This window comes from Nycticebus coucang, chromosome 17 (genome assembly GCF_027406575.1).
Source record: "Nycticebus coucang isolate mNycCou1 chromosome 17, mNycCou1.pri, whole genome shotgun sequence".
In the NCBI taxonomy this organism is placed as follows: domain Eukaryota; kingdom Metazoa; phylum Chordata; class Mammalia; order Primates; family Lorisidae; genus Nycticebus; species Nycticebus coucang.
The window spans coordinates 14,854,666-14,926,754 of NC_069796.1; the positions used below are offsets into that span (position 1 = coordinate 14,854,666).

The 72,089-nt window shown below is 41.7% G+C and overlaps 1 protein-coding gene, 1 long non-coding RNA gene and 1 other non-coding gene across 3 annotated transcripts in view; all 3 read right to left on the minus strand.

Annotated features, from left to right (window-relative positions):
- Positions 1-13,939: 13,939 nt before the first annotated feature.
- On the minus strand, positions 13,940-43,004 carry LOC128569194 (uncharacterized). The gene is made up of 6 exons (XR_008375282.1): positions 42,923-43,004; positions 40,421-40,525; positions 23,940-24,027; positions 19,619-19,666; positions 18,409-18,500; positions 13,940-14,684 (listed from the first exon to the last, which is right to left on the minus strand). It is a non-coding gene; the product is annotated as an uncharacterized LOC128569194 (long non-coding RNA).
- LOC128569472 (U6 spliceosomal RNA) lies at positions 25,484-25,590 on the minus strand. The gene has a single exon (XR_008375407.1). It is a non-coding gene; the product is annotated as a U6 spliceosomal RNA (small nuclear RNA).
- A 19,019-nt stretch (positions 43,005-62,023) lies between the features above and the next one.
- CDO1 (cysteine dioxygenase type 1) overlaps positions 62,024-72,089 on the minus strand; it is a 20,331-nt gene continuing 10,265 nt past the window's right edge. The window contains exons 4-5 of the mRNA XM_053566112.1: positions 63,677-63,846; positions 62,024-62,720 (exon numbers count right to left, since the gene is read on the minus strand). Coding sequence (XP_053422087.1) covers positions 62,691-62,720; positions 63,677-63,846 — 200 coding nt within the window. The 3' untranslated portion in view covers positions 62,024-62,690. The remainder of the gene's footprint in view (positions 62,721-63,676; positions 63,847-72,089) is intronic.

Sequence of the window (72,089 nt, forward strand, 5' to 3'; positions counted from 1 at the left end):
ATGCACAGAAGTGATTGACCCAATCCTGACACACTTTCAGCCGAACTTCATTGTTGGAAAATCAAATGGAAACACAGAGAAAAGATACTGAGCTTTGATCCACCATGTATGAAGCTCTTCACCTGCCTGACGTCAAGTTCTTTCTTAATGTGTATGCATTGCTGAAGGTCTTGTGTATTCTTCATGTGATGAAGGTTGAGAATGGGCGTCATGAAAATGGATGAAAACATCTCAAAGCATACTTGAGGAACAGTAGACAGACCAAAGGTCAAGTAACTTGGCTTTGCTTAACAAATTTTGATATTAAACACGATCTGGATTTAATGGTGGACACATATATCAAACTCTACACAACTAAGTCAGAGCGTCCTACAGATAATTCAGAAACCATAGAAAATATCTAAGAGACTTTATGTTTAAAAGCTTTCTCTTGTATTTGATATTTGAAGGAAGAGCTATAGGTGGATGTAGGCCACTTAATCACTGAATATTGTTGCCCATAGGCCTCCATTGAATACTTTAGCCCTGGATAATCTACTTAGTTGAATGCCCCTGGTGAACGCTCATGCTTTGAAGACCTATCTGTTCTTCCAGAAGATAGCATTAAAAGTGCCAAATTTTACTTTTTTGTGATCTCTGCACTGTTAAATTGTTTAGTTAAGTCATTTTAGACATAACATTTCTATCATGGTAGACCCACGTCAGGTATTGAGTTGTCAATTCTTTGAAGAAATAAATTTTGAAGAGGTATGAAGGAAGGAATACATTTTATAAAATGTTACAATAAAGCCAATGATTGACCTTTGGAGCTAGTAGAAGTTTCAAATATGTTGCTAAAAATCTGTGGACAGGGCTCAGTGCCTATAGCACAGTGGTTATGGTGCAAGCCGCATGCACTGAGGTTGGGGGGTTCAAACCAAGCCCAGGCCAGCTAAACAACAATGACAACTGCAACAACAACAATAAAAAATACCCAGCCATTGTGGCAGGGGCCTGTAGTCCCAGCTACTTGGGAGGCTGAGGCAAGAGAATCACTTAAGCCCAAGAGTTTGAGATTGCTGTGAGCAGTGATGCCACGGCACTCTACCAAGGGTGACATACTGAGACTCCGTCTCAAAAAAAAAAAAAAAAAATCTGGGGACAGTTAAAAGAAGTTACCAGAGAGGGCTCGGTGCCCATAGCACAGTGGTTATGGTGCCAGCCACATACACCAAAGCTGGCAGGTTTGAACCCAGCCCGGGCCAGCCAAAACAATGACAGCTGCAACAAAAATAGCCAGGTGTTATAGCAGGTGCCTGTAGTCCCAGCTACTTGGGAGGCTGAGACAGGAGAATCACTTGAGCCCAAGAGTTAGAGGTTGCTGTGAGCTGTGATGCCACAGCACTCTACCGAAGGTGATGACATAGTGAGACTCTGTCTCAGAAAAAAGAAAGAAAGAAATTACCAGAGAGAAGCTTGTGAAGTCACCAAAGGAGGATTTCAGTGTAGATCGTGTCTTTATCGACTGAACTTAAAGGAACAAGTGACAGTTAAAGTTTGAATGGCAGAGCCTGCCATTGTTACTCCACATCTTTTCGGCAGTCTGTGTTGAACATTTCTCTTTCATGTTTGACAGGATCAGAGGCCGTGGATACTGACAACGGACTGACCTGTTTTCTTCTGTCTTTTTCCATGACTTTAGGTACTGCCTCGTCTTGATTCATAAACAAAACCTAGAAAAGTTACAAAAAAAAGTGTTTTGTGGTTTATCTAGAAATAATATGGAAAATATTGCTGTTCTTTTTGGAGAAGAAAATCAATTTTGTATAATTTATTTCAATCTAAATAAAATGGGAATTTTGGTTATAAAAAAAGAAAAGTGGGGCCAGTTATTCTTCCTTTTTGCATAAAGCAACAATGACGGTAGTGATTCTTATAGTGCTTAAGATAATGTTTACAATCAGGAGGGTATATATTTTCATTTCAACTTTATTAAAAGATAAAAGACAACATCTAGGATTTTTCTTGAAGAGATACTTAAGGTCTGACAGAGCTCACTTATCCACTCATGTGAGCCCAAAGTATCATCTTAGTTTTTTCTGCTGGGCCAGGAGTAAGGCCGGGATAGCTTCACTTGACTATGATGAATCCAGGGCTTGACTCCCATGAGCTCAACATGGGAGCAAGACTTCACAGGGCCCTGTCCACTGGGGCCTCGGCTGGTCACCAGGATGTTGATTTCTCTAGGTCTTCAGTGGTACCCAGTCTCCAGGCCAGCTGTGGAGTAATGGAACACCCACCAGGAACCACAGTTTGTTAGAAGCAAACTCATGAAAGGCAGTTAGAGTCAGACTTATGGATTCTATAGCATATCTAATCATATATGATTAATTGACAAGTTAGCTGCTAGGATTACATAGCTTATAGCCTAGAGCTAGAGCAAATGCAGTGTCTCTCATATAGAATTTCAAAAAGGTTCAACCTGAGTCGACTACTAGGGGTTGTGCTTACCTTGAGTAGGGCAGAAGGCAGTGTCTTATTGCAGGCCAGATTAGCATTCTGACAAATCTTAGATAGGGTCTCCTTCATAGGATGACTCATCTCTTCAGTTTTTCCAGCGGGCTCAAGGCTGTCTGCAGATTCCAAGTTAAACCAAACGCTTGGGGAGCATCGTACATGATCTGAGCCGTGAAGGCAGCACCATTGTAACCCTGAGTAGAAACTGGCACTCCAAACTATTAGGGCTTTAATGACTTCAGAAGCCTTTTCTGTCTGATAAGAAAATGCCTCAACCCAGCTTGAGAAAGTATCTACAAAAATGGGTAGATATTTGAAATTTCCAGCTACACTTAGCATCATGATAAAATCCATTTTCCAGTCCTCTGCTGGTCCATCATCCCTGGTCTGAACTCTTTGTGGCCAGGGGAGAGGGCTAGCAGGCTTGTTCTGAGCATTGAGGAGATATTTTTTATGGTTTTCTCTCTGCTCCTCTTCAGATATAGACCAAACGGTAGATGTTTGCATCCACTGTAGGGTGGCATCCCTGCGACCATGGGTGGAGCCATACATACACCTGACAACATCATTCATAAGATAGTTGGGTGCCAGAACTCTTCCTGTCTCATTGTACACTCAGGACTGAGTCCTGGCCAATAGAGCACTCTTACCACGTGCTCTCCTGAATATATGGGAGGTTCAGGGCCAAAATCTACTTCAGCCAATAAGGGTATTAGTAAAGTCACTGCATCTTCTTTCCCTGCTGTATCCTTCACAGCCTGACCTGCCTGGTGATCACCTCTTGCCAACAGAGGACCTGGCTGCTGATGTCCAGGGCAACACATTATAGCTACTTCGTTAGGAGCTAAAGTGGCATCTAGCAAAGCTATATTTCTTTAGCATGTTTATTTCTTTGTTACTGGAGGTTAGAAGTCCCCTTACTTCCATATGGCCCGTTGAGTCTGAACAATAGAAAAAGAGTCCCTGGAGTCTGTGTAAATGGTCACTTGTGCTCCTGTACCTGGCTGGAGCGCCCTGGTAAGGGTTACATGGACTGCCTTCTGTGCTTAAATTTCCAGGGAGGAGAGCTTCGGCCTCTAATGTCTGTTATAGGTTACTAGCGTGTACCCAGCTCTCCCTTATCTCCAAGTCATAAAACGCCTTCCATGGGTAAACATCTCTAGGTCTGGGCTTTCTAGAGCAGTGTCCATAGATCCAGCTGGCTGGAATAAACTTGTTCAATTATTTGCAATCAGGTACAGGTTCAGATGACACTTGAGGAAGTAAGTGGCAGGATTTAATGCAGGCACCATCCTCAATTATATTTGAATTGTATAAAAGGATGGCCTGGTGTCTGCCAAGCCTCCCAGAGTTCAGCCAAGACCCTTCTTTCTCTTCCAGAAAAAGGAACATATGGGGTGAGTGGTGTGTACCTGTGGTGAGTTGGCCTTAGGTAAACTTGTCTGCTTCTTGAAATAGGTAATAAGTGCCAACAGCAGCCCAAAGGCAAGAAGCCATCCCTTTGTAATCACATCTAGTTGTTCTAAAAACCAAGCAATGGGGCTCTTAGTATTTCTAAGAGGTCCTGAGTTAACATTTCTAGGTCCTGAGTTAACATTCCCAAACGTATTCCTTGCCTCTTGTGCATGAAAAGATCAAAGAGTTTTCTTATATTTGGGAATCCGAATGTTGGGGTAGTCAATCGCTTTTTCTTGATATTAAAAAAGGCCCAGTCCACTCTAAGGGCTCATTATCTCCTTCACTTAATGCATCAGATAAGGTGATAAGTCCAAAGTTGGCAATCCATATACAGCACAGCACAGCTATGCCTAATAAGCCCTGCAGTAGTTGCTATGGGGCAGGTCTGGCTACACTGGCCAGGGCCTCCTTCCAATCAGGAAGCAGGTGTCACTGATCGGAAAGTCCAAACCCGGGACATTTCACTGAAGGCTATGAAAGCTGAGCCCTTTTCCTGGATGTCTTTTCTCCCTGCTGAGCCAGAAAATGTAGCATTACTATAGTGCTCTGATCAGATACCTCCCTTGTGGCGCTGGCAACTAATATGTCATTGGCATATTGCAGGGAAGTCCCATCCTTTAATTGGAGGTCTCAGAGCTCTTTAGCAAGAACCTCCCTAAAGACAGCAGGAGAGGTTTTCAAACCCTTGGGAAGAACTGTCCAGCATTGATTTGTTTTCATAATTGGGTCTTCCCAAACAGTTCTTGTGATTCTGCGCTTAGAAGAACGCAGGAAAAAGGCATCTTTCAAATCTAGGACCATGAATCAGCAAAGCCCATCTGTCAGGGCTGTGAGTAGTGTATAAGGATCGGGGGGAGGACAACCAGGGGAATGTCTTTTACAGTTTGATTATGGGCTCTTAGGTACTGAACAAATCAATATTCCTTAGTCCTGGGCTTCTGGACCAGCAGAATGGGTGTGTTATACAGGGACTGGCAAGGAACAGTATCCAAGCTGAAGGAAAGTGGACAACAGAGGCCACATTCTCTGTCATGCTTGTTCCCTTCATGGGTGTCATGTGAAATGAGGTGGTGCCATTTCTGCCCACCTGGACTTGCACTGGGACAAGTCCAGTGCAAGTTCAGTCCTTGTCTCCCACCCACCCACACCTCCAGACATGCCTCTCAAAGTACTTTTTCAGGAATAGGAGCAGGGTCAGAGGCTTCTGGTTGTGGCAGAGCAGCCCCCAAGGAACAGGCCTGTTCTGGAGGGACCCTGATAGTCAGCTGTCTCGGAAGGAAGGTAACTTTGGTGGAAAGATTGCCTCCCAGCAACTCAGGCTTATGTTTCAAAGTGGGTTTGGCCTAATTAGCACTCCAAGGGTTGGATTTCTCCTGAGACCCAAGTCACTTTTTTGGTTTTTGAAGACAGTTTAGATAGCTGGGTATTTATTACTAAGTAAGTGCCACCAGAATCGATCAGAAAGTCCAGAAGTTGATTTTCCACTGTCATCATGACCTGAGCTCCATGTGGGAAATGTGGAGATGTTGCTTGGGTCAGGAGGAGACTCTGAGCCCCATCATTCCTAGTTCCCGTCCAAAACATCTTTAGCTTCAAGCCTCCCAGCTAGGTTAGGGGGTCCTTCCCAGCTTTAGCCTTTGAAAGTGTGGGCAATCTCTCTTCCTACGTCTTTCCTGTTTTCAACAGGGACATTGATTGGACCCACAGTAAGACGTCAGTTTTAGTTCCGTGTCTGGAGCCCAGGGGTCCGACTTTGTATGGAGCACCTGAGGGAGGTCCCGCTGCAGTCCTGGAATCCCTTGAGTCACAGCAGCAAGCAGAAGGCTGACCCGTTGTTCCATCTTCCATCGTTGTCTCCTTCTGTCGCCCCATCTCCTCCAGCGAAACAATCTCCTCTGATTGAGATAGGCATACCCAGAGCTCCATCCATTTGTTATACATTTTTCCAAATGTCAAGAGTGCTTTGGCTGATGAAAGTCACATTTGCCATTTTAGCATTTTCAGCAGTTTCCAGGTCAATGTCTGTGCACTGTCAGCATTTCTCTTTCTAAACAATCACAAGACCAATTTGCTTTTGCCTGGCTACGCCGCCAGTCGACGTTTCAAGTGTCAGGATATCTTCACAGTCCTGCAGTGAGTCATGGACTTGCTCTCATTCCCTTCTTTTTTTTATGGAAAGGAGCTGAAACTAGAGACTTCCCCATTGAACAACAGTGCCAGCACTATATAATGCTTCACAGCAGATGAGACTATTAACAAAGACCCTTCCTGTCACTCTGAGACTGGGTTTACCAATCCAGGGATGAATAGAAGGATTGTTTAAATGAACTACCTCTGCTGTAGCCCAAACACTGACCTTGAATAAATGGCATGATTGTTTGCAAAAATGAAGCGTTCTAGCAACAAGTCCCTTAAGTCCAGAATTACATGCTGTTTTGGGCCCTGTTACACATAGGTTACCAAAGGACATCCCTGTACCCTCTCCTACTCCAGTTCCTGATACAGTAAGAGAAGGGGTGTTACTCATTCCAGAGATGCTTGGTATACAGATGGCTCCAGCAGGGGAAACCCCTGTTCTTGGAGTGCCGTTGCTATACAACCACAAACTGATGCAAGCTGGTTTGATATGGGAACCCCTCAGAGTAGCCAGTGGGCTGAGTTGTGAGCATCTTGGTTAGTCATCACTCATGAGCCCTGGCCCCTGGTTCTTTGCACTGATGGGGCTGGGCTGTATTTAAAGGCTTAAATATGGGCAGATGCAGCAGCTCACACCTATAATCCCAGAATTTTGGGAGGTCAAGGTGGGAGTATTGCTTGAAGACAAGAATTTAAGATCAGCCTGGGAAACATAGTGAGACCTCATCTCTACAAGAAAAATAAAAAATAGCAGGCGATGGTGGTATATGTAGTCCCAGCAGCTTGGGCAGCTGAGGCAGAAGGATCACTTGAGCCCAGTCCAGGAGTTGGAGGCTGCAGTGAGCTATGACCATGCCATGGCTCTCTAGCCTGGGCAACAGAGTGAGATCCTGTCCAGAAAGAAAGAGCAGGGGAGAGAGAGAGAGAAAGGAAGGGAGAGAGAGAGAGAAAGAAGAAACAGAGAGAGAGAGGGAAGAAGGAAGTGAGGGAGAGAGAAATAAAGAGAGAGAAAAAGAAAAAAGATAAAAGGAAAGAAGGAGAAAAAGAAAGAACACGAGAGAGAGAGAGAGAGAGAGAGAGAGAGAGAGAGAGAGAGGAAGAAGGGAGGGAGAAAAGGAGGAAGGAAGGGAGGGAGGGAGAGGGAGGGAGGGAGAGGCCTATTATGTATCTTGCCCAGTGGGAACAAGAAAGCAAAGACTCTGCACAAACCCATATGGGACACGAACAAGTGGCGGGACCCATGGGAGAGGCTGTAAGCAGGAACCTGCAAGCTGACTCAACAGCATTGTATGTGGCCATAGACAAAAAGACTCAATCGCAGGAAATACAGAAGCGGACATCCTAACAAAAATGTAAAGTATTATGCCAGCCCAGGCCACTGAACTGGTGATCTAGGTATGTAACAAAGATGATCACAGAATGGTAAGAGCAGTCTGGGAGATAGCCAAGGAGGCAGGATTGCCCTTAAAATATAGTGACATCCTAACAGAAAAAAGAATCGTTCTAACATTCTAAACACAACTGGCCAAATAGCACAAGGAAAATGGGATGGCGACCAAGAGACCAATGCTTACTTACTGTAATATTGCAAAGCACTGATTTGCAGGCAACAGAATGGGCAGTGCATCCAGGAATCTATTGGTTTGCCCCAAATGGGACTTCCTGATATGTGGTACCAACTTAGAACCTTAGTCACCCCTAGATGGGTTAGAAGATGTTCTTCAGGTTATCTGTGGGCACAAGGCCAGATGCTTCACATCCTTAGAAAGCCTATAAATCCTCAACAGGTGTATATGGCCGACACCCTAGTTGCTAAGCTACAGGCACCAAGCAAAAGGGGTAAAAATCTTAAACTGGTAAAATCTTGATACCAATAGCTGTGGTAATTTATGTAGATGTAATCTAATAACTATACAACCAGTTTTAAAAATCTATATAGAGACATACATTCAAAAATGCCAGGTTAAAAAAAAATGGAATTCTAAAAGATGTTTATATAACCTACAAGAAGGCAAGAAATGAAAGACACGGGAAAAAAACAATACACAAAAGCCAAAATGGAAGACTTCGGCCCTGACATGGGGATAATTTTTTTAATGACACAGATGGGCTTGGTGCTGTCCTACAGCTTCAGAAGCTTATTATTTTGTGCTCTAAAACTATATTTCTTAAAATGAAGGCTTGCCTTCCTAGATACACCCAGAAAGGTTAAAGTCACATTCTCTACCACATGATTTTCCATTCCTTTGACTCATTACACACTTGAAAATGTTTTTCAGGCTCGGCACCTGTAGCTCAGTGGCCAGGGCGCCAGCCACATACACTGGAGCTGGTGGGTTTGAATCCAGCCTGGGCCTGACAAACAACAAGGACAACTACAACCAAAAAACAGCCGGGCGTTGTGGTGGGCACCTGTGGTCCCAGCCTCTTGGGAGGCTGAAGCAAGATAATCACTTAAACCCAAGAGTTGGAGGTTGCTGTGAGCAGCAACATAGTGAAACTCTGTCTTAAAAAAAAGAAAGAAAAGAAAATGTTTTTCAAAGCCATAGACCTCAGAAACTCAAGCAGTAATTAGTTGAACAGCCTTCCTTTACAACGCATGAAAGCTATGACATGCTATTCAGCACTGCCTCCAAACCAAGGCTTTCCAAATATTTCAGACCTAAAATTCAGTCCTTTTTTTTTCCACCCTACCTCTGCCTCTTAGCATGAGGACAGTGTTAAAATGTTCCCAGCAAGAAGTTCTCTGGATGACTGGATATTACTAACAACATTGTGGCTAGAAATGGAATAGGACAACCTGGCGTAAATCCATCTGTGGTATAAAACTACCTCCCTTTTCTCTTTCTGTCTACCCTGAGGCTAGTGAGCTAATTCTTGGACACTTGACTTCCTCCAACAAAAAAATGAATTATACCTATTTTGAGTATTAAATAAATTTGATAAATGTGAATGTGTCTAGCACGGGTCAAGGTAAATCATAGGCACTTAATATTAAGTTTCCTTCTACTAGTTTTCTGCTAGGTAGGCAAATCTAAAAACCTTCAGGATGGAGCTTTGCTGTATATTTTCATCTTGTCCTTTAAAGTTTTTGTGACCTTAAGTATAATCCTGATAGTAGATCACGTGCAGAAGAAAGTACTACAGTTTTTAATCATCCTGATGTTATCATTCACCTACAGGGTAACCATTTAATCTATTATTCAGTATGGAACACTTGGAAATGAGAATGAAAGAGGAGATTATGACTATATTACCCAGGACATCAGAATATCACAGAAAAATCAGGATACATTGTACAGATCAGAGAGTTAGCTATGACCCAAGAAACAAGTCACACACACACATCAGAGAAGCTAAAGTAAAAATCCCCAAATTTGGCGTGGTGCCTGTGGCTTAGTGGGTAGGGTGCCAGCCCCATATAGCAAGGGTGGAGGGTTCAAACCCACCCTGGCCAGCTAAAACAGCAATGACAACTGCAACAAAAGAGAGCTGGGCGCCTGTGGTCCCAGCTACTCTGGAGGCTGAGGCAAGAGAATCACTTAAGCCCAAGAGTTAGAGGTTGCTATGAGCTGTGATGCCACAGCACTCCACTGAGGGCAACAGAGTAAGACTCTGTCTCAAAAAAAAAAAAAAAAAATTGGGCAGCGCCTGTGGCTCAAAGGGGTAGAGCGCCGGCCCCATATGCTGGAGGTGGCGGGTTTAAACACAGCCTCGGCCAAAAACTGCAAAAAATAAAAAAAATTTTTAAAACATCCCCCAATTCACTTGAGGTCACATTTTGCATTAATAGGAAAACTTTAATAACTTTCAGCAAAGCCCATGTACTCTCATTTATACCAAGTTTATTGAGATTTCTTTTCTAGTCTTTTTTTTTTTTTTTTTGTAGAGACAGAGTGTCACTGTACCACCCTCGGCGTCACACGGCTCACAGCAACCTCCAACTCTTGGGCTTATGTGATTCTCCTGCCTCAGCCTCCCGAGCAGCTGGGACTACAGGCGCCTGCCACAACGCCCGGCTATTTTTTGGTTGCAGTTTGGCCGGGGCTGGGTTTGTACCCGCCACCCTCGGCATATGGGGCCAGTGCCCTACTCACTGAGCCACAGGCGCCGCCCTCTTTCTAGTTTCTAATTCACAAAGACATTGACTACAACAAGAACTCTAAGAATGGATAGAAGACAGAGTGTTTCCAAAAGCATAATAGTTAGGAGTGGGAGCCAACAGCTTCAGAGCTCTGTATCTACTGGAGATAGCTGTATTACAGAGCAGTGCCCGCAATGGTGTTCACAATGTTGACTCTGAGTTATTACGGAAAGTTTTACACATGTGCAGATTATATCATTTAAAACATTAATGAAGAGTGAACTCCATTTCTATCCAAACTGTTTTTAAAAAAAGTGTTCTGTTTTTCAAAGAATACATGTTTAACTCTTTGAAATTCAGCCAATCAGATAATGCAATGAGATCCTTAGCGTAAAAATCAAGCTGGGCTGGCCTGGGACTGAGGCCCATGTGATCACAAGAAGGCCCACCAGGCTCCTTGAGAAGGAACCATCTAAGAAAAAGGAGGCATTTATAAGAGAAGGGAACAGGAGAGCAGCACCCGGATGATAGGAGGGCATTTCTGAGACATTCGTATCACTCCCCGGCCCATCTCCCCCTCTCCTAGACTTTTGCACATTTGCTGATCTGTGCAAGAGGCTTGCAGAGTGGAGTTCTATCATGCGTTACGCTAGGTGGTAGCTGAAAGCACTGTGTGTGAGCAGCACATAAGACACTCCAGAAACTTGGAAAAGTCTAGAAACCAGACAATACAGGAGAGAGACCACAGCTGGTGTATCACCTTCATGTGGCCCCAGATGGACAGGGCCTGACACATATGATCTCAGACTTATTTGAGATCAAGATAGCAAACACTTTTTCTTTTCTTTTTTTTTTTTTTTGTAGAGACAGAGTCTCACTTTATGGCCCTCGGTAGAGTGCCATGGCCTCACACAGCTCACAGCAACCTCCAACTCCCAGGCTTAAGCAATTCTCTTGCCTCAGCCTCCCGAGTAGCTGGGACTACAGGTGCCCGCCACAACACCCGGCTATTTTTCGGTTGCAGTTTGGCCGGGGCTGGGTTTGAACCCGCCACCCTCGGTATATGGGGCCGGCGCCCTACCGACTGAGCCACAGGTGCCGCCCAGCAAACACTTTTTCTTTGTACCATTGAACGGATCCTACTTCCCCCATGTTACTATCTTCCACATGGACAGCACTTGAAGATTTTAGACATATATTTTTTTCTGATCATAGGAAAAAACTGATCCTTTTTCCCTCATATCTATAAAGTAAAATCAAAGTATAATAGAACCTCCGAAGTTGGCTTCATTTTCATAGACCAGGCATGCACCACACATACTTCATGGAAGTTCCTTAGGTTGACCACCTCCATATGTTGATCATTACAGTCCCTTGGATGGTCAACTTACAGAGGTTCTAATGTGTTAATTGTGAAGAGAAGAGAAAGGTAAAAATATTAATATGTTATATATAAATACATAAATATAATAACTATAGATCTACACCTATATGTACATATACATACCTATATATTTATAGCTATACATATATATGTGTATATAAACACATACTCACTTCTGGGATATGAGGGAATTTAGGAGGATACAGATAGAATAGACAGCTGAAAGAAACTAAATTTATAGATATAACGGGGGTCTAAAAAACACTCATTAGTATTTTGAACGTGTTACTGTGAATTTTTTTATACATGCACTTGTATGACTATAAGTATATACACAAGTTTTTCATCCCACTATAGGGAAAGTTACGGAGTGAGTGATGTCTTTGGAGACTGAGATTCGAATAGAAATATTATAATTTAGATGAATTTAGCTTAAAGTCCTATCCTGGGGACCTTACACAAGGTTTCCCCCCACCAAAAGCTGTTATCTTTCCTGAATTATTAAAATATTTTCCTCAGTAGATGAGTTCTTATTCAAATATTGAAATCATAGGAGTACAGGTATCTCTGTGTGTGTGCATGTATACACATTGGTTTCGGGACTGATTTTAGGCGCCTGAAATCAATTTGGAATGTGATTGATTTTAAATAAGAGATGATTTTAAAGGAAACCATTTTACCATCAAAAGTAGTAATTCACAATGTTGGGATTGAAGAAAGCTCAAACAAATAAGAGATTCAAATATTGGAGAAGGGCACTTTTATTTGTAGATGAGCAAGTTTCCTGATACTGACCCAGAACTAGACAGAGCCCTCTCCCAACAGTGCTGGGCCATCTTTTCCACATGGAGCGGGAAGGCACGCATTCCTTTCTGGGTAGCTCGCTCTCAGAAGGAAGGGAAAAGGAAGAGTTCATGCTACGTGTGCTTATTGTGTGCTTATTTTCTCCTTCCAAGTTCAAAAGGGGGCAGTGGAAAATATCTTTGACCCGGAAGAAAATGTCAGGAGTGTTTCCTACACATATCCTCTAGTTGTGCGTTCTATTAACCATGACCCCTGGGTGCTGCCACCTCCTTGGGGGAACTATCAGCAGTGTTGCAGCCTAGTTACATATTTTTGCCTCACGGTGCTTCTTCAACACCTACATCTCCTCTTTTGAATCTTGTCCTGTAACTGCTGTTGGGCAGCTTTGATCCACAGATGGCTGTGCAGGACAGTACCGTAGGTAAATTCTAAGGCTACTTTCTATTCGCTTCTCATTGCAAATTCTGAGCAGTTTCACTGGCCAACGTAGTCTTGTAGAGGTTCATGATGATGACAACATTAAGATAATCCAACAGAAAGTGGGCAAAATCAAAATATGCATATAAACCCTATTCTATTAAGAATTCACAAAGATACTGAGGTCCATAAAATAAGCCCTGCTTAAGGTGACACTAAAAACATTATTGTCCAAAGGAATTAAAGGTCCAGAATCATTTTCCTTTCCCCTTTGGTGTTAAAGTTCAAAGACATTACAGGTTCAACATTTAACCTTCCCAATCTTTTATCTTTCTCAAGTTCAATAAAGAGATTCTCTGTCTCGGATAATGCGGTAATTCTTCCAGTAGCTATAGCTTAGCTATCCTTTGCCAGAAAGAGTGTAGTTCTTAAGAAGTGGCAGTACTTAATGCTAAATCTTTTATGAACCACCTTTAAAAAAGTCCAAGGAGTTAATCAGTAGGCCATATAAGAGTATCATAACACTGGCCCCACATCTACCAAATATAGAAAATCACTTCATTCTCAGTCCTTAGGAAAGTTATTAAGAACAAAATTATATTCCTAGAACCCAGTACTTAGTCTAAGCCACAAAGAGTTTGTAAAGATCACAGCAGAGATTCAGCAACATTGGGAGAAGAATATCTTCTTGGCTTGAGCTGCACCAGTGTGCCAGAGTTTATGCCACTGGTCCAGAGGCCGTGGCCTATGGGTTTAGTATTAGTTGGGAAATATCTCTTGGGAAGAGTTTATTTTTAAAACCATGAATTTTTCCATTTAGGAGAGAAAGTTGCCTATGCATACTTACTTCTCTCAGAGAAGGGCATTTAAAATATTAGTGCATAGAGCAAAGTCTAGGGCAGTGATTCTCTGCCGTGGCACACTGGTGTGCTAGGAAAGGATCTTAGCTATACCATGAAAACTTTTAAAGATCATTAATTAAATTATTTTTGAAAGATGTTTAAAGCACAGTAAGTATATTCCTCTTTTTTCTGAATCAACATAATTTAAGTATGCCATGGAAGTTTAACTATAGGTTCAAGTGTGCCATGAGATAAAAAAGGTTGTAAAACACCACTCTAGAGGGTTGACCTGGGGGCATCACTATTCTTATTTGACGTGACTTTCTTTCCTATCCAGTATTCAAAACTTTCTAAATTTTTACTTACTCTTGGAATCTTATGTTTGTGGTATTAAGAGATATTTTCTTTCTTTTTTTTTTTTTCCTGGTTTTGTTTTTGGCCGTGGCTGGGTTTGAACCTGCCACCTCTGGCATATGGGGCCAGCGCCCCACTCCTTTGAGTCATAGGTGCTGCCCAAAAGATATTTTCAAAAGAAGCAAAATCATGACTTTCATGATTCGCTCTGTTTATCTCTAAATATAGAATAGACATGTGTTAAAGATTTTATTTAACTCATTAACTAAGCGGAGAAACCAAGCAATTGGTTCAAAGGAGAAGTCAAAGCAGCACAAACTTTCATAGAGTAAAAAACATTGAAATGAATGTGGACATGGCCGCAAACTGCTTCTGCCTGGGGGAGGAGGTGGGAGGAGGAGCCAGTGAGTGTCGTCCCTCTACCAGAAAAAATTCATTTCTATGTCTATAGACAAGAAGTTTTGACTCAGTGCTTATAGCACAGTGGTTACAGCACCAGCCACATAAACAGAGGGTGGCGGGTTTGAACCCAGCCCAGGCCAGCTAAAACAATGATGACAACAGCAACAACAAAATAGCCAGGCATTGCGGAGGGCATCTGTAGTCCCAACTACTTGGGAGGCTGAGGCGAGAGAATCACTTGAGCCCAAGAGTTTAAGATTGCTGTGAGCTGTGATGCTATGTCTACCAAGGGCGACATAGTGAGACTCTGTATCAAAAAAAAAAAAAAATTATTATTGTTGTTATTATTATTGTTATTGAGACAAGAGTCTCACTCTGTTGCCCTGAGTAGAGTGTCATGGCATCATAGCTCACAACAACCTCAATCTCCTGGGGTCAAGACGATCCTCTTGCCTCAGCCTCCTGAGCATCTGGGACCACAGGTGCCCACCACAACACCCAGCTAGTTTTTCTGTTTTTAGTAAAGATGGGGTCTTCCTCTTGCTCAAGTTGGTCCTGAGCTTAAGCAATCTATCCATCTTGGCTTCCCAGAGTGCTAGGATTATAGAAGTAAGCCGCCCCACTCAGCTACACAAGAATTATTTGGATTGCTATCAGTTATTTTCAAGTTAACAGAGTTGTAAAATAAGCTCCCACAGATTCAGAATCAGATGAACATGAGAGGCTGTGTGTGCTAGGGTAAATGTGACATAGTTACATAGTTTTCCATTGGAGCACACATCTTCCTCACTAGCACCCCAATGTATAACAGAATGTGGCACCAGTCAGCTACACAGAACTCATAAGACCCTATGAAGCTGTTTCTACAAGCTCTTGTTGCCAGGTGACTAGTTTTAAATTCTCTGCATTCTAATCTGAGCCATATCGAGATCCCACAGAGGAGAGTGATTCTAGAATCTATTTACAACCTCTGTGTTTACAATGTTAGCGCCTTATTCCTTGGTCCTAGATGCAGAATGAAATTGGGGCAGCTCATCCGGTGCTCCCTACCAAGATCTGGCACTCCTAGCTGAAACCCTCTGCAGCATGTACACACACACACACACACACACACACACACCCTTTAGCTGCATTGCACTGTAAAAGCAGTTAAAATGTACTGCTTTAAAAGTATGTCCAAAGACTTTTTTTCTCCTACAGTTGTATTACTACCTTAGCTCTTTTAGCCATTAAGCTCTCTGAGGTCCACTGGTATCTGCTGAGAAGCCCAGGAGGCCAGAGCAGGTATCCCTGTGTCATCCAAGGACAGCTGGCAGTCTACCCAGTAAACACACCATTGGGGGACAGTACCTTTGATGATGACAGCAAGGCCAGTGTCTGCTTCTCTGCCAGCACCCTCGTGCCTATCTTCTAAAGGCAACTGTGGACTCTACGCATTTGCAGAGTCGGCCTCCATAAAGATAATCACTGGCTGGTAGATAAACACCCGTGACCAGCAAGTTCAAAATCCCACATGGCCCAAGGAGTAGAGCCTCTAGCCTAGGCAGCAACAGGGAAAGCTAACTGCATGGCTGTTTAGACCAACTGCCTCAAACTGCCACCGTCAAAAACCTGCATGGCTTGATCCCACCTAAAGATCCCATCAGAGGTGGCCGTTTGCTACTCAAGTTAATTCTATTCTTCACCTATTTCTGCAGGTTTGCTGCAAATGCTCCAAAGCCCACCAGTCCCCTAGATTTAATCCACTACAGTATGCACCACTCCCTACAGGGCAGGGCCTAGTGTGAGTGGGGTTTCCTGTAGCAGCTTGTCTCTTGGAGAGCAAAGGAAGGGTGAAAACAGGCCAGAAGCATTAGGGCTAAATACCATTCTGTCACATAAAAGGAAATACGAGAGTGGGGAGTATCTACTCTCCCCATACAAAATAATACCATTGCCTTAAGATATATCTCTGTTTCACGTATCATCGAGATAGAAAAAAGGGCTATCCTTTAGGCCATGCCACACAATTCATTGTAAGATCCATTCCACTAGACAGCAATTATAAATGAGAGAGAGAAAGAGAAGTGAGTCTTAGAATCAATGAAGTACAGTAGTCATAGCAATAGCTGAAATTTGGGTGTAGTTACGTCGTGCCAGGCACTGTTTAAGCCCTTACATGTATTGCCTCATTTAATCTTCACAAAAGCCTTATGAAGGTACTATAAATATTATCCTCATTCTGTAGAAGGAAACCACAGTAGAGTGAGATTAGTAATTTGCTCAAGGCCACATAGGAATTAGATAGTGTATCCAGGTAGTCTGAACCGAATACCTATACTTACGTCATTGTAGTTCATTTGGAAAGTACAGAAATATTCAGAGAAGCAGGAAGAAAAATCATTTTTTATCCTATCACTGAAAGACAACATCAAAAATCTGACACTGTTCCTTCCGGTCACAAAAATAATAATACATTTTTTATGAGACTTTTAATGATCAGTATTTTTTTTTATTAAATCATAGCTGTGTACATTAATGTGATCATGGGGCACCATACATGATCAGTATTTTTGAGGCAATAGTTTTTATAGGAACCAAATAGAACTATTCATAATTTACCCTAAAATTTCTGTCCAACAGTCTAGAACAGTCCTACTACGGGTCCTTTGATCGCCGAGGTTTGCTGGGAATCCCAGACAATTCTCTCCTTGCTTTGCCCCCTAATGAGTTAATCCAAGCCTTCCCATGGTTTGCACCATTTCCATATGGTGCTTAAGAAAGTTATCCATGGGCTTGGCGTCCATAGCACAGTGGTTACGGCGCCGGCCACACGCATGGAGGGTGGTGGGTCGGAACCCAACCCGGGCCTAATAAACAACAGTGACAACTGCAACAATAACAACAAAAATAGCTGGGCATTGTGGCGGGTGCTTGTAGTCCCAGCTACTTGGGAGGCAGAGGCAGGAGAATCACTTAAGCCCAAGAGTTTGAGGTTGCTGTGTCACACTCTACTGAGGATGACATTGTAAGACTCTGTCTCAAAAAAAAAAAAAGAAAAAAAGAAAGAAAGAAAGTTTTCCAGTAGCAGTGGGTTTCCTGTGTGCCTCACTTAGCTAGACTCCGGGCTCTGTAACGTGATCCTATGGAATTCTTAGAGAAAATGATCCCAGAACTGTTGAGACACCATATGGCAAACAACCAAATAACACAAAAGTATGCCTTGAATTTCTGGGCAGCCGTCACCCTCAGAGGAATAAGCTCTTCCAAGACGTTGGAACTCTAGCAGCTGCCAGTAACTGGATGAAACGGGTGTCCCCAGTTGGGAGAATGGCCATCAGCCCACCCCAGAGTTCGACACAGAGTATTTGACACTGGAGAATCAAGTAGGGCTTAAAGCGTGGAGAAAACAAAGTTGAAGACCTGTTTGTGCTTATGACATCAGCCATTCACACACAGCAACCCAGACAAACAGAATGCAGATTAACTATTTTACATAAGAAAATGGAAAGCATTATGCTGTGGGGTTTTTTTTTCCCTCTTTAAATCCACACAGAAAGAAATGGGTGTGGTGCCTTACACACTATCAGGGCCTCCAGCGCCACACCTGCGGTTGGGAATGGTTTTGTACAGAAAGAAATTTTTGGCTGGTATAGGTTTCCTCCAACCGGGTGGAGCAGGCTGCATTCTCAGGGGCCTGGGGAGTGTTGTGTAGAATTTTAACTGTTGAGTTTCATTTTAAACAGAGTAGAAAGGCGGGGTGCAGTGGCTCACATCTGTAAACCCAGCTCTCTGGGAGTCCAAGGCACGCTGATTGCTTGAGCTCAGGAGTTGGAGACCAGTTCTGAGCAACAGCAAGACCCTGTCTCTACTAAAAAATAAATAAACTAGCTGGGCTAGTAGTCCCAGCTACTGAGGAGGCTGAGGCAAGAGGACTGCTTGAGCCCAGGAAATTGAGGTTGCTGTGAGCTATGATGCCACGGGCTCTACCCAGGGCAACAGAGAGACTGTCTCCAAAAAAAAAAAAAAGGATAGTATAAAAATCATCTTACCTGTTATCAAAAGATTATTTGCAGTGATAATTCACATTTGAAAAACTGCTTGTAGAGTAAGACTTCTGTTTTATACAGCAGCATTTCCCCTACTGAAGTAAGCAGACATAGTTTTGAGACTTCCAGGAAAATATTTTCCTTTAAAAGATCGACATAGTTCTCAAATTTGAGAAGCATTGGTCTGGTATGCTTTAAAAAGTGAAAATTGTAATGGACGTACATGTAAGTATCATTGGGGATTAGTCTCTCCCCCCACCCTCCAAAAATACAATGTGAAGTCAGGATGAGACAGATATGCTATAGGCCTTTGAGTAGAAAGGCACCTAAAGGCGGGCGTGGTTTTTAGTGTAAATATGCTTCACTACTTCAGTACTACTTCAGTGGGAGCGTGCACTACTGTGGTAAGAAAAAAACTGTTCTTACCCAGCAACCTGTGAGACAAAGAAACACCGGCTCTGAGCTCGCTGTGGGCTCCTCCGCGTGTGCGGAATCCCCTGATCAGGGCAGCCTGGGGCTTCAGTTTTGACCAAATGAGCAAAGTAAAGCTCTACGGAGAGGATGGCTGAAGGAAGGAGCGGGTGAAAGTACTTAGCACAGTGCTTGGCACTAGACAGGTGGTCCTACGTGTTTGTTCATTCTGAATCTTTAATTCAAATTCTGGAGTTTTACACAGAACAATTTAGTTTGACAGGAGTGTTTATTTTCACTTTTACTCCAGATAAGCTTTTGTGTGACACTGACACTCACCCAGATATAAGCTAAATGAGCAGACTCACAGGCCTGTGGTGCGTGTCTACCACACGCTGGGCACCCCTGCCAGGTGATACTACAGTGTAGCCCCAGTGCTTTCAACCCGAAATGTTCTGGGGCAACCTGTCTATTAACACCCAAGTAAATAATTACAGCCTCATCTTGTATGATTCTGGAAGTCCAAAGCCCCACGTTTCTGGGAGGAAACTTTCATTCTTCAAGTGGTTTTTGGTCCAGTTCACTTCATGTCATGAGGTTGACACAGCGCTTTCTCCACCGCTTCCTAAAGCACACTCAATAGGGCTGTCCTTCACTTTCCTAAAGTGAATTCTACTGTTTTTCTAGAAAAGTTCGAGCCTACTGCTACTGCCTTTGCGTCAGGATTTTTATCCCAAACTCCCAGTGTCTTTTCCACCCCCTGCTCTCCCTTTAATTCCTGACCCCAGAGAGCTCACCCTACCTAGAAGGAGAGAAGTCATCTCAGGCCACGGTACTGTTGACTCTGGATCTAGATGCAAAATGCCAGATACACAGCTTTATCCTAACATCTATAAATGCCTTATTAGAAGTTAAGGATTGTCAGAAAGATTGTCTGACATTCCAGATTTTTCTGAGTCTTTCTATGTTAAGGACCTATCTCAGTCATTTCATTTTGTAAATCAAAGTGCTATTTAGGCAAGCACTCTATCAATACTAACTTGGGCTGCTTACAGAGGTCACCTGATGGACCCAGTGGAAACAAAGGGAAAATAGATTCATTATTCCGGGGTACATGACCACACAACTTGATTACACATTCTTGTACACAAGCCTTTTCAAAATTACTTTTAGAATCAATACAGTAAGCAGTTACTTTTTGGGGATCAGGGGAATACACACCTACAGAAAGGGTGAAAAATACGTGTCTGCTGCTACGTGGGTGTGTACTGGTAGCTCGCTTTAGGATTCTGCTCAGTTGCATGTCATAGAAGCTTGACTATACTGGCTTAATCCAAGAAGATTGAGTTATTCTCATCAAACAAGAAGTCTGGATAGAAACAGTCCAAGTCTAGGATGGTGGTACCACAATCTCATCAGGGACACACGGTCTTTTTTACTTTCCCTTCCACCATCCTCACTGTGTGGTTTTAATCCTTGTGATCACAGGACGACAGTTCTACCTTCCAGCTTCATGTCAGCACTCTAGGCCGAAATAAAGGAAGGATGAGGATAAAAAGGCAAAAGTCAAAAAGGTACGTGCAAGCTGACTACACATTTTGTGAAGAATTTTCCTTGGAGCTCCACCCAGCAACTACTGCTTGCTTCCCATTGGTCAGAAGTTAAACTGTGTTTTGTGTCAATCACAGCTGCAAAGGAGTCTGGGAAGCTGAGTATTTCTAACTGGGCTCAAACAAAATCAGATCTCTATAGTGAAGATGGGCATTAATGACTTGTGGGAGATCAATGTGTAGCATCTGCCGCAAGTTCAAAGCATGCTATATTGTAAGCAGCTTATACGAAATTGAAGAATGTTATTCTGGAAAACAGTTGATGTTAGTGATTATTACAAGTCACTTACACAGACCACTTCATCTCCGACTTTAACATGCATACCAAACCACCTGGAGGTCTTGATAAAATGTATATTTTGATTTGCTAGATCTGGAGTAAAGCTTCAGATTCTGCATTATTTTGGTTTTTTTTTTTTTTTTGGAGACAGAGTCTCAAGCTGTCCCCCTCAGTAGAGTGCTGTGGCCTCACAGCTCACAGCAACCTCAAACTCTTGGGCTTAAGCGATTCTCTTGCCTCAGCCTCCCAAGTAGCTGGGACTACAGGTACCCGCCATAACGCGTGGCTATTTTTTGGTTGTAGTTGTCTTAAGTTTGGCGGGCCCCCGCTGGATTCAAACCCACCAGCTCAGGTGTATGTGGCTGGCACCCTAGCCGCTTGAGCTACAGGTGCCGAGCCCAGATTCTGCATTTTTAACAAGCTCACAGGAGATGCCAGTGGTATGGATCCATAGGTAAGTATAGCACAGATATAAAAGATGTTTATAGAAAGCATGAATAAAATGGTTTGTTGATGTTAGAGTGGGAAAAATATTTTTAAACTAGTGCATTATTTGTATAACATGTAATCTTAAATATGGCAAATTTTAAAAGTATGATAAAATTATATAACTGACATTTAAAGATTTCATCTACTTCAGCAAACAATAATACTCTCATGATTGTTCTTTTAAACCTTTTAATAATTAATCTAAAGGTAAAATAGGAGAACAATCTTTTATTTTGAGTTGTGTCCTATCTGAGCATACCGAGTAATTTTAGAAGCTTATGTTATATCCTATGACTTGAAAGCTCTCCTGGATTTGATACCTCCCTCCAAGGACCACAGTTTGGGTCACACCCAAAAAAAGACAAACTATATATATATATTTTTTTGTAGAGACTGAGTCTCACTGTACCGCCCTCGGTAGAGTGCCGTGGCGTCACACGGTTCACAGCAACCTCTAACTCTTGGGCTTACGCGATTCTCTTGCCTCAGCCTCCCGAGCAGCTGGGACTACAGGCGCCCGCCACAACGCCCGGCTATTTTTTGGTTGCAGTTTGGCCGGGGCTGGGTTTGAACCCGCCACCCTCAGCATATGGGGCCGGCGCCCTACTCACTGAGCCACAGGCGCCGCCCCAAGACAAACTATATTTTACAGGTAGTGAGAATAAAAAGATTAAGATATGTGGTTCTTACATCAGACAAATCTGAGTTTTAATCCTAATTGTAATTACTTATTCCCACAAAACAAATTACCCAAAACTTAATAGCTTAACAACCATAAACATTTATGATCTGTCATAATTTCTGTGGGTTGAGAACTTAGATGAGAGCTGGCTGAGCAGTTTGGCTTAAGGTCTGTCATGAAGTTGTGGTCACATGTTGGCTGAGGCTAACTCATCTAAATGGTTGACTGGGCTGAAGAATCTACTTTCAAAGTGGCTCACTCACCTGGCGCCAGCTCTTCATGAGAGGTTTCAGATCCTCTCCACATAGACCTCTCTCCAAAGCCGCTTGAGTGTCTTCACACCATGGTGGCTGGCTTCACCCAGAGGGAGCGGTTCGAAAGATCAAGGTTGAAAAAAAAAAAAAAAAAAGAAAGATCAAGGTTGAAGTAGCGATATGGTGTGTGATCTAGCCTCTGGAGTCATACCATCACTTCCACTATATTTTATAGGACATGCAGACCAGCTCCATGATTTCATTATGGGAGTAGACCACACGTGGGTGGGAGGTAAAGAGCACATGATGGCTTTTTAAGAGAATAGCCATCACATCCTATAACCTCTCTAACCATAACCTCTCTAAATGCCTTCATCTTTAAAACAGGAATTAGTAATATTCTCTACCCCAGGAGACTGTTTGAAGATGAGATAATACATGTTAAGTATTCTACACTCAGTAAGAACTCCGTGTACATTAACCATGAGCACAGTCATTGCATCGCCATCATCAATAGATGATGACTAATAGGCTCCCACACTAACAGGCATCTGTCAGACCAGCTCACAGAGAAGTCCACACTGCTTAGGTGGTAGAGTGGAAGAGTGCACGCAGCTGGAAGGATTTACGCCCCTTTCTCCCCAGATTCCTAGACCCGTCCTCCCGACCTGCTGATCACGTTTCAACTCTGCATTGAACACCTTGCAGTGGCACCTTAGTCCTCATTTTATCTCTTTGTCCTTGCACTTCCTTAGACTTACGAAGCTCTTTCCAGCTCTCCCATACTTCACCTCACTTCATCTAATCCTTCATTACTCGATAGAGATACTGCTTTGTTTTCCCATGCATTTTCTTTCTCCTTTCTTTGTCTTTTTTTCTTCTCCCATAAATGTATTTATCCCTCCTTTTTTTTCTTTCATCCACCCAATAAATTGCTACAGAATGTCAATCATGTGCCAGGAAAAAAACTGGTTAACAAGGCTAAGTCCCTTTCCCGCTGGAATGTGTAGTCTCAAAATAGATACATAAATACATACTACATCATGTGGTGACAGGTGTGAATGAAGAAATATCAAGCTGCAGAAAGGGAGCAAAAGATGTGAAAATAGAGAGCTATTTTAGCCAAAGTAACTTAAAGAGATTTTATTTTATTTTTTTTTTAAATCATAGCTGTGTACATTAATGCAATCATGGGGTACAATGTGGTGGTTTTATATACAATTTGAAATATTTTCATCAAACTGGTTAACATAGCCTTTATGGCATTTTCTTAGCTTAAAGAGATTTTAAATAGATTTTTTGCTCCAAAGACTGTGAATACCTCAAACATCAGATCTTTTTTTTTTTTTTTTTGTGGTTTTTGGCCGTGGCTGGGTTTGAACCCACTACCTCCGGCATATGGGACCAGCACCCTACTTCTTGAGCCACAGGCGCCACCCCAAACAGCAGATCTTTTACTCCTATATCTCCATGCTCAACAAGGTATTTGGAGGTAAGAGATTTAATAAATAGTTGTTGAATAAAGAAAGAATAAATGTGTGTGAAAGAAAAAAGACACCTGAGCACCAGGAATGCTTGCTCCAAGGACATGCTGTCTGCGCTGTGTCTTATTATGGTGCCTAAATCATCTTTAACACATGGGAATACCCTATCTGTTCCTCTGTCAGTGTTGTTTACACTTGGCTACTTGAATGGAATTCTAAGAGCTTGTTTTTCTACTTTTTTACTTAGTCTCCATGGAAAACATCACTGCTTACTCTTGAATAGACACAGGGCTTCCCCTAAATCCCAACAGCATATTAGCTCACCTGGTCAACCAGTTGTTCAGTCATAAATCACAAGGATTCAGAACATACAGGTGATTGATTGGAGACCCGAGAGTGATGCCACGGTACTCTTCCAAGGGCAACAAAATGAGACTCTGTCACTAAAAAAAAAAAGAAAAACATTTATGTTAAATAATGTTAAACATTATTTATGTTAAATAATGTTTAACATAAATATTTATGAAAAACATTTATGTTAAATAATGTTAAACATTATTTAACACCTCAAAGAGGTTTTGTTTAGATCTCTTCCTATTCACTGCAATAGAAATTAAAACCACACAATTTTTAAAATATCTACTTATTAATTTATTTTAAAATAATAATAGATCCATTGCATGTTAAATTTTTTTTTTTTTTTTGAGACAGTCTCTAGTTGTCGCCCTGGGGTCATAGCTTACAACAACCTCTAACTCTTGGGCTTAAGCAATTCTCTTGCCTCAGCCTCCCAAGTAGCTGGGACTACAGGCGCCTGCCACAATGCCTGGCTAGTTTTTGTTATAGTTGTCATTGTTGTTTGGCAGGCCTGGGCTGGATTCGAACCCACCAGCTCCAGCGTATGCACTGGCGCCCTAGCTGCTGAGCTACAGGCAATGAGCTGTATGTTAAATCTTTTTTTTTTTTTTTTGAGACAGAGTATCACTTATTAACCCTCGGTAGAGTGCCATGGCGTCACAGCTCACAACCTCCAAATCCTTGGGCTTAGGTGATTCTCTTGTCTCAGTCTCCCGGGTAGCTGGGACTACAGGCGTCGGTCACAACGCCCAGCTATTTTTTTGTTGCAGTTTGGCTGGGGCTGGGTTTGAACCCACCACCCTCAGTATATGGGGCTGGCACCTTACCCACTGAGCCACAGGCACCGCCCCATATGTTAAATCTTTTAATGAAAAATAACTATTTTCTAAACAACGACAAAAAGTAATGAGAAGAGTAACGTTGTTTTACATTTTGGAGAACGTCTTTGATGTTTTGCTTACTAGCAGAAAGCTGGATCCTTCCATCTGCTTCTGCATTTGGTTAGGCTATCACTCTTCAGTCTACGGCCATATCACCCTGAATGCGCTCCATCTCGTCTGATCTCAGAAGCTAAGCAGGCTCAGGCCTGGTTAGTACTTGGATGGGAGGATATCAATCATCAGTTAGCCTGTGGAAAATTCCACTGCACATTCATGAGAGAATGAATATAAAAGTTAGTAATTTCTTAGTATTATCACAAAAGCAGTTTTGAACTTGTAGACTTCATGAAAAGGACTTGGGGAAGGGTTTCCTTGTCCATGCTTGGAGAACTGCTTATTTTAAGCATCATAAATTTATATTGAAAAAGAAAATAAAATTAAACTTTTCTTTTGGATTTTTCTTCTAAAACCATGTATGTTTTCATATACGTAGCTATGGTTCTCAACTTACAGTACATGGTATACTTTTTTAAAATAATGATTTGGCTTCTATCTCCAAAGCTGCTGATTTACTAAATTTGGGCTAGGGACTACGGATATGCACTTTTTATTTTTTTTTATTTTTTTTTTTAAAATATGGAACGCTTCACGAATTTGCGTGTCATCCTTGCGCAGGGGCCATGCTAATCTTCTCTGTATCGTTCCAATTTTAGTATATGTGCTGCCGAAGCGAGCACATGCACTTTTTAACTATCTCCATTGTAAGGCCTTCACCCCAAGGTAATCATAATCCATGGTGGATTGTTTGAGAAACATTGTTTCAGAGTGAAAAAGCAGCTTGGGTGTTTTGTAAACTAAAACATTTCAGTAAGATGAAAGGTTAAAGTCTGATATGAAAGTATCTAACTTAAAACAGGAGAAACTAAGAAAAGGAAGCCCCATTTCTTGCAATACGCGCAGGCTCATTTTATGGTTATTGTACCAAGAATGTGTCTTATTGGTACTATGTGGAATTTTCCTGTCCTCTAGATTTCACTATAGGTAACGACCCGTAAGTCATTTGACACAGTTCTTCAACCTGCTGATAAGATATTGACTTTATGTCATGAAAGTAAAAACTAATTTTTGTTAGAAGATGCTAAAGATATCATTAAACCTTACAAAAGAAAAACCCATTATGGTCTCTGTCTAAACAGACTGACGGCATTATAATTGTATTCATTCATTCATCAATTAGTCATAAGGTTCGTACGCTGGGTCCCAGAAACTCAACATATTTACACCATCGGACTCGCTACGATCATCTTATGCCCAGACTCCTGTGGTTGTTCCTAACTGCCCTAACTGTTCACTCATTCAGGAATTCATTCCTTCACTTAATAAACACCTGCCACGTAACAGGCACTTTTCAAACTCTAAGGATACAGAAGGGAAACAAAACAGATGAAATCCCTGCCTTTATGGAACTTTCATTTTAGTGGAGGGGAAGAAGACAAAAAGCAAATTATACAAATAAACGAGGATATGTCAAATAGATACCTGGGTGTATGAGTCAGGGACGTTAATTTCGATCTTCTGGAAATTTCAGGAACATGTCACCCACTCATTTCCCCCAGGGCCTTTATATGTATTATTCCTTCCGCAGGGGCCCCTCTTCTTACATTCTTCCTTTTTTTTTTTTTAAACTTTTTTCCTTATATTCCTTAAAGTTGGTACCTTCTCACATCTTAGCCAATGTCACCCCCCTAGAGATGCCATCCCTGACCACCCAATCAAAATTAGGTCTTTCTATAATTTCCTCTCAATAAAACCTTTTTATTTTTCTTAGCCTGTATCACAAAACCCTCTTTGTTTTGTTTACCATTGAATATTTAGTGGCCATTATATAGTGGACACGTGCAATAGTTAGGGTTTTACCAGAAAACAGAACAAAACCAGGAGGAGATACAGAGAGAGATTTATGACAAAGGAGTGGCTTATGCAATTCAGCCAAGTTTGAAATCCATAGGATATGTCAGCAGACTGGAAACTCTCAGACAAGAGTCACAAGCAGAATTTCTTCTTCCTCAACTAAATCTCAGTTTTGCTCCTAAGACCTTTCAACTGATTAGATGAGGCTCACCCCTATTACTGGTAATAATCCCCTTGATAAGGTCAACCAATTACAGATGTTAATCACATCTACAAAATACCTGCACAGCATCAAGCAGATTAGTTTTAGATTAAATAACTATGTGTCATAGTCTCACCAAGTTAACACATGACATTAATTAACCATCACAACATGCGATAAATGTATGTTGAATGAATGAATGGATAAATTAATGAGTAAAGGAGCCCTGCTTTCAGGGAGAAAATAGCTTAGCAGAGGCAACGAACATGTAAATAGATTATCAAAAACCAGCAAAGCAACTCCATCAAGGGATGCACTGAGGGCTCATTCCTATTTCATTCTTATTTAATTAGCTATGAGATTAGTAAAGGTTCCTTGAATCATAGGAAGCTGGAATTCATTTATGGAATTCATTCTGGAATCAGCTAGAGACTTTCAACTTGCTCTGACAGCATTTTTTCAGGATAACTTCAGTTTATGGCACTTTCTGGTTTTATTCACACTATTGACTAGCAAAAGAGTTCCAAGACTGGAAGCCACCTCTTCCTCAGCCTACAGTGCTAAACGTTAAGACCAAAGCCAACGAAAAGACAAATCTCTGGACAGGTATGCGTGTTTATAGAAAGTCATAGAACCTTTCCTGAAGGCAATCGTTAATGACAGTCAACTATGTTGTTGAGTTGTTCTCTGTCACTGCCTATTAAAAGGAAGGGCAAAAAGTCAATGTCCCTTCCTAGAGACCTATGAGGACTTATGTGAAAGCTATGAAAGAAATAAAATCGCAGGATCAATCATACAGCTTAATGTAGTATAACGAACTGTGCATATGTTCTTCTTAAACACAAGATTAACACACAGCTTTACATTGTAAAAATACATAATTAGGAAAAATAAAACATAAAACTAGACTTTCTCTTTCAGCCCTACATTCCCACTTTCTTCCCTAGAGCTATGTATCTTCCCAGTTTATTTTTATGCATTTTAAAACAAATGTTTGCATATGTATAAATATAGTGTGTGTGTGTATATATATATATATACATTCCATATGCATTGTTTTGAGATTTCTGTTATTCACCTATCAATGTCTTAAATTTCGCAAATCCATGTATACAAATCCACTTCCTTTATTTTACTGGTTGCATAATATTCCTGTGCTATAACTTATTTAATCATTCCCCTGCTTATAAGCATTTAGGTGGTTTAGCTATTTTTTCTTTGTCTCTATTACTAGCATTGCTCCAGCCATAATGCATCTACCTGAAAGTAATAGAAACTCTGACTCAAAGTACTTTAACAATAAAGAAATTTTCATCTTACACAACTGGAATTCCAGAGACAAAGCAGGCTTTAGGTTGGTTGATTCATCAGCTCAGCAATGCCAGCCCAGACCCAGACCCTTCGCATCTTTCTGCATCCATCTCACCTAAAGGCTGGCTTGCCTTTGGACATAAACTAACAAGAGCAGTGACCAAAGCTATGTGCTTCCTAATTTGCAGAGCAAATCAGAGAAAAAGATTTGCTTCCCATAGTTCCCTCCTAAGAATGAGAAATAAATTTTTCAGAAAACTTCCCTAAAGATTCCTCACATTTCATTGGCTAAATTAGGGTCACGTTTCTGAGAGCCAATCAATAGCAAAATGGCTGGGGTTTTCTTTAGACCATTCAGGCCCACCGTTAGCACTGAGGTTGGTTCTTCAAACGTCTCTGCAGCCTTTAATAGTGAAGAGATGGAATGGATAGCGGAAAGTGAATTAAATGTCCAGCTTTTCAAGCTATGACCTCACTGAACTACACCTCTGAGAACTCACGCTATCATAATGTTTCTGTTTCCAAAGCCATGGTTTGAATGTGTTCCCTGAAGTTCATGGGTTGGAAACTTAATTCCCAATGGAAGGACGTTGAGACGCGGGACCTTTAAGAGGCAGGAACAGATTAATCTTGTTATCTTTAGAGTATACTCATTGGCAATAGAGTGGGTTTGTTATTAAAAAAGATAAAGCCTCCTCTTGTTTGTTCTCTTGCCTTCTTACTTTTTTGTTATGAGATGACACAGCGTGAAGGCCTCCCCAGACGCTGACCTTTTCACATCGGACTTCCAGCCTCCAGAACTGTGAGAAACAAGTTTTTCTTCATAAATTACACACTCTGTGGTATTCTTTTATAGCAACTCCAAACAAAAATGGGAGGGTTTTCATAAATGAGGCTGGTGACTTAAAAGGTTTGCATATTTAATATATTAAAAGAGTAGCCATTCAGTTTCTTTAATGGCAAGACAAAAAAAATTAAATAGATAAATAAGTAAAAGAGTAGCCAAACTGCCCTAAAAAAGTGGAATTGACTTGGATACCTATGAAAAGGATAACAGTTTATCTCTTATTCCATATGCTTCCCACCTTGACCCCCGTCCCCTCCTTTCTGTCAGTCTGAGCAGTGAAGAAATAAGAATGTTCATATTTCTGCTGCTGATTATTGGTGAAGGTGAGATCTTTCATTTGCTTTTAGTCATTTGACAATACTTCTGTGATTTGCTAATCAGATCTATTTTTCCATAGGACCCTTGTCTTTACCTTATTTTAAGAAATCTAAGCATGGCTCGGCGCCTGTAGCTCAGCAGCTAGGGCATCAGCCACATACACCAGAGCTGGCGGGTTCCAACCCCCCGGGCCTGCCAAACAACAATGACAACTGCAACCAAAAAATAGCTGAGTGCCTGTAGTCCCAGCTACTCGCTTAAGCCCAAGAGTTTGAGGTTGCTGTCAGATGTGATGCCACGGCAATCTACTGAGGGCAACATAGTGAGACTGTCTCAAAAAACAAATGAACAACAACAAAAAAACCCTCTAATTATTTGAGATATTAATCCCATGTTTCAGATCTTTTCTAAAATATCAACTACTTGACTTTTACTTGTTTATGGTAACTTTTGCCCTACAGAATTTTAAAATATTCACAATATAAATCTGATTTCTTTTTAACTTTCTAAGCTTTAAGTAAATGAGTAAATGATGTTATTATGTAAATGATGTCTTTTTATAATTTTCTTCTCCATGATCTCTTCCTGTTGTAAATAACATTAATGCATTTTCTAATACAGAATCATCTTTGCATTCCTGCTATAAAACTTACTTTTTAATACACTGTTGAATTTCATTTGCTAATATCTTATTTGTGTTGTTTAGAGCTAGGTGATGGTGGTAGTAGTATTTGAGTCTCATAAAATGAGGTAGAAAACTTTTTTTTTTTGTCATGGTTTCTATAACATGAAGTATCTGTTCCTTGATGGTTTAGGATAATTTGCCCACAGAATAACTTGGCTTAGTAGCTCTTTTCTGGGTAAATCCCTGGCTGTCGTTTCTATTTTTCCTATATATATATTGATTTATTCAGGTTTTCTATTTTTCTACCATTTCTCCTTTCTATGAAGAAACTTTAAATTTAAAATTTTAATGTCAGGGTGGTGCCTGTGTCTCAAAGGAGTAGGGCACCAACCCCATATACCGGAGGACCCAGGCCCAGCCAAAAACTGCAAAAAAAAAAGAAAAAACAAAGGCCATATGATTCTCTCAATTGATGCAGAAAAAGCCTTTGATAATATCCAGCATCCTTTCATGATCAGAACACTTAAGAAAATAGGCATAGAAGGGATATTTCTTAAAGTGATAGAGGCCATCTACAGCAAACCCACAGCCAATACCATGTTGAATGGTGTAAAATTGAAAACATTTCCACTCAGATTAGGAATGAGGCAAGGATGCCCACTGTCTCACTGCTATTCAACATAGTAATGGAAGTCTTAGCCATCACAGTCAGGCAAGAGAAGGCAATAAAGGGTATCTAAATAGGATCAGAGGTGATCAAACTCTCACTCTTCGTGGATAATATGATCCTATACCTGGAAAATCCCAGGGACTCAACTTCAAAACTCTTAGAAGTGATCAAGGAATACAGCAGTGTCTCAGGATACAAAATCAATACTTATGAATCTGTTGCTTTTTTATATGCCAAAAATAGTGAAGCTGAAAATATAGTCCAGGACTCTATTCCTTTTACAGTAGTGCCAAAGAAGATGAAATATCTGGGAATTTACCTAACAAAGGATGTGAAAGATCTCTATAAAGAGAACTATGAAACTCTGAGGAAAGAAATAGCTGAAGATGTTAACAAATGGAAAAACATACCATGCTCATGGCTGGGAAGACTCAACATTGTTAAAATGTCCATACTACCCAAAGCAATCTACAGATTTAATGCAATCTCTATTAAAGCACCATTGTCATACTTTAAAGAACTTGAAAAAATAGTACTTTGTTTCATATGGAATCAGAAAAAACTCAAATAGCAAATACATTACGCAGAAATAAGAACAAATCAGGAGACATCACATTACCAGACTTCAGGCTATACTATAAATCTATAGTGATCAAAACAGCATGGTACTGGCACAAAAAACAGGGAGGTAGATTTATGGAACAGGATAGAGAACCAAGAGATGAACCCAGCCACTTATCGTCATTTGATGTTCGACAAGCCTATCAAAAATATTCAGTGGGGGAAAGACAACCTATTTAACAATTGGTGCAGGGTGAACTGAGGTGCTGGGTGAACTTTACTAAGAAGAATATGTTCTAGCTCCATCCAGGTAAACATAAAAGATGTGAAGTCTTTTAGTATACCATAGTATTCCATGGTGTACTTTTCCATGATGTGAAAAGACTTCACATCTTTTATGTTTACCAAGATGGAGCCAGAACATATTCTTCTTAGTAAAGTATCTCAAGAATGGGGGAAAAAGTATCCAATGTACTCAATACTGCTATGAATTCAATATATAATCACCTACACATTCATATGAATGGCAAAACATAACTATAGTCCAGAAAGTAGAAGGGAAGAGGAGAGAGAGAGGAGAGGGGAGGGGGGGATGTGGGAGGAGAGAGGGTATTTAGGGGGACCTCACCTGATGTGCATGATGCAATGGTACATTTCAAAACTATTAAAAATGAGTATAATTGTGATGGATGTGTTACTTAGTTCAATGTAAGCATTTCACATTGTATATCAAAGCAGTACATTGAACCTCATAAAAGCATCAATGTACAAACTTACGATTTAATAAAAAACAATAAAAAATAAAAATAGCTTAAAGAACACACCTAGAAAAAAAAAAAAGCAAATCCAGGTGGCGCCCATAGTTCAGTGAGTAGGGGGCCAGCTGCGTACACCAAGGCTGGCGGGTTTAAACCTGGTCTGGGCCAGCTAAACAACAATGACAACTGCAACGAGAACAACAAAAAAATAGCCTGGTGTTGTGACTGTAGTCCCAGCTACTTGGGAGGCTGAGGCAAGAGAATTGCTTAAGCCCAAGAGTTGGAGGTTGCTGTGAGCTGTGATGCCACAGCACTCTATGGAGGGGGACATAGTGATACTCTGTCTCAGAAAAATAAATAAATAAAGTAAATAATGTTAAACTCTGACATATATTGAACTAAATTCAGCATTTAAAAATATTTTTTAAATATTTTTACTTAAACCATTACTTAAACCATCAGAAACACAGTTTAAAGTTTCAACATATCGAAAAACAACTGTGCCACTGGGAAGAACAGGGAGAAACTGTGGAAGAAATGGGAATGAAACATTAGGGAAGGTTTAAGTTAAAAGACTAAAAGGAAAGACTACAATAACGAAGGTGGGCAGGAAAACCTTGAAGAAAGAGAAACAAATTAGAAAGAATATGCTAGAACTCATCAAATAGAAGTACAGGATGCAGATAATCAACATCAAAGAACGACACATAAAAAAATCAGTTTGATCTGTGAGAACTTAAAGTTAAAAACCAGTTCTCAAACAACACATTCCTCTCATTCCATGTAAGATTCCAGATGGCCTCACACTTTTCCCACTCTTAAAAGCATTTCCTATGTATATTTGGATTTCAGTGTCTATCAACCTAGTCTTAGGGGCACAATTCGACAGAATCTGCTCATAATTATCTAAAATGCTTTATTTTGAGGTAATACATGTTACTTCCTCATCAGTCTGGTCATTTGACTCACTTGTCTATTTGTCTGAGAAGAGAAATATGTTGCTATAATTAAGTCTATGAATAACTTATATAAAATGTATGTACTAGTATCTACTAAAGGTATTTCATTAATTATTATTATTATTATTTTTTTTTGAGACAGAGTCTCACTATGTCACCCTGGTAGAGTGCTGTGGCATCACAGCTCACGGCAACCTCCAACCCTTGGGCTTACGTGATTCTCTTGCCTCAGCCTCCCAAGTAGCTGGGACTATAGGGGCCCACCACGATGGCCGGCTATTTTTTGGTTGCAGTTATCGTTGTTGTTTGGCAGGCCCGGGCTAGATGCGAACCTGCCAGCTCCGGTGTATGTGGCTGGTGCCCTAGTTGCTGAGCTACAGGCGCCACAGGCACCGAGCTTCATTAAACTATTTTATTTGTATCAATTCTATTCTTACATTTTCTTTGGGTTTATTTATTTGTTTATTTATTTATTTTGAGACAGAATCTCACTTTGTCACCCTCAGTAGAGTGCCATGGCATCACAGCTGACAGCAACCTCAAACTCTTGGGCTTAAGCAATCTCTTGCCTCAGCCTCCCAGGTAGCTGGGACTACAGGCACCTGCCACAACGCCCAGCTTAATTTTTTGTTGCAGTTGTTTAGCTGGCCTGGGCTGGGTTTGAACCCACCACCCTCGGTGTATGTGGCTGGCACCGTAACCACTGTGCTATGGCGCCAAGCCTCTTTGGGTTTATTTTGTTGCTTTTAGCCTCACTGGAGTTTAGTTTGTTGTTCTGTTTTTTTGTTAGTTTGTTATTCTGTTTTTCCCCCCAGGAACAGCTGAGCCTGGTTTTGTCTGACCACTTTATCCAATGAATGTGCACATATCATCAATCACCAACCATGCCCTTGCTTTCATGCCCTGCAATATCTAGAAAGATCTCCAGGTACAGAACATAGCCAGAAAGAACACAGTCTTAATCATAGCTGACCATGAACATCTTGGAATGTGGAGGATGGCATGGCAGGAAATATTTCTCCTCATTGAATTGCTTTCTAATCCATACAAAATCCTTCTCTGATGGGAACTGATGATCCCCTCTTGTTTTGATCTCCCTTAATCTTCTCCTATCTCAGCCTCCCACTTCCTGACAGCTTTCAAGATGTGGTACAGAAAACCCCAACACTTAGCCCGAGGTCAATGACTCCAGTCTCCTTAAAGCCAAGGCTGGTAAAACCTCTTTCCTATGGATTCATACATTCTTCACAGCAGAGCACCTACAAGATGCTTATATTTTGCTCTCTCTTATTTGTATAATCCACCTTTTATGGCATCATAATATCATTGCCATGTGATATATTTCAAAAAGACTCTGTCCCCACAAGGATGAGGAAGGGGCAGATTGAGGGGGATCAGAAATTGCTGTCTCTTCACACTATTTCTATTTCTGACAGAGTTTGCATAATTTTTCACCTGTAGCTTAATCTCACAAGTTTAATGTCATATGCTTACATTAGCACTTATTTTTAAATAGTTGCAAATATTTGTTTTTATTTCTACTTTAATCCAAGATTACTTAGAAGACTTTTTTTTTAACTTTCAAGTCCACTGTTTGTTTTTATTTTTGACTATCCTCTTTTGTTAATTTCTTATTATGTGCTGTCAGAAAATATTCCTGTTTCTTTTGTGACGTAATACAAAATCAGTTTTATGAATATCCCACATACATTTGAAAAGAATGCATATTCCCTACAGTCAAGCTTAAATTGGTTTATTCATATCTTTAATAAAGCATTAAAATTTCCCATTCCCACTGTGGATTTGTCAAATTCTATGTTATCTACCAATTTTTTCTTTATATATTTTGAAGCTACATTGTTTATCATTTTGGTGGATTATGTCATTTATAAGTATGAAATATTTATTTTATCCCATTGAATGATTTTGTCCTTGAGTAATTAATATTATATGATCCACTTGGAGTTAGTTTCTTTTGTCTGTTGTATAGTAAACATCATTCTTTTGCATGTGGCTACCCAGTTTTCTCAGAATCGTTTTTTGAAGACTATTATATTTCCATTGAATTATCTTAGTATCCTAAGACAAGAAAAATTAGACAAGATTCTGAGAAGTATGGCACTGGATCTGGGGTAGAGATTGTCTTGAGTAGATCTGAAAATACCTGAGAGGGTGGGCTATGCCAACCTGTCTCCATGTGGCACAGAAGAAACTGCTGGACATGCAAGCAGCTGACAGTTTGACCTTTCTTTGAGAAGCACCAGTCTTTAATGATGAGAGAAGGAGAGCAGGAAGCTCCGCTCTGACCCTTGACCAGAGCATGGCAGCCTGCCTGCTTGTCCGTCATAGGCCCACAGCAGTGAAGATCCCTGCACCCACAGTATCACTCCCAAATTCACCTCTGTTTAAACTACCTCCATAGCTTGACTGAACTTCATGGGTAGACAGGCAAAGAAATGGCCTTCCCCAACCCAAAGCCAAAACAGAAATAAAAGCAGCAAAACTCACAAAATTAAGTTAGCTTCTACTGCTTAGTAATTGCTAAGAAAGAGGGAGAAAACTATAACGAGAAACAAACACAATAAATAAATAAGCCTTCACTCAAGGAAATTCTATTACAGAATAAGAACTTTCTGTGACTAAGAAGCAACATTTTCAAGTTAAACAATTCAGTTAAAAAAATAGGAAGCCTTGATTGCACTAATGTACGCAGCTATGACTTAACAATAAAAATAAATTAATTTAAAAAAAAGAGAAAAAAATGGGAAGAAGAAAGAAGCAAAGGAGAATCAAATTAATGGTGTGATAATCAAGTGGAAGAAATATCTCAAAACTAAGAACAAATGTTCTGGCTTGGTGTCTGTGGCCCAGCGGTTAGGGCGCTAGCCACATACACCGGAGCTGGTGGGTTCGAATCCAGCCCGGGCCTGCCAAACAACAATGACAACTGCAACCAAAAAACAGCCAGGCATTGTGGTGGGCGCCTGTAGTCCCAGCTACGACGGAGGCTGAGGCAAGAGAATCGCTTAAGCGTAAGAGTTTGAGGTTTCTGTGAGCTGTGACGCATAGCACTCTCCCCAGGGCAACATAATGAGACTGTGTCTCAAAAAAGTAAATAAATAAATAAATAAAATAAATAAAAAAGAACAAATGTTCTGGTTTAAATAAAGACTGCAGTCATCACCTTGAAAAGTTTCACTGAGTTCCATCTAGAATTAGAAGAATCAGTAATATGTCAGTACTTAGACATTGGTTGGTAAGTTTTCTGAATTACAAGGATAAAGAGAAAATCTTGCATGCTTCCATACAGAAGACAAAGTATTAGATTGGCATCAAACCATCCAAGTGCCAACAATGAAAGCCAGAAGATGGTAGAATAATAATAATAAAAAAATAATAATCAATGATAAATACCTACAGGACACAGAGAGAAATGAATGTGATCTAAGAAACCTACTCTCAGCCATGATGCTGCTAGCCTCTGAGAATAAAAAGGAACCTACTGGTGGATCTGTTATAGTGCAGACAATATATCCCAGCTGAGGGAAATACTAAGAAAAGAGTCTTCAAGCTAGGGGAAGCTCTAGAGAAGATTCAAGTGTGACACAAGGTGAACCTTGCAAGCACATTGTTAGATATAAATGATTAGAGAGATTGGGGATTTCTAATGTAAGTGCCAAATAAAGAGTCTTAAAATTGAAGACATATATGGCCAGAGAAAAATCTAATAGTAATGTAGAAAAAGTACCAAGGTATCTGAGCAAACAGGAATTGGGAAAAGGTAGTAGATAAAGGAGCTATTAGCATTCTAAAGCTCTTCATCTGGTGAGAGTGAGAAAGCAAAAATATCAAGGCAAGAAGACCCTTTAGTACCTTGTTTTTACATTATAGTAGAAAATACTTATTTTATTTTTTATTTTTTTAAGAGATAGGGTTTTGGCCAGGGGCGATAGCTCACATCTGTAATCCTAGCACTCTGGGAGGCCAAGACAGGTGGATCACCAGAGCTCAGGAGTTCAAGACCAGCCTGAGAAAGAGTAAGACACCATTTCCAAAAAGAAAAAAAAAAATAGGCAGGTGTTGTGGCAGGTACCTGCAGTCCCAGCTACTGGGGAGGCTGAGGAAAGAGGATCTTTTGAGCCAAGAGTTTGAGATTGCCGTGAGCTATGACACTGTGGCACTCTACCCAGAGTGACAGTGTGAGACTCTGTCTCAAAAATAAGTAAATAAATACAGAAATAAATAAGAGATGGGGTCTTGATATGTTGTCCAGGCTGGCCTCAAATTCCTGGGCTCCTGCCTTAGCCTCCCTCATAGCCGAGACTACATGTCATGTGTCAGCATGCTTGGCTATATAGTATATACCATATTTATTAGGAGTATGAAGAATTAGAAAATAACCCTCAATGGAACAGAACAGGAAGTAAGAATTTTGGAAATAAGAGTCACTAGCCAAGGAAACTTAAAATGAGCCTCTGGCAGTTTTATGCCCCTCCGAAGCTCTTCTTTAAGTCCAGATACTTATCTGGTGTCCAGCTCAAGAATGTGAGAAAAACCCTCTAGAAAGGCAGAGCCTAGAATGCAGGGAGTTCAAACTTGGGCAGCAGACAGAACTTGGTCCCGTCAGCAGTCTGCCACTTTGTTCTGAGGCTCAACTTTCCTTATCTAAGATAAGGGGATAAAAACACAGCCCTCCCCAGGTTGTTGTGACGATCCAGTGATGTAATGACACGCAGAGCTGCCTTTAGCACAGGTAGTTATGCTACAGTAGTGATGTGTACTTTTATTACTTTTCTTCTTATTTATTTACTATTATTTATTATTTCTTACCCCAGCCTGCCAAGATGCTCTGGAGTCCAGAGGACCAGTGGGGCTTGGCCAGAGACTTCAGCTTCAGCATCCTGACCCCGGTTTTGGCTCCTTCCTGTGGGGACTGGCTGTCATCTCATGCTGAGAGCAAGCCCTGTCCAAAATCTCACCTCCTGTCTGGACTGGTTATTTGGACTTGTATTTACTTAAATCTTTGAAATATTTGTAAATAAATTTGTTCATTGTGTTTCTTTCTTTTTTTTTTGAAACAGAGTCTCAAGCTATCACCCTGTGTAAAGTGCTCTGGCGTCACAGCTCACAGCAACCTCCAGCTCTTGGGCTTAAGCGATTCTCTTGCCTCAGCCTCCCAAGTAGCTGGGACTACAGGCACCTGCCACAATGCCCGGCTATTTTTTGGTTGTAGTTGTCATTGTTGTTTGGTGGGCCTGGGCTAGATTCGAACCTGCCAGCTCTGGTGTACGTGGCTGGCGCCCTAGCCGCTGAGCTACAGGCGCTGAGCCCATAGTGTTTCTCTACATTTTGTGAAGACAAGGTGAAAGAAGGGGAAAGGCTATCCTTAAAAAAATAAGTGAAAATTCTATGATTCCAATCATCTTGGATTTTGAAGTTAAAATAAAATTGAGGGTAGCTTGACTTTCCAAGACTGAAAGTGATTCTTATAAATTAAAGACAATTTTTCCTGGGTGGCACCTGTGGCTCAAAGGGGTAGGGTGCCAGTCCCATAGGCCAGAGGTGGTGGGTTCAGGCCCAGCCCTGGCCAAAAACTGCAAAAAAAAAAAAGAAAGAAAAAAATCCTGCCCCCTCTCCCCCCCACTGGGACTGCTTCACTTTCCTACTGTTATCCGATCTGGGTAAGTAAAGGTACATCAGACTTAAAAATATGTATCAGCTTAGAATAATTGCATTGGCCTCAAAGTATTGTAGATAAATACATTTTTAAAAAACTTTGATGTTCTTGCAAACAAGTATCAAATGAACATACACAGGAGTGCTTATGAATTGGAGAAAGATAAAGCATGAAAAAATAAGTAGAACTAGATTTTCGCAAAGCATTAAAATCACCTTTAATGATTTATATGGGGATGTTTTTCCAGAAAAAAAAGAAAAGTGACAATTTGTCCCACCATGTACCTAGGAAGACTGCTCTGTTTGCTGCATAACATCTATTTACCCAGGAAATGAAGAATAGCTTGCATTCTGGGAGATCCACACAGAATGGGCTGTCCCTATCAGGTATCTTTGGTCCCTTCCCTGGCCACATTCATTTTATTAACTCTTGTTTCCCCTCTGGCTGGATTCTTCTAATAGCAGTGCAATTCAGATTGATAAGAAAATTAATATAAAGCAGACTAATTTATAAATTCTATTTGCTGATGAAACTGCCAAAAATCAAGATTAATTTTATCTTCTCAAGAATATTTCTTCCTGACTTGTCTCTGTAAAACACACGAGATCCCTTCTCCTTGGAGGCTGGTGGAGATTTCAGAGTCATCTTTGATCTCTTGTTCCCTGCACCAGTCTTTGACCAAGTGGATCCATCCTGTCTCAGCAATGGCTCCCCTCTCACCTGCTTTGTGTCCATTTCACACCCAACTCCCTGTCCAGATCGCCCTGTCCCAGCTCCTGCAGGGGCCTTAGGAGTGATTTTCCTGTCTTCAGTTCTCTCCTTCTCCCAACAAACTGGTACCAGGTAAAATTTCCTAATCTCCAGCTCTGCCCACGTACGAGTATTGTTCTGTCTGCACCTCTTTTCATTGCTTCCAGAATGAAGCCCAGTAGTCTTCAGCCTTTTGCTTTCCCACTCAGCCTTCTGCTTTCCCACTCAGCCTTCTGCTCCCACCCTCCCCTCTAGTCAGATTGGACTCCCAGCTTTCCTAACAAGTAAAGCCTCCTTCAGTGGATGAGACAGAAGTGTGAGGCTTGGCTACTGGAAGGCTTTCCATCTCCCCACAATATCCTGTTCCTCAGATCTACCTGAAAGGATCTCATACATCCTTTATGTCAGCGTTTTTCAACCTTTTTTTAATCTCAGAGCACACTTGAACCTACAGTTAAACTTCTACAGCACACTTAAATGATGTTGATAAAAAAAAAGAGTGAAAAAAATACTTACTGTGCTTTGAACTTCTTTTAAGATCCTCTTGCAGCTCATTGGTTGAAAATCACTACTTTACACAAGAATGGAGAAGCATAAATCCTATGTACTCAATTTTGATATGAGGACAATTAATGACAATTAATGACACGGTGTGGGTGGGGGAATGGGGCAGCAGAGAGAGAAAGGAGGAAGGAGCGGGGAAAGGAAGAGCAGAGAGAGGGAAGGAGGGGGTGGGGTCTTAGCGTGTGACACACCTTTTGGGTGCAAGACACAATTGTAAGAGGGACTTTACCTAACAAATGCAATCAGTGTAACCTGGTTCTTGTACCCTCAATGGATCCCCAACAATAAAAATTAAAAAAAAAAGGAAAGAAAGAAAAAAGAAAATCACTACTTTATGCAGAAGAGCTCCTGGCTTTCAACTCCTATGGTCCTTGGTTCAAATCTCTTTCATGACATTTGTCAAACCATTCTTACTTGTTTGATGTGTGAGTCTGTGTGTGTTATACTTCTGTTCAGGGAGGGGGCTGCGTTCTATTTAGATTTGCAGCAACTCCTGGCACAAGTTCTGACACCTGAGATCTGTTCAATAAATGAATGAATTCATTTACAGAATTGGTTTCACCCAAGCAGTCTCCCTTTCTGCAGTTAATTCAACCCTGAAACTTAGTTTCCTAACAAACTTAGGTGCTGCCTGTGATAACAATATACATCCTACTTGTCAGAAGTTAGTTAGAGTGGCTGTGGGGATAAGGTAGTCCAAGTTAGGTAAATACTTATGGCTGCTAAGCTGTGTTCTGTAGAGAAGGCGTTTGATGATGGGGGGGAGACAGAGTTCTTCCCAGCTGTTGATGATGCTGGTAGTCTGGGGAAGGTGCCATTTGCATCTCCCAACATGTCTAAAGATAGCAGGTATTCCCTGGCATTGCATCTTCCTTAATTTTACACATAAATGGAAGGGGTGTGCCCTGAGTCTTCAATTCATGGAGGTCATTAATCCCCACTTCAGTCGCTTTGACCAACTTTGTCTGCTCCTGCCAAGGAGCAGGGGCCTCACTCCTCTGGTTAACAAGTTACTGTGTCTGGAAACAAACACCACTGCCCGAGCTGGGGGGAGGACTCCCTTATCCGCTAATCATGGCTGCCCAGTACAAAGGTTTTCTTGCTGGGGTGACAGCACTTCATCCTTGAACAAAGAGAAAGAACTCAGAGGGATTATCTTATCTTATCCTGAGATGACATGATACCTCTTAGAGCGGAACTGTACCTTTTAAATGTTCTGTGTGATTCTGCTTAGTAAAGTATCAAAAGAATGGAAAAGCAAGTATCCAATGTGCTCAACACTAATATGAAGCCAGTAGATGAACTAACACACGCCCACACAAGAGAAAAACTCAATTCAATTCATGTTGGGGGCAGAGGGGAGAGAGGAGGGAGGGGGATGGGTGTGCTCCCACCTAACGGGCACAGCGTAAGGGTACATGGCCCACCTCCTGGGTGCAGGACACAACTGCAACAGGACTTTACCTAACAAATGCGAACATTGTAATCTAATCATTTGCGCCCTCGTGTTACCTTGAAATAAAAACAAATTTTAAAAATTAAAAAATCAAATGAAAATGCTAGAAATAAACAAGATGACAGATTTAATGAACTGTTCTATTGTCTCTGCCCAGACCACCACTCTGAAGTAGACAGTTAATCAGGAGCATCACTGTGAGGAGGGCTGAAAGGAGGGGAAGCAGTTTTTCTGGTGGAAACAGAAGAAACAGACAAGGCATTGTTCCTCTCTGGTAATTAGGTTTAAATGACTCTTGAGTGGATCCACTGGTAGCAATGATTGTCACAATGCCCACATTACCCCCTCATGGCCCTGGCTGTCAATACAGCATGCTTTGTAGAAGGGACTCTTTCCTCCCTAGACTATAAGAACTGGCCCCCATAGATTGAGTGTTGGGGGCAGGGGTGGATAAATTCCCATAGTGAAAGATTTGTGCCAGAGATTCCATGCAGGGTATCTGGAATTACGGAGACTAGAGATCAAAGGAACTCTTTAAAGACCACTGTAAGTCCTGTGGATTAAAAAAAAAAGTCATCAGAGGGATAAACCCGTTATTGGAATCCCAGGATATACAGTAAAATTTCAAAGCCTAGCTGGTTAGGTTGCTGGAGGAAAGTTGAGGACTCAAATCCAGGTGATTTAATCTGTCCTTTACCCCTTCATTCAATCTTTGGGTCTGGGGCAAATCCAGGAATGCCAGGGTTCTGTAGAGCTCAGTTTTGTTTTGTTTTTTTGAGACAGAGTCTCAAGCTGTTGCCCTGGGTAGAGTGCTGTAGCTCACAGCAACCTCAAATTCTTGGGCTTAAGCAATTCTCTTGCCTCAGCCTCCCAAGTAGCTGGGACTACAGGAGCTCACCACAACGCCTAGCTATTTTTTGGTTGTACTTGTCATTGTTGTTTGGCAGGCCCAGGCTGGATTCGAACCTGCCAGCTCAGGTGTATGTGGCTGGCACCCTAGCCGCTGAGCTACAGGCGCTGAGTCTATAGAGCTCAGTTTTTAAGAAGTTTCTCTAATTGAATGATGAGGAAACTAAAGCCCAGAGAAGCTAGAGGTCCAGCATCCCAGTGAAGTTAAGGACAGATCAAATGTGCAACACAGGTCTCTGGATTGAGAATTCTTTCTACTGAGGCCTGGGAAACAAAGTCAAAGGAGAAAAAGGCCAAAATTCAGAAATGTTACAAAGAATTAATTTAGGCATGCAGGTTATAGCAGAAGGAACTCCCAATAATTATAGTGAGATAGTGGTGTTTGTTCCTGTGTGTTCCGTAGACCTTCTGCAACAGAGCTCCCTAGATTTCCCAGGAAAGTTGATACAAGTGTGGATTTCTGGCCTTTGCCCCAGACCTATGGAATTGGACTTCCTGGGGGTAGATCTAGGGAACTGCACTTTTAAGAAGTTCCCCAAGTTGATTCTTACCCTTGGCAATGTCATACTACATCCCTCCACCAGTGGCCTTCGCACCAAGGCAGGGCAGTTAGTACTAAACTGGACATGTCAGCTTCGTACCTCTTGTAATTGCTGCTAGGAGGTTTTTGACTTTTAAAAGTTCTTTAGTTAAATATTAGAGAGAGAGGCTCAGCGGCCCCAGATTTCAAAGGCACTTTCCTGTTTTCATAGCTGCTTTAGCTGGACCAGCTTCCAGTGCTGTTTTCCGCTCCTTCTTTGACAGTGCCCTCTCAGAGGCAGTCATCCAACCTCAGGTGACCGTGCCCCTCTTGGCAAAGAAAAGCCAGTGGGAGAAGAGGGTGTTTGCCGCTGCTGCTGACCCTGCTACCCACTCCTGTGGCCTGGCCGGCTTCGGGAGGGCAGAGTTCTGGAGAAGCAGTCACAGGGAGCCAGTGTGGCACAGAAGGAACAAAAATAAGAGGGATGCTCCTCTCCTGGGTCTTGGGAGAAAAGTCAGGGGTTTTTTTGCTTTCAAATTTATGTTTAAATCATATTAGGAAATAGTGCTAAGAGACCAATGTGAGCAGCTGAGAACACTGTAAACCTGACCCCGTCACGGTTTTGAGGTTACACCCTGAGCCTGCTCCCTGACCCCGACTTCTCAGCAGTGGGCTTTCATAAGGAAGGAAAAGGGGTCCGGACAGGAGCAACCCACAGCAACTGTTGTCACCAAGGTCGAGGACAGGGCAGATTAAGGCAACAAACATTTGCCTCAAAGGCCCCTAGGAAGAGAGTTGGGAAATGTACTAAGGTTCAGAATCCAGAATGATGGAATTATTTACAAAGTAGAATCAGACTGTGCCAATCCCAGGACGCTGCCATGGTTGGAAGCAACTGGAGATTCCATTAGAACATAAAATGATTTCTAGTTCCTGCTAATGAATCCACTGCTACCATTCTACCCAAAGATGAAAAGCAGCAGTAAAATGCAATCTCTAATTATTCTTTAATTTAATGGCAATTTTCACGTCTTATGTTTGCCTTTGACCAAACATGGAATTACACATCTGCCTGAGTTAGAGCTACTCAGTGTGGGGCGGTTTGTGTCAATCACCTCAGCGTCTTCCCCTAAGTACGATACATATCCACTGACACACGTGAAATTATTTTAAGTAGTACACAGTTTACAATGGTTGAATGTTTATTTTAATGTATACACAATTAGCAAATCAAGCCTGTATCATGGGAATTTTAGCCTAGGACAAGGCTAAAGCAGAAAAAAAATTAAAGAAACATAATAAATATATGATAATATGGTACGAGATATGATACTCGCTTTTTTTTTATTTCATATACTTTTTTCTTTTTTTTTATTGTTGGGGATTCATTGAGGGGATACTCGCTTTTTTGTGCAGTAGCTGCTCAGCTGCACTAATATATAGCTGACATCTTTCCCCACCCCTCATTCTACTGGGGGGGAGGAGTGAATGCTCTGATCTGTGAGTCTGGGAGGAGGAACCAGGCATGCTCACTTAGCCCTTCCTCTGCCCAGCAGCCAGGCACCTGTCCCCGGGGAGAGTGGGGTGAGGGGCAGAGGTGGAGCACGAGGCCTGCACTTCACCAGCTGGACCAGCGCCTCAGTGAGTTAGAAGTGAAATATCAGCAGCCCTCAAACCATGTTCACCAATCAACATTATCAGTAACAAAGGTAATATCTTCAACTCTATACCGACTCCTGATACCATCTCTTTTTCTCAACTGTTTCCAAACTCGGTCTGGAAACTCCTGCAGTGTGTGCATTAAGAAAAGACTCTCAGAAACATGGGAATGTAAATGTCAGGAAGACAGTGTACATCTGGATGCAGTGACATCTGGATCTTCAATCTGCCAGCGTGTCCCAGTTACTGTGGCTAGGTAACAAATATCCCCACTATGTATTGGAATAAAGCAACTGTTATGCTCGTGATTATGAAGGTCAAGAACTCGGTCAGGGCACAGAGGGGATGGGTTTCCCCTGGTCTGTGATGCCTGGAACCACCTGAAAGCTCATTCACTCATATCACTGGTGACTGGGGGCGTTAATTGTTGCTCATATGGGGCTCTCTCTATTTACTCTTCCTAATGGGCTGTTTTAGGCTTCCTTACAAGCTTGGAGGCTGGGTTCAAGAATGAGTATGCAGAAAGAGAGAGAAGGTAGAGCATGATAGCCTACCAGCGGGCATCACTAGCATAACTTCTGCCATGTTCTATTTATTTGAGGCAGTCACAAATCACACCCAGGTTCAGGGGGAAGGGAAACAGGAAGAGGCTCTAGAAGAGCATCCGGGTCCAGAATTATTGCTGTAGTCATTTTAGAAAATACAACCTGGCATACAGAGCAGCAGGAAATTATCTTCCTCTTAATTCATAGTACACTGGCATAATGGGTATTGTAAGAATATACTACAAATGAGGCCATTGCTTATACAGCTGTGGATCTATACAGCCATTCCTGTGTCAGTCTATTCTGCCTTGCTAACAGCCTCTGAAGAAGGTCTGTCCTTCAGAATGCAAGTGAGAAAGAGGTGGAGATGAGCACCAAGGTGGGATAAAAAGTTCAAGACAGGGCGGTGCCTGTGGCTCAGTGAGTAGGGTGCCGGCCCCATATACCGCGGGTGGCAGGTTCAAACCCAGCCCCGGCTGAACTGCAACAAAAAAATAGCTGGGCGGTGGGGCAGGCGCCTGTAGTCCCAGCTGCTCGGGAGGCTGAGGCAGGAGAATCACGGAAGCCCAAGAGTTGGAGGTTGCTGTGAGTCCTGTGATATCATGGCACTCTACCGAGGGCGGTACAGTGAGACTCTGTCTCTACGAAAAAAAAAAAAAGTTCAAGACAGTGTTGTTACATGGAAGATACTAAGATGGCACTTGGCCTACGGCGACAGGTTGGCGAATAGAAAAAGAATCCAAAGAGATGTTTACAAAATTGTGTTAGCCCTGTAGTAAAATTATTCACAGGTCTGGGCAAGCATATTGAAATATTGTGGGTTTTTTTTTTGTTTGTTTTCTTGTGTGTGTGTGTGTGTTTTTTTTTGAGACAGAGCCTTAAGCTGTCGCCCTGGGTAGAGTGCCGTGGCATCACAGCTCACAGCAACCTCCAACTCCTGGGCTCAAACGATTCTCCTGCCTCCGCCTCCACCTCCCAAGTAGCTGGGATTACAGGCGCCCACCACAACGCCCGGCTATTTTTTGGTTGCAGTCGTCATTTGTTGTTTGGCGGGCCTGGGCTGGATTCAAACCCACCAGCTCAGGTGTATGTAGCTGGTGCCTTAGTTGCTTGAGCCACAGGTGCCGAGCCTGAAAAGTTGTGTTTTGAGGCCAGGCATGGTGGCTCACGCAGGTAATCCTAGCATCGATTTGAGACCAGCCTCAGCCAGAGGGAGACGTCATCTCTAAAAATAGCCAGGTGTTGTGACGGGCACATGTCCATCTATGTGGGAGGCTGAGGCAAGAGAATCGCTTGAACCCAAGAGTTTGAGGTTGCTGTGAGCTGTGATGCCACAGCACTATACCGAGGGTAACAAAGTGAGACTCTGTCTAAAAAAAAAAAAAAGAGAGAAAAATTGTGTTTTGTGTAATGTATTTTTTGACAATATTTTATTATGAAAAATGTCAAACACACATCTAAAACAATTCAGCTTGTTTATAGAGTTCAATAGTTGTTTTCAGATTTTTTTTCTGAGTTAGAATTTAAGATGTGTTTTAATATGAATTCATTTCCTTTTACATTGAGATAACATAATACCATCCCAAAGATATTTGAGGAGAGTGGCTCTCTGCTTGCTTAGGGCATCGTGTTGAAGAGGGAGCGGCTTCCCCGGGGCTGGGCAGGGTGGTGGCGGCAGGAATCAGGAAGGAAGCATCTCAGGGAAAGGCGGCTGGTGCAGGAGCAGGACAGCGGCGTGATCAGGCGACCTGCTTCACCTGGAGACGATCCTCATGGAGTAAGCCCCCAAAGCTCTCACCAGCCTGCAACTATCACCTCACATCACTACATTTCTGTTGAATATCCTCACGGTAAAGGCTCCACACCCTGCTAGCATGGTTTTGGACAATAATTCTTGTCAAACAACACCCAAACACTTTTGCAAATGTCTCTATATGCACAAAAAGTCCCCCTTACTGCCTAGTGTAATGTTGCTGCCAGTGATTATTGGAAATGACTGGTTCTTGGGCCCATCACCGCATCCCCATCTGTGGTCTTGTGGAGAGGACACCAACCCTTCTCTTGCAAAGACTTATTGAAATCAACCATATGTCACTGAGTGTTTGGGTATGAACTGCTTGTCAGTGCTCCTCACCTTACGAAGGGGTCACATCCTGATAAAACTATTGCAAGCTGAAAATGTCATAAGTTGAAAACGCATTTAATTCACCTAAACTGCCAGCTGTCATAACTTAGGCTAACCCGACCTTAAACGCGCTCAGAACAGTTAACATTAGCCTACAGTTGGGCAAACTCATCTAATACAAAGCCTATTTTATAATAAAGTGTGGAATGTTTCATGTAATGTATAAAATAGGTGCTGAAAGTGAAACACGGAATGGTTGTTTGGGGGCTCCAAGTACAGTCTGCCCTGAGTGCGTATTGCTTTTGAACCATCCTAACGTTAAACCATCGTAAGTGGCTGACTCTCAGAGACTCAGAATTACCACATGTGGCTTCTCTGAGACCTCAAACTCAGAACTGCGCTAGATCCCTTAACAGTCAACCTCCTGCCGCCACATGGCAGGGGACAGCCCTGTGCCCACCACAAAAATGCTCTCTCTTCACATTTACACCCTTCTGCTGGGGAAGAGGAAAAATATCTTCCCCCCCTTTCATTTTGGGGCCCGCCTCTTCCCCCTTCCCTCAGCTAGGGGTAGAAATCCACCTCTTCCCAGAATGCTGAGAGGAAATGGGCACTTCTTTTCCAGGGAAAGCCAGCCCAGCCCATCCCTCCTCCCACCCCGCCACCCCGGGAACAAATGGTCTGGCCCTTTGGCTAGGACAGGATATTCACAAAGAAAACAACCCAGCGTCAACACCTTCCCAAAGCTTGGCTTATTCACTCTTGAACATCGCCAAGAGAGGAATGTTCCAAGCCAGCCTAGTGCCTGACCACAGTCCCTCGGGCAGTGTGGAGTGACCATGACGTTCTCCGTCTCTCCTGTGGTCTTCACAACTAGTCTCCTGTGGCCCTGGCTTGAACACACATAGTCTGTAAAGGGAAAAGAGTCATTTATTCCAAAGTAACAGCAATGTCTGCAGAGACATCAGCCCAATTCACATGACTACCTAGAACATTCAGCTTATTTATCTCAACATCCGTATGAAGGGAAACAATGGCATCAGTTTTCTCAAAAGCAAAGGGGTAGGGAGCTCATTGGTTCCTGGGTTTATGTTTATGTTAGTAAAAGACTATCTGAATTTTTTTCCAAGGAAAAGAGGTAGTCTTTCCCAAAAGTAAATTCAGAAGGAGTTTCTAATTTTTAAATAATACTTTTTTCCCCAACTTTCATTGCCAGTTTTTGGAACAGGGCATCCGTAACACATATTTCTCTCCTACCTGCCAGAGATTTCCCAAATTCTACGTGTAATGTGTGATTTTAGGACGTAATTAACAACTGTATTTGTTGATGAGGTGGTAAATTTTGAATCTCCAATAAATGCCTCTAGCCTGTCAGGAACCGAGGACCAATTTTTTATTTTATTTTATTATTTTTTTTTGAGACAGAGTCTCACTATCTCTACAAAAAATAAAAAAACTTAGCCAGGCAGGATGGGGTGCATCTGTAGTCCCAGCTACTCAGGAGGTAAGGTGGGAGGGTGAGCCAAGGAGGTGGAGGTTGCAGTGAACTGTGACTATGCCACTCTCCTACATTGGGTGACAGAGTGAGACCCTATCTCAAAACAAACAGGCTCAGCGCCCATAGCACAGTGGTTATGGCATCAGCCACATACACTGAGGGTGGTAGGTTTGAATCCAGCTCAGGCCAGCTAAACAACAGTGACAACTGCAACAAAAAATAGCTGGGCATTGTGCCAGGTGCCTGTAGTCCCAGCTACTTAGGAGGCTGGGGAGAGAGAATCGCTTAAGCCCAAGAGTTTGCAGTTGCTGTGAGCTGTGACGCCATAGCGCTCTACCAAGGGCAATATAGTAAGACTCTGTCTCAAAACAAACAAACAAACCAACAACAAAACAGAAAAAAGAAAAATACCTTTAAGCTTCAGTTCATGTTAGCAGTCACTAATATGCATCCTGGTTAAATCTGTATGGTTCCACTTTGTTGGGCAGTGCCTGTGGCTCAGTGAGTAGGGTGCCAGCCCCATAAACCAAGGGTGGTGGGTTTGAACCCAGCCCTGGCCAAACTGCAACAAAAAAAATAGCTGGGTGTTGTGGCAGGTACCTATAGTCTCAGCTACTCAGGAGGTTGAGGCAAGAGAATCGCCTAAGCCCAAGAGCTGGAGGTTGCTGTGAGCTGTGATGCCACAGCACTCTACCGAGGGCAACAAAGCACTGTCTCAAAAAAAAAAAAAAAGACACAAACTAATATTCTTAAAAAAAAATTGTCCTATTATTATATCAAAGAGACACCTGTACCACCATGTTTACAGCACTACTCACAATAACTGAAATATGGAATAATCCTGGATTTCAGATGAATGGATAAAGAAAATGTGGTAGTGTGTGTACACAATGGATACTATTCGTCCTTAAAGGGAGCGGGAAGGACCCTGTCATTTGCAACAATATGGACAAATCTGGAGGACTTTATGCAAAGTAAAATAAGCCAGGAACAGACTGGTAAGTAAACATTGCCTGTTCTTGCTCAATATGTGGAAACTGAAACAACACTGATCTCAAAGAAGAAGGAACTTTTGGTTCTAAAATGGCAACATACGAAAGAGCTAGATTCACCCCTACACACAGACACGCAGAAACCAAAAAATAAATAAAGCACCAAAATTACCACCAGAAATACCTTGGAACTCTAATACAAAGCTGAGACAGTTCCTGGGGCCACAGATAAGTGAGAGAATCGGACTTCCACACCTGTGATGCCCCCTTCTCCATTCTGCCATTACCCATTGTGTAGAAAATAATCCCCCAACTCTCAGTATCTACACTGGAAATGGTGAGATCAAGGTGGGCAAACTTCACCCTACCTTGCGTTCCCTTGCAGAAGACCTGTCCTTGCTTTGACCCACAGTTAAAATACCTGACAGGAGAAATATCCCTAAAGACAGAGAAAAGTGTGAGAGCAGGAACACCATCCCCAGGCCTGGTAACTCTGCTCTGTAACTCAGGTAAAGGAGATGCCAAGTCCGAGAGGCTGCTCAGCAGTGCCAGACTGTAGCAGTTTCCTCCCGGGGGTCCCTGAGGGAGAACTCCTAGCGAGCCTGCCCGTCCTTCTGGGAGATCCCCGTCAGGACCTCCTTCATTTGGAAGTGCAGTGCTCTGATCATTTACTAAAGCCAAGGTAAACCAAAAAGGAGGCTGTGACCTAGTGATAAAGAAACTCCAAGCAAATATGTCCAAGGAAAACCAAAACAAACCAGATAGAGAAGATTGGAATAAATATCTAATCCTTCAATGCAAATACATACATGAATATCTGCAAGAAACAACAACAGAGAACAAGCAGGGAACCAGGACCTTCCCAAATGGAGGAGGCAAGGACCAAGGATTCAAAATAGTAGTTGAAAGCAAACCTAGAGATCTTCAGGATAACACAGAAAAGCAATTCAGAATTTTGTCAGAGAAATTTAACTAAGAGATTGAAATTATTTTAAAAACTCAAACAAAATCTAGGAGCAGGCTTGGCTTCTATAGTTCAGTGGGTAGGGCGCCAGCCACATACACCAAGGCTGGCGGGTTTAAGCCCAGCCGAGCTAACCAATAATGACAACTGCAACCAAAAAAAGAAAAAAATAGCTAGACGTTGTGACATGAACCTGTAGGCCCAGCTACTCAGGAAGCTGAGGCAAGATAATTGCTTAAGTCCAAGAGTTTGAGGTTGCTGTGAGCTGTGATGCCAACACACTCTACCAAGGGCAACACAGACAGACTCTATCTCAAAAAAATAAAAAAAAAAGTCTGGCAGCAGAGAAATACATTTTTTTTTTTTTTGTAGAGACAGAGTCTCACTTTATGGCCCTCAGTAGAGTGCCGTGGCCTCACACAGCTCACAGCAACCTCCAGCTCCTGGGCTTAAGCGGTTCTCTTGCCTCAGCCTCCCGAGCAGCTGGGACTACAGGCGCCCGCCACAACGCCTGGCTATTTTTTTGTTGCAGTTCGGCCGGGGCCGGGTTTGAACCCGCCACCCTCGGCATATGGGGCCGGCGCCTTACCGACTGAGCCACAGGCGCCGCCCGAGAAATACATTTGCTGAATTGAAAAATTAGTTCAGCAAATTTTTGAGGCTCTCAACCAGCCAAACAGATCAAGCAGAGGAAAGCTTCAGTCTCCTTGAAAACAAGACACTTGAAAATATACACAGGAAAAGAAAGAAAAAAAAATAAAAAGCAATGGCTTGGTGCCTGTAGCACAGTGGTTATGGCACTGGCCCCATGCACCGAGGCTGGCGGGCTCAAACCTGGCCCAGGCCAGCTAAACAACAATGAGAACTACAACAAAAAATAGCCGACGTTGTGGTGGGGGCCTGTACTCCCAGCTGTTTGGGAGGCTGAGGCAAGGTAATTGCTTAAGCCAAAGAGTTTGAAGTGCTGTGAGCTGTGACGTCATGGCACTCTACCAAGGGTTACAAAGCAAGACTCTGTCTCAAAAGAAGAATAAGAGGAGGGGGAAGACAAGGAAGGAGAAGAAGAGAGAAGAAAATTTTAAAATTTAAAATTTAAAGTAAGAAGAAAATTTTAAAATTTCTGGAAACAAATGAAAATGGAAATACGTGTATACTAAAAATCTATTGGATACAGCAAAAGCAGTGCTAAGAGGGAAATTCATAGCAATAAACTCCTATATCAAAAAATATTTTGGAAGTAATAAGTAGAGCAGAGGATCTTAAAGGCTGGGAAGGGTAGGGAGAAGCAGGGGGCAGGGAGAGTTTTATTAAAGGATACAAAATTACAACTAAATAGGAGGAATTAGTTCTATTAGTTCTATAGAATGATTATAGTTAAATATTAACATAATATAGTAGACATATTATGTACTTTCAAATGATTAGTAGAATACTAAATGTTCCCAACACAAAGAAATGATGATTATTTGAGATGCCGGATATGCTAATTGCTCTGATATGATCACTATACATTATATGTATCAAAATAATATTCGTACCCAATGAATATGTATATTATTATTAAAATTTTAAAATTAAGATTAATTACAATTAAAATCTTAAATTGTCAATTAAGAAATAATTTTAAAAATTTCCCTGCTCTGGGCGGCGCCTGTGGCTCAGTCGGTAAGGCGCCGGCCCCATATACCGAGGGTGGCGGGTTCAAACCCGGCCCCGGCTGAACTGCAAACCAAAAAATAGCCGGGCATTGTGGCGGGCGCCTGTAGTCCCAGCTACTCGGGAGGCTGAGGCAGGAGAATCGCTTCAGCCCAGGAGTTGGAGGTTGCTGTGAGCTGTGTGATGCCATGGCACTCTACTGAGGGCGATAAAGTGAGACTCTGTCTCTACAAAAAAAAAAAAAGATTCATCAACTTAAAAAAAAAAAAATTCCCTGCTCCAACTCAGTGCAAGAATTGGCATAGTGCCTCAGAAGCCCGTTGCCTGGTAGCAGAGCAAATAGAAAACTAATTCTGATAACACAGTAGAATGCAGCAAATGCTACAAGAGAAGTGGAAATACAATGCTATGGAAGCCCTAAGTGGACAGATTTCCTTCCACTGAGGCACCTTCTTTAAGAATCAATATTTGAACTGGTTCTTGGAAAAGAGTTCTTGGAAATATCTCAGAAGGCAGGAAACTGAGGCAGAGTGCATTTAGGGAGAAGGAGGCAGGGAAATATAGCCAGTGAGGTAGCAAAGTGTTATTTGTCCAGGACACAGGGAGGCTGAAGATCCAGGAGAGGAAAACCTGGCTCAGTTGGGGTGGAGTGGGGAGAGCAGATGGTGATGGGTGGGGAAGTAGTGAGAGGAAAATATGAGGCTGAACACAGCAGGAGCTGGAATGCCGGCCTGAGAGACTTGATGCAGTCACGGAGGAACAAACATCAGAGGAGCATTCAAGTAACTCGCAGTGCAATGCAAAGGTGGTGATGGTTAAGGTGCTGCTAGGAGAAGAGGCTCCACCACAGCCTCCTGAGTCCTTATGGGAAATACCTGAGCCCAAGCTCTTAGTGACTTTATAATGTGAGGGTATTTGACACCTTTGTTTTCGGCTTTAGTCCTTAATTAGATTCGAGAACAGTGGAGAATTTCATGGGTCTCCTAGTACACAGAGCTGTAACTCTGGTGAAGAATTTCCACATGGGTTGGGATTGAAGTTTAGATACTGGAGCTTGCCTTGGGTCACACCATGAGTCTATGGTAGAGTCTTCTGCCTTTGAAGAGACGGGGATGTGTTTATAAGTACCATCAGTAAAAGAAGAAAAAGAAAAACAACTAGTCTTGCATTTTTTAAATTGGTGTCATCAGGGTTAAAAAGATGATGGTGATTTAGTTGCTATATTATTTTTTTTCATTTTTTATTTGTTCATTCAATAAAACTCCATAGGGCTCCTATATAGTAGAGACTGTTGATTTTGTCCACTTAGCATCCAGTCTCCCATAACAGAATTCTGATTTTGCTTGGTGACTCCACCCCCCACATGAATCCATTTGTTTTGGTGGAAGTTGTTCCACCCCTAACTCCAAAAGCAAACATGTGACTCAGGCCAGGTCAGAGATCACACTTTGCTGGCTCTCAGGAGTGGGTCAGGGTTGGGCATGTGAGGCAATCGGAGCTCACATAGCTCATTTCATCTCCTGAGAGAAGATGGTAAAGAAATAACCCCTTATTTTGCCAACACTGACATGGAGAGTTGGGTTGTAAGTGGAATTGTTGGGATTCTTTTTTTTAGAGATGGTCTCATTTTATCACCTTTCGTAGAGTGCTGTGGCATCACAGCTCACAGCAACCTCCAACCCCTGGGCTTAGGTGATTCTCTTGCCTCAGCCTCCCCAGTTGTGGGAGTACAGGCACCCACCACAACACCCAGCTATTTTTTGTTGCAGTTTGGCCTGGGCCGAGATCGACCTGCTACCACCCTTGCTATATGGGGCCGGCACCCTACCCACTGAGCCAGGGGAGCTGCCTTTGTCGAGATTCATCTTAACACCACAAAGGCAGACGTCATGGTCAAGAAATGTGGAGAGCAAATAGAGTCCTAATAAGCTGTTTAACCCCCATGGCCCACTCTTGCCTGTTTACCCATTGGAATTTGCAGTTACATCAGCTTGCTTTGTTAAGGTCACTTTGGGTCACATTTTGTCACTTGCAATACAGAGAGTCTCACTTGAACCAACCTAGAATACTGGTCTGGCACTATGGGGTAGCTCTGACCATAATCCCAAAGTTTATCAGCCGTTCCCTGTCAAATAAATATGAATAAAGCCCACCCCAGCCTTTGCTATGATGCAATAATTGGCTGGCTCCACTCAGAAAAACGAAGCTACCCTCTGTCCCATCCAGCACGAATGCTTTTTTGTTTTGTTTTTTTTTGCGGTTTTTGGCCGGAGCTGGGTTTGAACCCACCACCTCTGGCACATAGGGCTGGCACCCTACTCCTTTGAGACACAGGCACCGCCCCAGCCTGAAAGTTTTTTTTGAACTATTAAGTCAGAAACCATTCAACAGATTTCAGACAGCAAAGTCATAGAGTCACAACTATGTTGGCCACATTGTCAACTTTTGTCCCTGCTTAATAGTTTTTCTCTTTTGCCAAAGGCCTAGTGTGTTCTGGGCAGAAGTGACATTTGTTTGGTTTTTTCCAATATGTGGGTTTGTGCACTTGGGCAAAATATTTAATCTATGTTAAATCTATTTGATCTACTTTCTGTGAATCTCCCTGTTCTAGGTACTTTGAGTGTTCTCATTTCTGAAATGGGGTAGGGAGAAATAATGTCTACTGTCTTACCTTAAAAGACATATATCTTAGAAGTGACAATGATATATGGGGGACACACTATGTTGGACCCATTATTTCGCTTCTAAGAAACAAGGTCAACATGATTCACCTGTGCACGTTTCGACTGTTTGGCTTATTGGTGCTGCTGGGGATGCTTCATTTGTTTCCATCTATGCAGATTTTATGTCTCTTGATTTTTATGTATTTCAAAACTGTCATAATGACCAACTATATGTGTGTGAACATATATTTATTTAATATATATGCAAAAGAGATTTAAAGATTTCGATGTACAATAAAAATGAAAAGATAAACAAATGTATATTTGAATATCCCAAGCAAATCTTGTCTTTACTTTGAATTGGTTGAATAACTTTAGATATGGTTGAGTGTTGGCAAATATTTAACAAGAGCCTCTTGGAGAGAAAGAAAAATACCCCGATTTGTAGTGTTGACTAATTTCTGTGGTATAAATACGCCCATTATGGCCAACTTCAGTCTGCCAGCTTGCTTGCAAATTCCCCCAGAACAGCTCCAATGGGGTGGTATGAGCTGCAGTGGCACGCTTCTCAGATACAAGCATTTGTTAACCTCATCTGCTTCAGTTTCTTCACTTACCAAAATACCAGTCTGACTAAATCATCACTCAAGTACATTTCATCTTCATAATTGCATGAGTATCATTATTTTATACTTACCTGTCATATGAATCGTGTATAAACTCATTATAATCATACAGCTTTCACTGATCATTGTAGTCATCTACCATTGTAAAGACACACCCAGGAGGGACCTGGGCATCAAAGGCTGATGGATTGTCAATTCCATTTAGATTACTGTCTGGTTTGGTAGGATTTTACCCTCTTCTGCAAGGAACTGTTCTAGTGAGGCTTCGTAAACATTATACATTTCACTCTAGTATATGAATATTTAGATAAAAATATTCTAAGCAGATGACCATTTCCTTGAGCTTGTATAAGAATGCCTCTCTGATTCCTGAGGGCAGGGAGGCACCTGCACCTGTGGCTCAGTGGGTAGGGCGCCACCCCCACATACTGAGGGTGGCGGGTTTGAACCCAGTCCCGACCAAACTGCAACAAAAAATAGCTGGTGGGCACCCGTAGTCCCAGCTACTCCGGAGGCTGAGGCAAGAGAATCGCCTAAGCCCTGGGGTTGGAGGTTGCTGTGAGCTGTGATGACACAGAACTCTACCAAGAGGACAAAGTAAAACTCTGTCTCAAAAAAAAAAAAAAAAGATTCCTGAGAGCAAGGCAGTCTTTCACAGCTTATCTCTCTCTGTGAATTACTCTTAAGTTGCCACAAATGGAGCATGTTTTCAAATAGCCCATAAAGCTGTCACATCTTTTACCAAACACAAAGCTCAATGACGTAAAACAAAAACAAATGTGGGGAATCTATCAACTCTCCTGCTAGGGAGGGTGAATCCTGGGATCACAGCAATGGTGCAAAATGCAAGGGTACATGTGGGATCTATTAATACAGAGTATAAATGTCTTAACACAATAACTAAGTAAACGAGATGAGGTATATATTAACCAGTGTGATGTAAGCAGTCCTAATTCTATATGAAACCAGCACATTGTAACCCACAAACGCATTAATGTATACATAATCTATGTGTTTATGATTTAATAAAAAAAAATCCAAATAAAAAGAAAAACCAAACCTCTCCTGCTGCCAGTGGGGCTGAATTCTAAATGACCATGACTAGGTTTTTACTTTTGTTGTCAACAGGTGGACTTCCCCTGGGCTTTCTTGGTAGGGATTCCTAGTCTGTGTGAGCTCACCCTTCTGACGGCATTGAACTCTGCCTGAAGGGAGTTAGACAGTGACCAGGGTGGAAAGAGGGAAGGGAAGAGCAAGGACATCACACAACAGGCTCTACCAGGAAAGGGAAGCCTCCAGCGGGGGAAGCTTACCTTGACCTTCTACGGTTACCTCATTTCCTGGGGTTTGTTATCTTGCTAGGTTTGCAGTAAGGACATATGTTAACTAATTTTTGTGAAATGACATTAGGCAAACTATTATTCATTGCAGCATTGTTTGTAACTACAAAAGGGTAGGAAGAACCTAAGAGCCCATCGGTAGAGGCAGGTTTAACTAAGTGGTGGTGCATTCACACGCTGGAATAGCATGCAGCTGTCAGTATCATGGAAGGAAGAAGCTGTTTGTGATCTGCTACAGAAAGTTCTCCTTGGAGCGCACAGCATTGCCTTTACAATGCTACCCTGTCTACAAAAAGTGTGAAAATAAAAAATAAATGAGGAAACAGAAGAAAGTTGTAAGTTATCTCCAGAGAGGGAGAGCGAGTGCTGGCAACAGGTTTTGACTTTTGGAAGGGGCCTTCTCACCATACGCCTTTCACGTCTTCAGCATTTTCTATGCAATATGACTTATCTGTACCAACACATGCTCACACCTACACAGTCCCTTCACACACAAACTTTTTTAGAAATACGTATTATGGGAAAATATACATACTGATTTTAATCATTTGGAAATTGATTCAATGATATTAAGTACATTCACAATCCTGCGTCCCCATCACCACTACCTCTGCCCCAAACATTTTATCATCCTGAAAACTTGACACTCACTAAACAGTAACTCCCCACGATCCCCTCCCTCAGATCCTGGTAATCTCTGCTCTACTTTCTATGAATCTACCTGTTCTAGGTACCTTGTCTGAGTGGATTCATACAATATTTGTTGTTCTCTGCCTGCCTTGTATTATCATTTTTTTCTTCTGAAGAAAACATCTATCCACTGGATAAATAAAGTTGTGAAAGTCTGAAATGTCTTTCATGTTTTTAGAAAGAGAGAACAGATCTTGTGAAATGTGTGCATGAGCCTTGGACAAGATAGCTCCTGCCTAGATGTTCTCTAGAGACCCTACCATAATCTTTTGTTGCCTAGCATGCTAATTAATATCTCTTAACCTCAGAAAGTGAACTCTAATACCCACCATTTCCTGTAGGACAAGGCTCCTATACGGCAGGGTTCTTTAAGCAGGGGCCCTAGAGAGTCCATGAATCTTGCAAATTTATTGTGTGTTGCCTTTCTGGAGAGTTCTTTAGCATTCAGAAATTTCAGAGTTCTTTAGCATTCAGAAATTTCAGAGTTCTTTAGCATTCAGAGATTTCAGAGTTCTTTAGCATTCAACGTGGTCCATGATCCCCTCCTCCAATAGCAACAACAAAAAAGGTGAAGTACCAAGGCTGAGTAGGATAAATAATGTTGTCCCCTCCTGCGGAACATACGTAAGAGCCCTTTGTTTTTGTTCATCCACTAGCTTAAGTCCATGACTAAGGAACCCACACCAAAAGCTGTCTCTGACACAGGCCTTAGAAAAGAAGTCTGACTTCAGAAAATGAGCCTTAGAATTTCCACAGCTAATAAAAAATAACATGGCACTTTTGGTAGCACACAGAAGGCAGAAGCAACGGAGTACCTTAATACATGTACAAGATTATCATGTGAGGAGGTTGAGGTTTTTTTCCATCCAAGTGCTCGTAAATACTGAACACTTGCTAGGTGGCAGCTATACTCTATACTCTAAGTGTTTTTTTTGTTTGTTTTTTTAGAGACAGAGTCTCACTTTGTCATTCTCGATAGAGTGCCGTGGCCTCACAGCTCACTGCAACTTACAGGTCTTGGGTTTAGGTGATTCTCTTGCCTCAGACTCCTGAGTAGCTGGAACTACAGGCACCCGCCACAATGCCTGGCTATTTTTTGTTTCTATTTGGCCGGGGTCGGGTTCGGACCTGCCATCCTTAGTATGTGGGGCCAGCACCCTACTCACTGAGCTACAGGTGACGCCCTAAGCAGTGTTTTTCAAACTTTTTTTTTATCTCACGGTATACTTGAACCTACAACTAAACTTCCACAGCACATTTAAATTATGTTGATTACAGAAAGAGTAAAAAGAAGAATATACTTACTGTGCTTTGAACTTCTTTTGAAAATTATTCAAGTAATGATCTATAAAAATGTTCATGGCACACCTGAGAGCCTCTCATGGAACACCAGCGTGCCATTGAAAATCTCTGGCTAAGTGCTCAAGATCTGGCAGTCAATGGCAGAATGTCTGTGCCCTCATGGGCTTGCACCGTATTACTAGCATTTAGACAATAAAGCAGTGAAAAACAAATACCACTTTTCAAATAACAGAAAATACTTCAAAGTGGACTAGAGGAACTAGAGATTTCAACTCTAGATGGAGCCGGTGGGGAATTCCTCTCCAGGGAGACGTCTTTTGAGCTGCAATCTGAAGAGCAAGCAGCAACCTGCCATGTAAAGAGCTGGGAAAAGCATTCTGGAAGAGGGAACAGCCAATGCAGAAGCTCAGGCAGCAGGTGAGAGGGGAGTTACTGAGCACGATGGTATGCTCTGTGTACGCAGGCCACCTGTCTCTACCTGCATGTCCCTCACTCTTCTGGCCTCAGATCTTTACTCCCTTTACATCCCATCCTTTAGCAACCAGCATGACCCCAGCCCTCAGCGCTCTTTCTCAATCCTACAAAATCCACTTGAGCCTTTGATGCAATCACTGCCTTACATGTGTACTAACACCTCAGGGACCCATGTGAACGTTGAGATAAAATGTTGACAAGATTTTTGGACTTTTGAGGTGGTATTGTAATGGAATGAGACTTTAGGGCTCTTCAGATGTGAATCTGTTTTCCACATGGGATAGACATGTCTCCTTGGGGGAAAGACAGTAGACTCATGCAGAATGGCTTTTCCAAAGACATCCATATCTAATTCCCAGAACCTAGGACTACGTTACCTGCTGTAGCAGAATAAAAACTTCACGACGTGATTAAGGCTATAACCTTGAGACAGAGACATTATCTAATCCCATAAGTCCCTCAGAGTAGAAACGGGAAGTAGATGAGACAAAACCTGCCATTGCTGGCTTTGAAGATGGAGGGAGGAGTTCCCAGTGGTGGAACACTGACAGTCTTGGGAAGCTGGAGGGAAAAACCTGCGAACAAACAGGAAAGCAGAATCCGACCCAGAATTTACAGGCAAGAGTGCTGCCCTGACAACACCTTGACTCCAGCACTATGAAACAGATCTCTGAATTACAGAGCTTAGGATAATAAATCTGCATTGCTTTAAGCCACTAAACTTGTGGTAATGTGTCAGACTGGAAGTAGAAAACAGTTCCTAATTCATTTAGGTTGCCTTTCAAAGTTTGTCAGTGTGTTAAAACAACTTTTAACGAGGCCTAGCCGTAGTAGGCATTCAGTGAGTGTTAATATCCTCAGATGAGAGGAAGCTGAGATGTAAGTAATTCTGAGATGATATAAACACAACCGATGACCTACATAGAAGCTATTTCCAGAGGACTTTATTGTCTAATTAAGTTTCCAGAGACAATACACTGGAAGATTATAACAGACATTCTTAAGAAAATTGCATAGAGCAGGAGCAGTAAATTGAAACGCATATGTGTGCTTTGTAGTCCCCAAATGGGCTGGGGACTACAGCAAATTGAAAGGATGGCCTCAGCTGTGGGCAGACCCCAGCTTAGCTAACTGATGTTAATGAAAGTGCAGTGCAGACCAAGTGTTCTAGATTATTCAAATTTTCAAGAAGCTAGAAATCATTGCCTTCTTCTATGAAATGTCTAGTTTTCCTGTATTGAAAACCAACTCCCCTTAGTGTGTGTCACACTTTATGGGGGCAAGACATGATTGCAAGAGGGACTTTACCTAACAATTGCAATCAGTGTAACTGGCTTATTGTACCCTCAATGAATCCCCAACAATAAAAAAAAAAAAATATATATATAAAAAAAAAAAAAAAAAGATGGGGCAGCGCCTGTGGATCAGTCGGTAAGGTGCCGGCCCCATATACCGAGGGTGGCGGGTTCAAACCCGGCCCCGGCCAAACTGCAACAAAAAAAAAAATAGCCGGGCGTTGTGGTGGGCGCCTGTAGTCCCAGCTACTCGGGAGGCTGAGGCAAGAGAATCGCTTAAGCCCAGGAGCTGGAGGTTGCTGTGAGCTGTGTGATGCCACAGCACTCTACCGAGGGCCATAAAGTGAGACTCTGTCTCTACAAAAAAAAAAAAAAAAAAAAAAAAAAGATGGAAAAAAAAAAACAATGCAAAAATGAAAAAAAAAAAAAAAAAGAAAACCAACTCCCATTTAAACACATGCAGATACATACACAATTTTCAGGCAGACATGATCACCCTGATCATGTCAGTGAGCTTCACAAGAGCCAGAAGCCCTCAGGCTGGTAAGTCTGACAAATTAACCAACACACATGAAGCTCCAAAAGGCAAGTTGCTTTCAAATACATTTTTCAGCCCTCTCATATTCTGACATCATAAAAGCATTTTTCTTTTTTTTGAGACAGAGCCTCAAGCTGTTACCCTGGGTAGAGTGCTGTGATATCACAGGTCACAGCAACCTACAACTCCTGGGCTCAAGCGATTCTCTTGGCTCCGCCTCCAAAGTAGTTGGGACTACAAGCGCCTGCTGCAACGCCCGGCTATGTTTTGGTTGCAGTTGTCATTGTTGTTTGGCAGGCCTGGGCTGGATTCAAATCCGCCAGCTCTGGTGTATGTGGCTGGTGCCTTAGCCCCTTGAGCTACAGGCGCTGAGCCCATAAAAGCATTTTTCACAGTACTTTTGTTTACCTATTTAAATTTAAGATATGGGCTCAGCGCCTGTGGCTCAAGCGGCTAAGGCACCAGCCACATACACCTGAGCTGGTGGGTTCGAATCCAGCCGGGGCCCACCAAACAACAATGACAGCTGCAACCAAAAAATAGCCGGGCGTTGTGGCAGGCGCCTGTAGTCCCAGCTACTTGGGAGGCGGAGGCAGGAGAATCGCTTGAGCCCAGGAGTTGGAGGTTGCTGTGAGCTGTGATGCCATCGCACTCTACCCAGGGTGACAGCTTGAGGCTCTGTCTCAAAAATAAATAAATAAATAAATAAATAAAAATACTAAATAAATAAATCTAAGATATAATTTATGTAAGTTTTTTTTAAATCATGTTAATAAAAAAAGACAACCTTTGATTTGTGTTCAAATCCAGTTTTATTAAATCTGGCCGTTTGGGTAGCAGTACGAAACCAGTGACCATGACCATGGGACACAGACATGGGTTTGGTTTGCTGTAGGTCTGGGAACTGTACTATTCTAGATCTTCTGCTCTTCATTTCATTACCAAATGGCAAAATGCCTTAAGTTCCTCTATCTATTATTCTAGAGAAGGAATCTGTGAAATAAGATTGAAAAAATAAAATCCAAGGATTTGAAAAAATTCTCTTCAAATATTAAGAACACACAAAGGATATTAAAGACAACTACATTTGATCTTTCAGGTAACAAAGCAGACATTTGATCTTTGTGGTTTCTTATTTTCACTTATTGCTAATTACAGTTTAGAGACCAAAGTGTTTCTAAAAGCTATAAAAACCCTAATTGATGACAGAGCTAACTTTGGCCTTAAAAAATCACAGTACCTTTTCCTTTAATGGGATTTTTCTTCTGCAGTAGCTCAGGGCACTATCTGCTTACTGCCTTATAATTAGCATCTGCCTGACAGTACATCTAAGTATCGGCTTACTTAAGTGTTTTGCTGGACAGCAAATGTGTTTCTGTCCTAGGCAAATGTATAGAGGAACTCAAAGTAAAATCTCAGGATGTGGTGTTCCTTAGTTGTTCTCCAGTGAACCTGAAGTCGTCTGTAAGAGAGAGAGAGAGAAAAAAAAAAAAATCAAACAACCTATGTATGAATCTTTATGAAAGACCTTTTAGCTTGTTCTAAGTAGTCCTGCTTCTCCAGCAGCGCATGAGAACTCAACTCTGGCAATGGAGCCTTGCTGTTTTGTTCCTCTGCTGAGAACACGTCTTAGGGTCATATGGGAGACGAAAATGAAACAGGGCAGTGACTTGAAAATTCTGCCCCTGCTTTTCTCTCAAAGGCTTGTTTTCATAAGATTCCTGAGGATTGTTTTCGTCTGTTTCCATGTGTTGTCTATTTCTGGACATTCCGATGACAAAAGAAAAACTATTCCTCTAAAGGACCAGAAGTAGAAGACTGGCATAACATATGAGAGCTGGTTGCATTATTTTTAGGAGGAAATTCTTGCTCCTCCAGGAGGAATATAGTTTTATATAGTTTATTCTTAGTTATTTGTGGTCTAAATAGCATCACAACTCAAAAATAAAAAGGAAACTTCGCAAACTCAACAGACGGTTGCTCTAGTCATGCCTTCAAAACAGGGTCTCAGCTTCACAAAGGCTGACTATGCAACTTATTTGGGCTGTCTCAGCCAGTGAGACTTAGCAATAGTTAAGTCATAGCAATAGTATTTTCAGAAAATAATATAGTTTTCACTCTTATTTCCCAAGTAAATGTAGAGAAAACATTTTTAGGATTGAACGTACATTTTGAAGTTCCTCAATAAATAATTCTTTGCATCTAATTTAACGTTTTTTAAATAACTTGAAAATAGTCTCCACAGTTAAAGAAAACAAAATATATGCAGTCTTTCCCTTGAGTTAAGGTTCATCTCATTCTTCAAGATATTTAAAACTTGAGATATTCAAATAATAGTCAGACCACAAGGCAATGCCTACAGCGCAATGGTGACAACTCACAATGCATTTACCCCCAGGAGAAAGAAATTATACTTACAAATGGAGTTCTGACTCCAAATTTGCTATGGAATGTCATGGTAACTTTATTTTTGTGCCCCGTTCTTTGATCAAAGGCATGGCATGTATCAAAAGGTGGACTGTACAGGTGAAGGCTCACAGCAGGTTCTGTGTGGCTGATGTTCTCCACTCGATGTAAGCCAATGGAATCTAAAGAATATCCAGAAAAGAAAAATGCGTGAAGGAACCCAGTGATAGCTCTAGGTAAAATTTTTGTTAATCACCTCAGGTACAAATCAGTTGTGATACACATGGTATTAATATAAATTACTTTACATTGAACTTTATTATTTATTATTTTCAGAAATAGGGTCTGCTATATTGTCCAGGTTGATCTCAAAGTTCTAGGTCCAAGTAATCCTTCCACCTTAGCTTCCCTAGCAGCTGGAACTAGAGACTGGAGCCACCATGCCTAGATAATTTTTTTCTCTTATTTTTTAGAGATGAGGTCTTGTTTTGTTGCCCAGACTGATCTCGAACTCCAGGCCTCAAGTGATCCTCCTGCCTCAGTTTCCTGAGTAGCTAGGGTCATAGGTCAGAGCCACTGTGTCCAGCTTGAACTTCTGTTAAAAGGTAACAAATGACATATATGCATTAGCTACTCTTCCTTCCTAAAAATTTGCCCTAATTGTAGTAAAAAAAATAAAAGATATCAACATACAAAAAAAATTAAAAAAGAGAAAACATTAATAAAAATTTGTAAGCTTGAAAGTCAGATGGATGGCTTTACCTGGACAAAGCTTAATCCTAAGCCATCTGTGGGGAAAGCTAAGAAATAACTTGATTCTTATCTTGAAACTCCAAAGAGTTCAGGAATTGGCAACACCAGGTACTTCTGAAATGATGGTGAAATGGGATCTAAAAAAATACCAGAGCTCGCTGAAAGCCTGTTTAAGTAGAGTGTCAAATCCCTTTCACCAGCTCTTCCTCCCCTTTTCCCCCAATAGGTGTGGTATCTAGTGAGAATATAACAAATCAACTTAGACTCGTGGACACCAAGTTAAAGAAATTGATGAATTACACAAAACTACATACTGAATGCTAAAATCCCTGCATTAGTCACTAGGAGATGGGAGGCAGCCTCTCAGAGAATCTGGCTCAAGAAAAAGTCATAAAGATATAGTCACTGGGTGTTCCTCAAGGAAAAGGCTCTGCCAGATTATCATAGGGTGAAATCCAGTTGATAAGCCCCACTGACATGTTCAAAGCTACCTATTAACTTTTTTGTCCTTGGTTTTTATCTTTTTTTGTTTCCTCGTAGAGACAGAGTCTCATTTTATCGCCCCCGGTAGAGTGCCGTGGTGTCACAGCTCACAGCAATCTCCAACTCCTGGGCTTAGGTGATTCTCTTGCCTCAGCCACCTGAGTAGCTGGGACTACAGGCAACTGGCACAATGCCCAGCTATTTTTTTGTTGCAGTTTGGCTGGGGGCAAATTTGAACCCACCACCCATGGTATATGGGGCTGGCGCCCTACCCACTGAGCCACAGACACAGCCTTGTCCTTGGTTTTTAAATTTTATTACATAGCCAAGGCCATCAGAAATTTAAGCAAAGCCTCTAGCACAAAACAGAGGCCAGAGAAAACAGAAAAAAAGAACTTGAAACAGAGATTACTCAGGGGAAGGCTTAAACAAACAAACAAACAAAACTATCATTAATGTCCTCAGAGAGATAAATTACCATAAAAGGAACTATAAAATAAACAGAACTTTTATAAATAAAAAATTGAATAAGGAGACAATCCAAGATGGTGGCTGAGTAACAGCTTCCCTGCAACTGGGCAAGGTGAGTCTGGGGAGATAAGACTCCAGGCATCTCTGGCTGGTGGAATCTGCCTATAATCATTCCTTTGAGGATACAGGGAGTCAGCGAGGGACTTCTGGACCCCAAAAGGAGGACAAAAACAGTGGAAAACTGTCAAGTGATTGCATGTGTCCGATTGACCTAACCCCACCAACGGCTGTAAGTATAAGCAGCAGTGAGACTGCAAACCGGAAAGGCCTAACCTGTGAACTGTTTTGGTGTTTTTGGACTTGGCACTCAGTTGAACTGCCTTTGGGGAGAGCTTGAGCAGGAGTGCGGAGAACTTTCGGCACTGTCTAGGGCCCCACATTGAGCCGCTGAGCCAGATGGAACTAATAGTGTTCGGCTGTGGGCCATAGGGAGCCATTCTAAAAGAACTGCCCCGGCAAGCTCCGCCCTCAGGGTGGCAGAGCAAGTATCAGGCGAGAGCTAGTAACCTAGTGACTGAGCAGCCTAAAGGCGGGGACTGAGCTGCCTTACAGCCTTAACCCTCAGGGGCAGAGTGAGACCAGTTTTGGAACACTGGAGCCACAGGCTGTTGTCCTGGGTAGAGTGCTGTGGCATCATAGCTCATAGCAACCTCAAACTCCTGGGCTTGGTGCCGTCCGGACCTCCATTAGAGCTGCGCCACAACCCCTAAGCTGCGACCCGCCAGGAACTGCAGGAGCCATGCAACCCTGTGTCCTTGCTCCTGTACCCTCCCTGCCTCCACACCGGCCCGCTCATCTGGCCAGGGACTCTGGTAGCCGTATGCTCTCCGGAGCCCTCCCTGCCTCTGCACAGAGCCCTTCTCCTGGCCAGAGACTGCTGGAGCCTTGGGCTCTCTGTGCCAAAGTCACTGGGCGCCAGGCACTCCCAGAACCGTGTGCACCACCTCCTGCCTGTTGCTGGATCTGGGTGTATCACACTCCGGAGCTGCTTCCACAACCAGAACTCCCTGGCTGGGGCAGCCCCAGAGGAACTACACAGGGCCATTCCCTACAAAGATCCAGCAACAATAGAGTGATCCCGCTGGGGTCTAATCTTGGAGAAACACCTCCCTAACTTTGAGGACGGCCAGAGGCAATGGTGAAAAACAATCATGAGGCAAAATCAACAGAAAAACTTCGGCAATATGAATAGTCAGAGTATATCAACTCTCCCAAGGATCAATGGGGCAGACACAGCACAAGATCCCATGCACAAACAAACAGCTGAGATGTCAGAATCGAATCCAGAATCTGGATAGCAAATAAGATTGAATTAGAATTCCAAGCAGTAATCCAAAAGATGTCTCAAGAATTCAACAAATTCAAAGACCAAAAAACCAAAGATTTTGACACATTGAGACAAGAAGTTGTAGCCCTCAAAGATCTGAGAAACACAGTAGAATCTCTCAGTAACAGAATGGAGCAAGCAGAAGAAAGGATTTCTGACATTGAAGACAAAGCTTTCTAACGCACCCAAACTCTCAAAGAGGAAGATAAATGGAGAGCAAAAACAGATCACTCTCTCAGAGAGCTCTGGGATAATTAGAAGAAAATGAATATTCTTATAGGGATCCCCGAAAGTGACAAAGTGGCTTCACAAGGCACAGAGTCTCTTCTCCATGAGATTATGAAGGAGAACTTTCCAAACATGCCAAGAGATTCTGAAATTCAGATAGCAGACAATTTTAGAACTCCAGCACGACTCAATCCAAAGAAGACATCCCCCAGACACATAATAATCAATTTCACTAAAGTTAATATGAAGGAGAAAATTCTGAAAGCAGCCAGACAAAAGAAAACCGTCACCTACAAGGGCAAAAATATTAGAATAAATGCAGATCTCTCTGCTGAACCTTTCAAGCTAGAAGAGGATGGTCATCGACTTTTAATCTCCTAAAGCAAAATAACTTTCAACCCAGGATCCTGTACCCAGCAAAACTGAGTTTCATTTATGATGGAGAAATTAAATACTTCAATGACATTCACATGTTGAAGAAATTTGCCATAAATAAACCAGCTCTCCAGGATATTCTCAGACCTATCCTCTATAAAGACCAGCGTAATCCTCTACCAGAAAAGTAAACCCACCCAGAAAATTTTGAACAAATTCCAACTTCCACAGTTGCAGAAGGATTAAAAATGTTCACTGGACTCTCGAAAGGCCTATCAATATTCTCAATTAATGTGAATGGTTTAAATTGTCCTCTAAAGAGGCACAGGTTGGCTAACTGGATACAAAAACTCAAGCCAGATATTTGCTGCATACAAGAATCGCATCTTACACTAAAAGTCAAATTTAGACTCAAGGTGAAGGGCTGGTCATCTATACTCCAGGTAAATGGAAAGCAGAAAAAAGCAGGCATTGCAATCCTATTCGCAGACGCAATAGGCTTTAAACCAACAAAAATAAGGAAGGATAAGGATGGACACATCATATTTGTCAAAGGTAATACTCAATATGATGAGATCTCAATTATTAATATTTATGCACCTAACCAGAACTCACCTCAATTTATAAGAGAAACTCTAACAGACATGAGCAACTTGATTTCCTCCAGTTCCATAGTAGTTGGAGATTTTAACACCCCTTTAGCAGTGCTGGATAGATCCTCCAAAAAGAAGCTAAGCAAAGAAATTTTAGATTTAAACTTAACCATTCAACATCTGGACTTAACAGACATCTACAGAACATTTCATCCCAACAAAACTGAATACACATTCTTCTCATCAGCCCACGGAACATACTCCAAAATCAACCACATCCTAGGCCACAAATCTAACCTCGGCAAATTAAACAAAATAGAAATTATTCCTTGCATCTTCTCAGACCACCATGGAATAAAAGTTGAACTCAATAACAACAGGAACCTGCATACCCATACAAAAACGTGGAAGCTAAACAACCTTATGCTGAAGCATAGATGGGTTATAGACGAGAATAAGAAGGAAATCACCAAATTTTTGAAACAAAACAACAATCAAGACATGAATTACCAGAACCCCTAGGATACTGCAAAGGCACTCCAAAGAGGGAAATTTATAGCACTGCAAGCCTTCCCCAAGAAAACGGAAAGAGAGGAAGTTAATAAGTTAATGGGACATCTCAAGCAACTGGAGAAGGAAGAACACTCCAACCCCAAACCCAGCAAAAGAAAAGAAATAACCAAAATCAGAGCAGAATTAAATGAAATTGAAAACAAAAGAATTATACAACAGATCAATAAATCCAAAAGTTGGTTTTTTGAAAAGATCAATAAAATAGATAAACTTTTGGCCAACTTAACCAGGAAAAAAAGAGTAAAATCTCTAATTTCATCAATCAGAAATGGTAATGATGAAATAACAACAGACCCCTCAGAAATTCATAAAATCCTTAACAAATACTACAAGAAACTCTACTCTCAGAAATATGAAAATCTCAAAGAAATCGACCAAAACCTGGAAGTACGCCACCTACCAAGACTTAGCCAGAATGAAGTGGAAATGTTGAGCAGGCCTATATCAAGTTCTGAAATAGCATCAACTATACAAAATCTCCCTAAAAAGAAAAGCCCAGGACCAGATGGCTTTACGTCAGAATTCTACCAAACCTTTAAGAAGAACTAGTACCTATATTACTAAACCTTTTCCAACATATAGAAAAAGAAGGAATATTACCCAACACATTCTACAAAGCAAACATCACCTTGATCCCCAAACCAGAGAAAGACCCGACAAGAAAAGAAAATTATAGACCAATATCACTAATGAATATTGATGCTAAAATACTCAATAAGATCCTAACAAACAGAATCCAACAACACCAAAAAAATTATACAGCATGACCAAGTGGGATTTATCCCAGGGTCTCAAGGCTGGTTCAATATATGTAAATCTATAAATGTAATTCAGCACATAAAAAAACTAAAAAATAAGGACCAGATGATTCTTTCAATTGATGCCGAAAAAGCTTTTGACAATATCCAGCATCCCTTCATGATCAGAACATGTAAGAAAACTGGTATAGAAGGGACATTTCTTAAACTAATAGAGGCCATCTACACCAAACCCACAGCCAATATCGTATTGAATGGAGTTAAATTGAAATCATTTCCACTTAGATCAGGAACCAGGCAAGGTTGCCCATTGTCTCCATTGCTCTTTAACATTGTAATGGAAGTTTTAGCCATTGCAATTAGGGAAGAAAAGGCGATCAAGGGTATCCACATAGGGTCAGAAGAGATCAAACTTTCACTCTTTGCAGATGACATGATCGTATATCTGGAAAACACTAGGGATTCTACTACAAAACTTTTAGAAGTGATCAAAGAATACAGCAATGTCTCAGGCTACAAAATAAACACCCATAAATCTGTAGCCTTTATATATACCAACAATAACCAAGCTGAAAAAACAGTCAAGGACTCTAGTCCTTTCACAGTAGTGCCAAAGAAGATGAAATATTTGGGACTATACCTAACAAAGAACGTGAAAGATCTCTGCAAAGAGAACTATGAAACTTTAGGGGAAAAAATAGCTGAAGATGTTAAGAAATGGAAAAATATACCATGCTCATGGCTGGGAAGAATCAACATTGTTAAAATGTCTATACTACCCAAAGCAATATATAATTTTAATGCAATTCCTATTAAAGCTCCATTGTCATATTTTAAAGATCTTGAAAAAAGAATACTTCATTTTATATGGAATCAGAAAAAACCTCAAATAGCCAAAACATTACTCAGCAATAAAAAGACAGCAGGAGGAATCACGCTACCAGACCTGAGACTGTACTATAAATTGATAGATCAAAACAGCATTTTATTGGCACAAAAACATAGAAGTAGATGTCTAGAACAGAATAGAGAACCAAGAAATGAATCCAGCTACTTACTGTTATTTGATCTTTGACAAGCCAATTAAAAACATTCAGTGCGGAAAAGATTCCCTATTTAACACATGGTGCTGGGTGAATGGGCTGGCGACCTGCAGACGATTGAAACTGGACCCACACCTTTCACCATTAACTAAGATAGACTCTCACTGGATTAAAGATTTAAACTTAAGACATGAAACTATAAAAATACTTGAAGAAAGTGCAGGGAAAACTCTTGAAGGACTCCGCCTGGGTGAATATTTTATGAGGAGGACTCCCCAGGCAATTGAAGCAGTGTCAAAAATACACTACTGGGACCTGATCAAACTAAAAAGCTTCTGCACAGCCAAGAACATAGTAAGTAAAGCAAGCAGAAAGCCCTCAGAATGGGAGAAAATATTTGCAGGTTATACCTCTGATAAAGGTCTAATAACCAGAATCCACAGAGAACTCAAACGTATTAGCAAGAAAAGAACAAGTGATCCCATCTCAGGGTGGGCAAGGGACTTGAAGAGAAACTTCTCTAAAGAAGACAGATGCACGATCTACAGACATATGAAAAAAAGCTCATCATCCTTAATCCTCAGAGAAATGCAAATCAAAACTACTTTGAGATATCACCTAACCCCAGTAAGAGTAGCCCACATAATAAAATCCCAAAACCAGAGATGTTGGTGTGGATGTGGAGAAAAGGGAACACTTCTACACTGCTGGTGGGAATGCACACTAATACGTTCCTTCTGGAAGGATGTTTGGAGAATACTTAGAGACCTAAAAATAGACCTGCCATTCGATCCTATAATTCCTTTACTAGGTTTATACCCAGAAGACCAAAAATCACAATATAACAAAGACATCTGTACCAGAATGTTTATTGCAGCCCAATTCATAATTGCTAAGTCATGGAAGAAGCCCAAGCGCCCATCGACCCACGAATGGACTAGCAAACTGTGGTACTTGTATACCACGGAATATTATGCAGCCTTAAAGAAAGATGGAGACTTTACCTCTTTCATGTTTACATGGATGGAGCTGAAACATATTCTTCTTAGGAAAGTATCTCAGGAATGGAAGAAAAAGTATCCAATGTACTCAGCCCTACTATGAAGCTAAATTATAGCTTTCACATGAAGTCTATAACCCAACTATAGCACTAGACTATGAGGAAAGGGCCAAGGAAGGGGAAGGGAGGGGGGAGGATACAGTGGAGGGAGGGTAATGGGTGGGGCCACACCTATGGTGCATCTTAGAATGGGTACAGGCGAAACTTACTAAATGCAGAATACAAATGTCTACATACAATAACTAAGAAAATGCCATGAAGTCTACGTTGAATAGTTTGATGAGAATATCTCAGATTGTATATGAAACCAGCACATTGTACCCCTTGATTTCACTAATGTACACAGCTATGATTTAACAATAAAAAAATTGAATAAAAGGGTTCACAGAACAAGCTAAGGAAGAATCAAAGGACAAAAGGCTAGAGGAGCAATATGGAAGAAAGAAAAAATAAATAAAAAAAAATAGTTCAAGGCTTGGCACCTGTAGCTCAGTGGCTAGGGTGTCAGCCACATACACTGGAGCTGGCAGGTTTGAATCCAGCCTGGGCCTGCCAAACAACAATGACAAGTACAACCAAAAATAGCTGGGTGTTGTGGCTGGCGCCTGTAGTCCCAGCTACTTGGGAGACTGAGGCAAGAGAATCTCTTAAGCCCAAGAGTTTAAGGTTGCTGTGAGCTATGATGCCACAGCACTCTACCA